This window comes from Takifugu flavidus, chromosome 1, assembly GCF_003711565.1.
Source record: "Takifugu flavidus isolate HTHZ2018 chromosome 1, ASM371156v2, whole genome shotgun sequence".
Lineage (NCBI taxonomy): Eukaryota > Metazoa > Chordata > Actinopteri > Tetraodontiformes > Tetraodontidae > Takifugu > Takifugu flavidus.
The window spans coordinates 27482622-27553646 of record NC_079520.1 but is presented as its reverse complement, the minus strand read 5'-3'; the positions used below and the strand labels follow the sequence as shown (position 1 = coordinate 27553646).

The following is a 71025-nucleotide window of genomic DNA, read 5'->3' as shown; positions in this document are numbered from 1 at the left end:
ATTGATCCGCTGGGATTAGTGTCATCAGTGTTGGACGCCGTACTGGGCTTGTCCACACTTAAGAAGTCTTTTTTTTTTTTGGACGTAACAAGGCCAGCAGAAGGGAACAAATCTGAGTTCTATTAAAAGCGGTTGCACTGGAGAGGAATCCACATATATCAAGAGCGGAATATACACAGTGACGTTGAGGCGAAAATAATCCCGTTTCAGAGAAAAAGACTCTTGAGTCCTCCATTCTTAAAGGTATCCTAACTGTGACCCCTTTTGAATTTACAACCTCCTTTGAAAAGGATTTATCCCAAAAAAGGGAGGTGATATTAGGTCTCATCCATTCCCAATCCCTCCATCAATCCATTTCAGGTGTACGATGCAGGGGCAGACACAAGTGTCCCATTTTAAGTCAGTGGGATGAATTATTGCTCTCATTCTTTACCGTATAACCATGATTTGCATGACAGGCTCCGGCTGGATGAGGTCACTGGTAGTGGCTTTAAAGAGAGGGTGCTTATGGTTAAAGGTAATAAATACTGTCATGACAAGTCCAGAGTGGAACTGACAGATGGTAAGAGGGTTTTTTTTCTCCTCCTCAGTGCTGCGTGTCTTCTATCAAACCCTCCTTCTTCGTAAGGGCGGCTGAAAATGGAAGTTTTGCACGCACTCGCGGGGCCTCCTTCATAACCGTTAGCTGCGTTAGCCACACCGCTCAGATGGATCCACCCGGCCTCTGCGCCGCCGTTGCTCACGCTCAAGATTTATTTGTGTCTGTAATGAAAATCTTCCTCCGAATGTTTCTTCCAAGCCAAAGTCCAACGGTTTTATGCATCACTGTGAATGTCGTAATGGCCTTATTTAGGTCGCCGCTGGTGGTTCCAAAGATCAACGGAGATGAAGGAGGATGCCTTGGAAAAGTTGGAAAACTATGATTAGAACCAAACAACCTATGCTGTTTCAGTGCTATCAGACTTTTGTTCAGTCCTTCATCATGATATCACGACCGATGTTGGAATAGAGCCACCAGGCAGGCGCTAGGCAACCAAGCAGAATCCCCAAAGTACGTCCACAGCAGCAGCAGCAGCAAGATGGCTGACACTTTACAGGAAGACACGAGGGGCTCTTTAATCAACATGCTAATCAGATGAGAGCCCCACATCCAAGCTAGCGGGCGGATGTGGTAGCTAAAGTCGGCGGCGTCCAACAAACTGGTCATTTAACCCTCCTCAACAAATGGATGTGGATGCTGTTTGACAGTGAAGCATGAGGTTATGGTTTCTAATCACGGCTTAAGAGGGGGCTGACGGGGGCAGGGTGAGGGTTTGAGGGATGGCAGAGGATGGGGGTCGCTGTTCAAGGAACCAGCGGCTTCACCTTTGAACCTGCGGGGACGATGACCTGTATTTTCCCATGGTGATTCACTTCCCGTCTCCTCCGAAAACGCCCTCCGCTCCCCGACTGCTGTGCGTACACAAAACATATGCCTGTTGCCATGGAGACATCTGCAGCTTTTAGCTGGATGGGGTGGGGGGGGTGTCATTAACCCACGGGGCCACAGCAGCGCCCGTAATGTTACAAATCGAGCCAATCAAAGTACAGGATCTTTATGGGCTGGAACTGAGCGGCCTTGAGCCGCTGCTAAATGCAGGGTCACATTCAATAAGACAGAAGGAAAATGGGTAAATAGCTGATGACCGGGATTGCTTCCCTGGCTCCGGAACGTTCAGCCGTTCCTGTCGGCAAACATCGTCACTCAACTTGGATTTGCCTCAGGATCCAAGAGCCCGAACGGCATGTTTAGTCTTCTTGAACAATTTAAGCATTCCTCTGCTGTCAGTGTGGGTGATTGTCCATTTGTTCTGCAGGCTGAGGCCAAAACCCTCCGCAGTGAATCATCCGTTAATGGCGCTACCATTCCAGCTCCAATCAGGACCAGGGAATCTCAAGGCTGAGCGTGAGGAGTTGGTCTAAGCCCCAAGAGTTACAAGAAATGGGCAAATTAATTCTTGATCCTCATTCGAGACATTCATCATCCTCGACTGTCATAAACTTGGCCGTGCTGATGATTTACGTCTGCTCTCCCTCGCGCGGCGTTCCTTCCTAATTGCCTGGGCGGCCGAGGCCTTGACCAGCGCCTCTTGGTTCGAAGAGTGTGAGATCTACAGATTGATGGCTGGCTAATAATAAGAACACAAACTCTTTACTCCTGGTTTACCAGCTGCACTCACGATGGCGGATTTGCAGGCGAGCCAAGGTAATTAAATGATTTTCCACTAAATTAAGGTCTTTGTTAAATAGCGCACGCCAAGCCGAAGTAAAGCAACCTGGGATTAAAACAATCTAGTGCCAGTAGGTTGCCAAATCCCTACAAGGAGATTCTTTTTGTGCAGCCAGTTATTTATATGGTAATCTGGTTTTAATCTTCGCCATAGAAAACACTGCAGAGGGCGCCGCTCATTAGCGCTTAAGCTAACCAGCAAGCTCCCGGCTAGGAGATAAATAATGTAGACGGCGTAATAAAATAATTGCAGTGTTTATTGCTCAGTTGTTTTCTCCACTGCAGTAGCCGCCGCTAATTCGGCACACATATCACATCACTTAACTCTGTGCCAATTCAGTTAGCAGGAAGCAGCAGCGGATATGAGCTAAGGTTGTGAACCGGAGGACAACAACCCTTCAGATAACATCCAGCTGTTGTTTGTCCTTGGCTTAATCCTGTGTAACCGCAAAGTCTGCTGCTCGGAACAAGGTCCAGAGCTGTGACTGCATCAGGCTCGCGACTCCGTTTATATCAGGTGCTACAGCGGCTAGAAAACGGTGGGAAAAGCAATAAAAGGAAAAGCGTAGCTCTTCTAAAAGGCTCCTCATTAGAGAGACTGTGAGTGCTTCTCGGAATAGATTCTTTTTGCTCTTTTTCTGTTCTTCATTGAAATCTCGTTCTGGCCCAGAAATGTTGGAAAGTTGGTAGCAGCCAGAGGTGGAGACTCCGAACACGAAGACAGGCCTCTGTTGTGGAGGGAAGGTTCCTTTTATCAAGTTGCATCGACAGGAAAATCGTTGCGAGGTGTTTAATTTTGAAAAATTAAACACGTCCCAAGACAGAGCTTTGAGGTACCCCGCAGCCAAGTGCAGCCAAAGAGGAGTCGAAAATACGGAGAGGGAAAAACTAACGACTGAGCCGTTGCACAAATCACAACCAGAGCCCCCCCCCCCCCCCACGAGGGCCGGAGCAGCCTTTGAGTTGAGGTGGTGGAATGATGGATCTTGTTTTCCTTCCTGACATAAACGACAAGAACGCCGGGCTGAGCTGTCGTCAACGTGGAAGTGCGAAGAATGTCCGCAGGCCGGCGTCAGTCCCCGTGTCTGGTAGGAAAAAATATACATCGAGATGGGAAAAATATGGTTCTGCCGGAGCGGAACGCCAGAAAGGGACGACAAACGAGCGTCTCTCTGTGGCCGTTGGACGGGGGTGGGGTGAGGGGACGTGGGGCGCGAGTACAGGAGGGGACACGAGGAGCCGAGGGACAGATCCGAGTGGGAAACTGGGCATTGCTGCAGATGGACAGAGGAATGATGGAGCGTCGGCGCCAGCTGGGGCTTCTCTTTCTGCTGGAGCTTGTGTGTGATTACAGCCCCAAACTCTCCCGTCAACATTCTCATCCGCCTCTCACAATCTGTTTACCTTCCACCGTTTTCTCACTTCCAACGGTCCTTGTCCCCCCTTGACCCCTGCTGACTCATCATGTATTTCTGATTCTGGCTGCTCGGGACAGGATGCAGGATATCAATACAATGTTGTGATTTATGACCCTCTGGATGGCTTCTCTTTTGCTTTTTCCATCTCTCTTTTCCTGAGAATAGGACACTTTTCCGTGCTTCCCGTTCTCTCAGACTGCTACCTGGTGGTCTTGTCAGCGTGTGTCAACCTTGAAGGACCACCTTTCCGTTCAACACCGATCCAAGTACAGCCGCAGCCTTTTTATCACCGTGTTTTTACTCACCCCCGCATGTTTTTCGGCTGTTTTTTTCCCTTTCGTTTTACAGCGACGGATCTGACATCAAACACATCCAGTTCAAAAAGCCAGTCGCATGATAAACAACATGCTCCCAATATTGCCTCCTGGCTACTTATGATGCAGGAATAAGTTCCGAAACAGCATTAATTAACCATCGGGCCTCCCTCTGCTGCTGCGTAACAGTTAAACGAAGAAAGGAGGTCGTTAAAACTACCACCAACAAAGACACAGCCCACACAGGCTGTAGATTATCTGCCCCAAGGACAGTGAAGCCTGTCACAGGACCGGAGCGTTTACATGCATTCCAGACTGCGCCGCATGTATTTCTCTCTCGTCGCCACCGGCAACGATGAGAGGCGGTAACCAAGTAGGTGGGATCGGTTCAACATCGGGCCAAAATGAGCAAAAAGTTGGAATAATAAAGCTCTTCGTCCGTTCACTGTGTTACTTTTGTTGTCTTCCTGACTAAACCAATGGTGCTGCGTACGTTTGGGACCCTGAATTCCTTCTTTTTTACATTTATTCTTGGTCTGAGGGAGGCCTCGAACAACTGTGGGCACATCTGCATTTTCTCCATTTCAGACCCGACCCATGTGTGTTTGCAATCTCCCCGTGTTCCTCTGAGCCATGCGATCCTGAACGCATCTTGGCCTGTAATCCTTACACATCCATACATCCTGCTCCCCCTCTCTTGACAATCACATATCCCAGTGAAATCAGATCTGCCACTCAGCTCATATGGTTTACAGGTTTGTCAGATTGGAAGGAGGCATGACACTTATCTCCTGTCCACATCTGAAGCTCTGTTAGCAGCCGAGTGCCTGATCATCTCCACCATGGGCTCCGGGGCCCCGGGGTTAGAGCAGACAGAATGCCAGCACGGCCACAGCTAATCATAATGTGATGATTCATTTGAGGTGAAGCCCTTGGCTGCGGCTACACCGTCGCGGCCCCCGGTTACGACTCCAGTTTCCAGATTCATGTATGCAACCGAAGGTGGACTGGAGACGGGCAGAAATATGCAACTCTTTAGAAGCAAAAATAGAAAAGCCATGAAAGGAGAAACACAAATGTGACAATTAGTCAGCCCAAATCTGTCGTTCAGGCGGGGCTTTGAAGCCGAGGCACAAATAGCACGGACGTTATCGCCGTTAAAGAGGAAGAGTTTCGTTATGCAGCTCTTTTATTTGTTATTCTCTGTCTTTGTCTCACCACACCAAACAGAACGTCGGCGCTCAACCAGCTTCAAATGCCTTTTTTTCACCATCTGATCCGATCCCACTCAGCCAACCGTTAGCTGCCCGTCAGCTTTGACGAGAAAATAACGAGGTCGGCGATTCCAGGGTGCCAGAAAACGTCGGAAAACAAAACAGTTTCCCTAATTTGGAAAATGTTCTTGACGGGGGGTCACTGATTTGGGGACACTGCGATGCACCTAAACCCTGACATTAATTCACCAGTGAGGTAATGTAGTGAGACAAGGTAGCCGGCAGCTGTAGAAACGCTCACTCAGGGCCAATGTCATGCGAAGCCCTGGCAACCGACCCGGATTTTGCCGCCGTCCCTTCGCTCGGAGCCAGATGCGAGATGGTAGCGTTGACAAAACTGAGACCTACCAAACCACTAAGTGGTAAGGTGAAGCTGGGCCGCTGGCTGAAATGGAAACTGTGTGCAAACATTTACACAAGCCTGATGGGACCCTCTCGCATCTGCCGCGCTGTCTGGGCCACATATTCCAATCGCACGTTCTGCCCCCGCACGCGCACCCCCGACACCCGCGGTTTGGGTTATTCGGAACCAGAGCCAGAGGGTGAAACTGCAGATTTTGGCCACGCTTTTGTGGAGAGACAGTAATAAAATAAAATCTATCATCTTCTGGTGAGAGACAGAATAGTCGGGGACGGAGAAGTGGAATAAAACCCAAATTCTTTGAATTCTATTGCGCAAGAGGGAAAAAGATGTGGAATTTTCTAATTGCGTTAAGGAGGAAGGCTGGAGGCTACCTGTCAGCGGCTGACGGACAGGTGCTGCAACAGCTCCTCACCAAGATAAGATTTATCTCCCCTCCTGGAGGCTTCAGCACGATTAATTAGACAGCTTGATTTCGCATTACAGATCAGATTTGTGGGGTTAATTCAGTTAGAGTGTGAGGGAAGAGGGTCGGAAAACTGCGCAGAGAGCTTTCATTTCCCTCTCTAACCTTTAATGAATTCGATGGAAAGATCGGAGCTCGTTTGTTGCCCTTCATGTGGATCCGACTACAGGGAACAAACCACATCACTGTATTTATTCAGGGACACAGAAAATTGAACAGCTACTCAGCAAATTACCGTCCTCCGCTTCAGAGCTGCTAAACATGGAATCTTTGCGTTAAAGGAGGCGTCAAAGTGAAGAAATCAGCGATTTGTGCCGAGGGAGGAAAAAGCTCCGTTGCCATGAAACTCAATATATTAAATCATTTGTTGAGCTCAGTCCCTCCACAATGAAAATGTAACTTATCTCTGAGTCTCAAGTGGGTTTAAAAAGCAATTTTGTTCTGGCCACGAGCCTCGATGTATCACTGTACATCGGCGAGGAGAGGACGGGCGACGCCTTTGTTCCGCACAATGAGCTCTTTGGGTATTACTCACTATCTGATGACTGAAAACTGGCTCGGGCTTTGGTTGGCAGGACAGAACACTCGAGTCTGGAGATGGAGCCGATCTCTCATGGAGCTGGAACCCAGAGAGGAACGCTCCGAGGTACGAGAGGTGCTGTCACAACTGTCAGGCCGGGGCGGGAGAGCGCGCACGTATGCAAGAAAAAGAAGTCCTGTCAGTAAAAAGTCACATTTACATGTCAGAGGGTTCACCAGCGGGGTAGATGTGGAGCACAGGTATAAAAAGGTGGTGGTGGAGGGGGTGGGAATCTGATCCAGGGCTTCCTCTAATCAGCCAGAGGCTCCGTGCTGCCCCCGGGGCAAACAGGATGCAGAGGAAAACCCCCAGAAATCACCAGGAAGCGGTGAGAAAAAGAGCAAGTGAAGTGGGCGGGGGCGCTTCGACAGCCGGGGGCATCGACGTAAACACAAAGCAGATGCAGAACTCAGAGGGCGTGTGTGCAAACATGAAACAGGCGTGTGTGTTTACAGCACGCGGGGCTGACAGGTCCGATGATGGGGGGCCGTGTGGGGGCACCCTTCGCCTTTCATCTCTCTGAGGGACAACCCTTTTCTTCCAGGATGCGAGGACGTGCGGTTTGGAGGTTTGGAGGCGGAGGGCTGGTTTTATGGTCGAAGAGTCACGTTCAGGTTCTGCTGGGGGTGCGACCCAAAACCCGGAGATCCCAAACTCCCGTGGTGCTAGCAAAGAGTCGCTTCATGCTAGCTGACGCACGAAAACGCAGATCTCCGACTTCCATCCTTCCTTTTGTTCGACCGCTGAGTGAATACAGGTAATATTTGTGGTCCTGACACGTGACGTCATCGAGGGACGTTCTGTCTGTGCAGTGTCAGAAACAAGATTTTACATTCTAGAGGGAAAATACGCTTTTTCCGTGTCCCGCTTGACGGATAAATAAGGATGTTTTTACAAGATTTTGTGCTACATCAGAGTTTTGGTTTTTTTTTAAATGGCTTTTTATTGGCAGCTGGATTAAAGAAGGAAACTGGTTCTGCTTCTTATCACACACTAATGGAAGACCATTCCTGTCACATCTAAAAAACTTATTCGGAGCTCTGACATGCACAAAACTCTGATTTTAACTGGGGGAGTTTAAGGATTCGGCCAGATTCCTGTGAGAACAGACATTTTTCCAAAAACTCCATTTCCCATTATTAAATGATTGTCTTTCACTCCTGAGCCTGATCCAAAGTCTTTACGCTGAATATTTCATTCAATAATTGGATGGCGTTTGACCTGCGGCGCAGGAAACCATCAGAGGAACATCTGATACGAGGTAGCTTAGCACGCGCGCAGCATCGTTTGTTTTCACATATTTCCGTCTGAGCCCATGGAAAGGTGGAACGCTCCCCTCCTCCCCGCCGCTGCGGTTCCTGACATCTGGGCTGTCAGCGCCAAACAGACGGACATCTTAAATGCCCGCTCTGCTCCTTCTTTTTCCTAATAGCTTGACGGCCGATATTGATGTCACCGGTAAAGTAATTGCTACCGAGGCGCTCCAGACAAATCTCCCGATGAGCGCCGCGATGACCGAAACCGCCGTTACTGCTGGGAAATGAGGGCGTGGTGCGTGATGTGTTCTGTACGGCACCAGAGGAGCCAAACACGCAGCCGGACCCCGCCCTCCCCCTCTCCTGAGAGGCCTGTGGTAATGGCTCACATGGTGTTTCACATAGTTGGAAGGATGACACGAGCGTGGAGAAGAATGGCAGAGCCGGAGCAGCACGGAACAAACTGGAGACAGAACAGGGAGCCGGATTACGGGCCGGAGCCAGCCAGCACCTCCAAATGGGAACCAGCTCGGTTCTGCCCGTGCAGACGGCGCTATCCGGGCACTGTCAGGGATCCCAGCAGAGACGCCGCTCCAGCCAAAACCCAACGTCTCCTCTGGGGTTACGAAACCATCCTGAAAATTCTTGGGTGTTCCTTTTAAAACAATCTTTGCGAGGACTTATATAATATCCAATAAGGTGTCGGCCTGTCTGCCGTCTGCTTCATCGGGATCGAGCCCGTAGAATCACAGGAGTGTCCAGGACCGGAGTTTTAACCATAAACACCTATTAGATAAACACCCAGTTCAGGTTCAGGTTCAGTCGATTCTACCTGAAAACCACCAGATGGTTTTAATGCGTGAACTGTGTGATCTCGTCTCCATCACGTTGGCGTTTGCTGAATCTTCCCACGGAACCTTAATTTTCGTTTGGACGGCAGATGGGACGACGTCTCCAGACGAAGACCTCACAGCAACAAAGAGGGACATCGGCGTTCCGCCCTGTGAGGTTCTTCTAAGTTGCCGTTTTCTGCCATTTCACGCGTGATCGAGCCCGTTTGCTGTGGCTGCTGGCATCCGGGCGCTACATGAGTCACTGGCGGGACAGACCCTCGCCGCTTCTGCTGACTGCACGTAGGCTTCCACGTGCTCGTTACGCCGCACCAATACACATAACAGGCCGCCGCGGGTGCTGACGCCTCGCGATGACATAAAGAAAAGAAACCGTCTGGTGGTCGATGTCAACGCGCTCACATCACAGCGTCCAGCGAGACGTATTAAAGAGGCTCCCGGAGTCTTTCCTTTCAACTCTATCTGGCTCCGACTGGGACAATCACAAGATGCCGCCTTGGGTTTCCACCCACTTAGCTCATCTGGTCCTCCAGAACGAGATAGTTATTTGAACGGTTTAGGGGTCCACTTTACAGACGTGCACGCGGACGAAATGAAGGGGTAGAGGACGGCGGTTAGATGAGACGCTACGCTGGAGCCAAGGCGGCGGGGAGGACCTCAGCGGCGGCCTCGCTGGCACTGCCACGTGCTTCACAACTCCTGGCGTCACCTGCGTGTCTTCGGGCCGCCGTCGTTGCGTGTCTACAATGTTAAGTTGGGCCAAGACCCCTCGGAATTCAGCCCATATGCTCTTCTTTTCCGAACATAGCGGCGCCCTGTGTCCGAGCCAGAGCACGCAATCTGTCCCCCAGCGTGGCTGCTCAGCTTTGATCCCACCCTGATCCGAAGCGGTTGCTGCTGCCCGCCGTCGCCACTCTCCTTCAGCAGGCACGATGGTACAAAGCAGCAGCTCCTGGAGCAGCGTGAAGAAGAAGGAGGGAAGATTTCACTCTGTTGAGTTCTTTCTCATTTTTTTGCGTCCTAGCTTCTCAGCAGGACTTCCATCCATCACGAGAGCCCTTTGCAGTGCCAAGCTGTAGCTGAAGTTCCCCGTGGTGACCGCGTTAGCGCCATAGCTCATTCTTGGTGCGATGAAGAGCGGCTCCCAGCCTCAGTGTGCCTCTCGCGGCTGTTTATCCAGTCAGAGCGGCCCATTAATAGGCTGCCAGATGTTAGCGTGATGGGCCAGACTCACACTGCGCTGACCGCACGCCCCTGAAAACACACACCCTGCAGCGCCCGGCGGGGCTCCACATGCAACCTCTCAGGTGCACTTGCATCCATAAATACTTACCTTTGCAGCCAGTTCCCAAGTGGCACGGTAAAGTCGTGAAAATCCTTATTCACGTGTCAACAGGAAATTGCTCCCGGACAGAGCGAAAGGCTAACTGGCATCAGATGTTTCCTCATAATCACATCCCATGATGATGCGGACGGCTGAACTCACACAAAGGATGACAAACACCAACATAATAGCAGTTCTCTTCCTGTTGGGGCTGTTTAGCTTCGCTGGATGTAGCAACCCAACATGTGTTTGTCTTCCTCCGGAGACGATGATGGCGGGATAATAGACTCCAAGGACAACAAACACACTCACAAAAGCAGGTCGAGAAGAGCTAATGAGTAACCGCAGGTCAAACACGGGTGACATATGGGCCCCAGGTAAGCTTGATGTTTGGTTTTGTCAAAGCTTGAATGCATCCACTCAATTCTGGCTCCTTCCACGGGCAGAACCTCTCTGCCTTCACTGTAAAGCCTTTCATGAGAGGCAGAGTGGACATTAATCACAGGAACCCGAACAAACCCTTATGAATCAGAGGGACACGCTCAACAATGGACCCCGCACCTCTTTCAAAAAGGCTTTTTTCCCTTCAGGTCACAGTTCCAATCCCAGAGCAACAGAACAACCTCTGCTTCTTCACACATGTGGTGTAAAGCAGATATAAACGCTCATAACACTGAAACTATGTTGCCAGTGCTAACCTATTAGCATGTTAAAGCTTCATCACACTGACAGCAGCAACACAAATGTGAAGCTGCATAACAAGATATAATCTGCTTCCATGCTTGTGTAAATCTGTCCGCAAAGCTGTTGCAGATGCACATTAACTTCTGTGCTGATTGCGATCTGATCACAACGCAGGTTCAAACCTGCCCCAGTGCACGCCAGCGTTACACGGAAGAACGTGACTAAACAATGCTGAAATTATGGGACGTGCGAGTGCGAGAGACGTGAGTGTGGCGCTCTGCTTATAGTGCTGTCATGACGGGGTAAAAAGGGGGTTCTGCTGCAGCGAGGTTGCCTCCTCAGAGGGAAAGAGGGCGGACACTAGCTTAAACCAGTTTTTTAGCATGTGCTCAGTGATGTAATGAGAAAGCGTGCTTCACTATCTGAGAGCGACATCGGTGAAACACCGCTCCAATCAGACGTAATCACCCGTGACGCGAGTAAGATTCTGGTCAACAGAGCCTCATGGCGGTTGCCAGAGCTTCGGAGCGACGTCTCCACACGTCCCAGTTGTTTTGGCGGGTCGCCCTCAAATCAAGGCTGGGGCAGAACTGACTCCTCCAATCGGACCCCAGCTGCAGATAAAGTTTAAAACCCCGATGGAGCAGTTTATTCTATACTTCACCATCACGCAGCACAATGCCCGTTTACAACTTTCAATTGGACCCAGTTTTACGCTCCAGTGGAAGAGAGCGCCACAGATACTGTTAATTATCCAGCATCACTGCTACACACGTCACGTCTTAAAGGCTGTCGTCAGATCATCACCACAGATATGACTGGACGGCCCCCCCCCTCCTGGGTCAGCCAGGACATCTTTAAATGGCGGTTAAAGACTCCCCAAAATCCCAAATCCACAGCAGGGATGGGTTTGAGAGACGCACCACATCAGTTCAGGACAGATTCTTCTTAAAGCTGATTCATTCACCTCCACAGTCATTTCTCATTCCACACGTCCCCGACAGCCACCGAGGAACGGTGCCACGCTCACGCCGACGCGGTGCTGCAGTCGCAGGGACCTAAATATAGCCGCCCCACGTCGATTTGATCTTTTACAAACGATGAGCTGCAGCCAGCGATCAGATTTCATTTCATGATAGATTCAGTGGCAGAGTTCATGCAGAACAGAGCCTATAGGTCCATATAGAATCCCTCTGAGCCTCCTGCCAGGTGAGCAGACAGCTTCAATCTGTTAGCCCTCTTCAAAATGAACACTGTGGAATGAAAACAGCATAAAAAGTTCTTAAAAATAGACAGACGTGTGTTTAAACTGGCACAGCAGCGGAATCAAAGGGAAAATGGCAATAAATCAAAGCAAAAAGCCACATGTTGTCCACTAACAGCAGCTCTTTCAGGGCAAACTGACAGCTAATTAGCACATTAGCAATAAGTCTGAGGTGGAATGAAGCAGAAAGAGGCTTTAAAAAGACTCGTTAAGGACGGTTGGTGGTGAGGGGGGGTTTATTCTGCAGAGATGGTCCAATAAGGTCACAGCCAGCAGAAACGGCTCCTTTCAAGCAGCAACTAGCAACAAGTTGGAGGGTGCTCAGCAACTCTGGTACAGGCCAACTGGAGCTGGGGCTAGAAGATCCCATTAGGTTTAAGGAGAAACTAATGAAAACCATTCATGGCAGTGCTGGTGGGAGGGAGGAGGCCAGCAGGGAGGGGCGTCCGGGCCTCAGTGTGATGAAGACGTGGAGACCTGGGATGGAATCTGGGAAGCGTCAATGACGTCGGGAAAGCCACGGGAGCGGACGCCACATTATTCAGCTCTTCACGTCTTCTTTGAACTGTCATTTCTTTGCCTGAGCACCATGAGTCTGTGTGTGTGTGTGTGAGTGTGTGTGTGTGTGTGTGTGTGTGTGTGTGTGTGTGTGTGTGTGTGTGTGTGTGATGTGACCGTTGCCAGCCATCTGTATCTAATACGATAATGACTGCATCTTCTTTAACCGAACGCTTAACTGCTTCCCTGGAACGTTTTCATGCGCAGCTGCATCTGGTTTTGTCCGAATGTGCACGTTTCCACCTCAAACGTGCACAGACACTTTCAAAACATATCAACACCCTTTGCATCCCAGTCAAGTGCACGGACAGAACATCAAGCTGCTCGCTCCTCAAACCCATATTTTAGACAATTTAGCAATAAGAGTTAGCTAATTGTGAAAGTGCACATCTGAGATCCATCTACTCTCCAAATGTCTGTTCTGAATGACATCATTAAACATACATGAAGGTCTGTCCTTGAATAACACTTCTTGTCCAACACATTTGTATGATTTATGAGGCTCCAGATTTTATAGGCGGCTAAATTTGATGTGAGACCAACACTTTCAAACCGGCTACTTGTAATTGGAGGTGTTAAAATTCAGTCCGCTCTCCCTTCGCTGCTTAAATTCTCCCAATCTGGGAATTCTCTCTGGCCCGAGTCTCAAGCGACCACCTGAAATGTGCTTTAATGCGGCAAATCTGCGCGTCTGCGCAGCGTCTGCGAGCGGGAGGATGATGATGTGTTATTTGGATCAGTAGTCGTGGTGAGTGATGATCCCTGTGAACCGTAATGGCCTCGTTTCATCCCCGCGGACCCACCGAACAGCAGCCTAATGATCTCTGAGACCAGATGAGACGCCTCATGCCGGAGCCTCCTGCGTCAGATCATGCAAACACGCACGCACGGGAGCAAACACACGAGAACAATTAGAACCACATGTTTATGAGGGGAGAGAGAGCTGGAATCATGTGGGTGGTGAGGATCAGGACACTGATATCTGCACCTGTTTTCATCTGCAAATAAAGCCCCAAAGTTTACTGAAGCCTGACGAGGAGATGATGAAGATGATGGGAGCCACAGCTCCGCTCATCCAGACTTCCTGGCGAAAAGCTCCACAGGTGGAAAGAAGGCCAGGACCAGAGAGAAGACTTTCCCAGAGGGCCGAGGGGTGCCCCGACTCGTCCAGCGCCTGCCCTCTCATCTGCTCCCCAGGATGTCACTCCATTCATCATCCTTCTGCACGCCACACAGCCACATTCTTCACTCACAATAAGGCTTTCATACTCATCCTCTGATGAGGAAGCCAGACCCCGGAGCAGACAGGGGCCGATACTTTATCCTCCACAACCAAACCAAACCCATATTCTAATATCATGCCCGCAAAAACTCCAAAAGAAGTTTTTTCTGGCACGGCCGGAGATCTGAAATCAGGTGGAACAACCTGAAGGACGCGCGGTTGGAAAAAGTCACGGGATCCCTGAGCGCTAGGGAAAGACCGACACACTGAGGAGAAAACAGGGGAATGTTTTTGAATTAGACACCAAAGATCTTAGTAAATCCACGAGATCTTAATATATCCGTGCTGCTACATAGGTCCCTCATCACAGGCTCGTCCGTGACAGCCTAAGCCCCATTTAAAGGCAGGCCATAAATTACAATTTCAAAATCTCACTTGGTTCCGACCTCCAGTTACGCAATAGTGTTGACTCACTGGGAGCCGTCCTCGGATCTTCTGGTCCAATCTGGTCCAGCCAGACTACGAACCTGCAAGAAAAGGAACGCTGGCAAGGTCTTTTTTTGTAGTCTTTTAAACCAATTTTATCTTTAAATGTCACATTTAACATTGGTTGATATTAAAGGACATAAATACCGGCACATTCAAATGGTGCACAGGTTCAATACTAATGATTACTGGTTCAGAATCAAACTTTAAGACGGCAGAACGCTATTGCTGAATGTAGGTCATAAAGAACGTTGCTATTTTTAATTCTTCACCAAAAGCGACAGGACGACTTTGTGCTGGAGGATTTGACAGACCTTGTTTTAACCCAACAGAAGATCGAGATGTGACGGGTATGGTATGGACCCAAGTGCAGGACAAAACAGGCAATAAACTGATGATCAGTTAACTGGTTTATTAACTGCAATCTGGCAACAAAGAACAGTTCGAGGGCGGGGCAGTGGACTTGGTCGAGGCAGGCAGAATCAGGCAAACAATCCAGAGGGAGACTGGCCGAGCTCGTGGTCAAAACGGAAGACAGAGTTAATTTACCGGGGGTCAGGCAGAACAGGCAGGGTCGATTCTGGGAAGACAGGCAGGTAAACGCTGGAAGGTCATGCATAGCAGAGACAATCTGGCACCAAGTGAGTGTGAGGCTGGAGAATATATACTGGTAGGTGAACTGATTGATGAGTGAGGGCAGGTGTGTGATCAGTGAGTGAGGGCAGGTGTGTGATCAGAGGGTGTGATGTGAGCAGGGGAGTGGAAAAGAACTGAGTCCATGGGCTGGAGCAGAGTGTGACAGAACCCCCCCAAGGGACGGCTCCCGACGTCCCCAAAAAGTCCCATGAGCCAGGGTGGGAGGAGGGGGAAACTGGAAGGCGGGTTAGAATTCCTGAGAGGAGGACAAGGTCACCTGCAGATCTGTCTGCGACTGGGAATCCTCTGGCTCAGGAGCTGGAGCAGCAGTAGGGCCGACAGCACGCACCCCTTGGCAAGGAAAGCCCCCGACCATGCTGTGAGAGGGCTGATCTGGATTCTGCCGATGAAAGTCACGGAGGAGCTGTCGGTCCAAAATGTGACGAGCAGGAACCCAAGATCTCTCTTCTGGGCCATACCCCTCCCAGTCAACGAGATACTGAAGGCCCCTGCCACGAACACGGGAGCGGATGATGCGGCGCACAGCATAGGTGAGTCCCCCATCAATGAAGCGAGGAGGCGGTGGAGGAGCAGCAGGCATCAGAGGGCTCTCTCGGACAGGCTTGACCTTGGACACATGGAAGGTTGGGTGAACCCTCATGGACCGGGGAAGCTTGAGCCTGACTGCCACCGGATTGATGACTCTTTCGACGGGGAACGATCCAATTAACTTGGGAGCCAGCTTGTTGGACTCCACCCGCAGTGGAAGGTCCCGGGTGGAGAGCCAGACCTTCTGGCCCACCTGATATTCTGGAGCTTGGGAACAACGACGGATAGCAGCAGAGGAGTAGCAGCCAGCAGTCTTCAGGAGGGAGGCTCTAGCTCGGGCCCAGGTCCGATGACAGCGATGGAGGAAGGCTTGAACTGAGGGGCAAGAGGCCTCCTTCTCCAGGGCTGGGAAGAGGGGTGGCTGATACCCATAGGCACACTGAAAGACAGGCCTGTGGCAGAGCTTGTCAAAGTGTTGTGAGCATATTCCACCCACAACAGCTGCTGGGACCAGGAAGATGGGTTCTGGGACACAGTACGCCGAAGGGCTGTTTCCATCTGTTGGTTCACCCTTTCAGTCTGGCCATTGGATTGAGGATGGAACCCTGAAGACAGACTCGGTGTGGCTCCCAGCAATCTGCAGAACTCCTGCCAGAACACGGAAGAGAACTGGGGTCCCCTGTCTGAGACCACATCCACAGGAATTCCATGGAGACGGAAGACATGGTCGAGGAGTAGTTGGGCAGTCTCTTTAGCTGATGGGAGCTTGGGTAAGGGGACGAAGTGAGCCATCTTGGAGAAGCGATCCACGATTGTAAGTATGGCCGTCTTCCCCTCAGATGGTGGCAGACCAGTGACAAAGTCTATTGAAATGTGTGACCAGGGACGGTGCGGCACAGGAAGTGGGCAGGTCGTAAACAGGCTGGGTCGATTCCAGGAAGGCAGGCAGGCAGGCAGGCAGGTAAATGCTGGAAGGTCATGCATAGCAGAGACAATCTGGCACCAAGTGAGTGTGAGGCTGGAGAATATATACTGGTAGGTGAACTGATTGATGAGTGAGGGCAGGTGTGTGATCAGTGACTGAGGGCAGGTGTGGGATCAGAGGGTGTGGTTTGAGCAGGAGAGTGGAAAAGAACTGAGTCCATGGGCTGGAGCAGAGTGTGACACGAGAGAACGTGGACAAGAACAGAGAGGAACCCAGCGGCTGCGTGAAGATCTGCCGGAGAAGAAGGATCGTGAGGTTCCTGAGGTCTGCAGATGGGCTCAACATAGGAGAGGAAGAGCTGAAGCTCTTCAGGAGAATGATGAGGGAAAAAACATAAAGAAATGAATGAATCACAAACAGCAACGTTAGAAGAAGAACTGAGGAGATCAAATCAAAGCTCAAACAAGAGAAGGGAGCAGTGGTGGAGACAGGAAGATGGAAGAAAAGACACCATTTCAGAAGCTGACAGCAATAATCCAACAAAAGAATTCAACAAAACACATGAAAAAATAAACTTTATGTGTTTCAGCGTCACATATTTGTTTAACCAGTCTCTCCCAGTGTAACCAGTGCATCTGGCTTGCACTTAAAGCAGCATAATTTAGCTCCTGCCCCAGTATCACCAGTCTATTCACCAGCTCCAAGTGAGCAGCTGTACCATGGACACGTTGTTGAAATGTCTCTGTATATAAGTGCTATTAAAAACCCTTAAGCCTTAAAGAAAGCCTTAGAAAGCTTTAAAGAACCTCTTAAAGAAAGCCTTAAAGAAGGCCTTAAAGAAACCCTTAGAAACCCCTAAAGAAAGCTTTAAAGAAACCCTTAGAAACCCTTAAAGAAACCCCTTTGATGAAATACCTGCTGCAAGTCATCACACTGGAAACTGAGGAGGGGGCTGAGACCTCTGACTGTCAGTGAGAGGCCTCAGTGATGTCAGGAGGTGATCCGGGGAGAATAATTCAGTGCCGGAGAGTCAACGAGCCTCCTGCGGACACCCCAGCACGGGGAGAAAATGTACAGATCCCCCATAGGTGGGGCGAGGTTTCACATGAGAGGAGAGAGAGGCCAGAGAGCAGATCACTGTTCCCGATTCTGATGGAAGGATTAGAGGAGGACGTCTGGATTCCGTCCTGTTAGCTTCCCATGACATTCCTTTAAGACTGGAGACTCACAGAGAATCTTGGGTTTCCTATCAAGATGTTTGATTCATCGAGTCCTTTGGAAACAAACGGTGTGTTGAATTTATTCCTTGTTGTCCGTATGACGAGAGCTCCGAGACAGCAAAGGCCTGTTCAAATAACATGTGCTGCTCTGCACAACATAGAAAAAAACAGGTCCTCCCCAAAGGAATTCCTGTAACCTGCTAAATTTGCCAAATCTTCCTAATTATTTATATATGCGGTGGAGGGAGCGTGCTGGGAGTTCTGCATGGAAAAGAGGAGATGAAATGGCCAAAGGGAATCATTACTAGCTTTGGATCCAGAGGGAGGGGAGGAATCCACAGAATTCCCAAACTGTAAACTTTGCTGAAAGGGTGGTTCTGGAATTATGGGCTTGGTGGGGAAGGGGGGTGTTCCTCACTTTACTGCAGCCGCTGTCACAAATATTTTATTAAAGGAACCATTTTATCTGGTCGCAGCAACAGGAAGTGTGAATGACTCCTGATACCAGATCACTGAGCACTTCCAGGATATTGGCGGGACCCTGGGAATGAGCCCCGCCCCCTTTACATCCAGGAGAAGTCAGGCTCACCTGTAGCAACACCAGTGCTCACAGATCCATTATCCACGAATCAGACGCAGGAAATGACATCGTAGCACAGTTAAAAATAGCATGGGAGCATATTTCAAAGAAATATCCTTCTGGATCTTCTTCTGGATGGCTGGATATCATTCGCCACGCACGTCGGCAGCAGGTGGGAACAGGGGGAAGCACTAACGCTCTGTCATCACGCTGCTCACACCCTCGCTTAAAAGCGCAGCGGAACCGTCGTCCAGACGCAGCCTCGCCGTTCCGAGGCGGACGTTTCCGTCCTGGACACTTCCCCTCTCCGCCGCTTCACGTCCTTTACCTGAGAAAGAGCCACCAGACACCTTTCTATTTTTACCATCACTAAAAATGGGATGTTTAGCCTCCAAAAGCTGCTGATTCCATTTATTCCCACCTTTTAATGTACATCCCCGACCTGACAAAGAGATCCCATTGTTCCCTGCATTGACTGGGCATTGGCAGCATGAAATATGGCTTTAGGACTAGCTTTAATACTTGAGAGGAGACAGTTAAAGATCACCTGTGCTGCCCCCAGCCATGGCTTCCCAGAACACAACAGAGCAGGGACCTTCCAACTATCTGCAGCCATCTTTGGCAGGTTATTAGAAGCAAATCCAAAAAGATTCAGGGTATTTGGAAGGCAGCGACTTCAGGTGCAAGTGTTACGGCTCCAATGTCAGCTGAGATTTTCCTGACATTTCCTGCAGGTTTCAACGTGTGGACGAACGTTCGTCTCCAGCGTTGAGGATGACGTCGAGATAACAGCTGAGAGGCTTGCGTTCATCTTCTGTTTAGACTTCAGTTTTCCCTAAACGCTTTCGTCTCTCGCTCTGAAATGAAAACAGAACTGTTGGTGTGTAACCTACCCTTTATTTTCCTTTAATATAATGATTAGAGGCAGGTGAAGGAAGGCTGCTTATGAGAGTCGGACATGTGTTGGATCCACATGACATAGCATTCCCATTGTTGTAAAGTGCCAAACATTCCTGATGAGGGGGAGGTTTTAATGTCAGTTCTGATCAAACCTTTGAATTTGAGCCTTCTGAGCATCAATTCTGTGTTGTTTTTAGTGTTTGACGCCCTTCTTGACTTTCCCTCAGCCTGGCTGACCTTCTGTCCTGCAGCCACCAGTTCCTGTGTGGGCTTATCAGGCTGATAAGAACCTGTGGCTCCTTCCACAAACTTCAGGCCCTGGGGGTTGTGGAGGGGATAGAAGCTTCCTCTCAGGACTTATCAGCTCTTTACCCAGCAGCGTGGAACACAAGCCAAGGCCAGCCAGGTGGGCTTGTGTCAGAGGGACGTCAGAAGCCTCCAGCCTGCTTCCACCTCCACCTCCATGGTTCTTATCAGGGCGGCAGCACAAGGTGGAGCTGACAGTGTGGATACACACATCAAACCTGCAGGATGGCAGACATTTGGGGAAATTCAGAATGGAAGCTGTCACTGCCAATCGAGAGGGATTTTAAACTCGTTCCCGCATCCCGGACATCTTGTCATTAGCGGGTGAATAAAAACATTTATTTCCCTGCAAACTCAACAAGACCTCAGTTCTAAGCACTCATTTCTTCTAAGGTTTGCTGGGGGGCCTTTCCACAATGATCACAGACATTTTTCCCTGAAAATCGACCCCAGAAGATAATGTGCTGAATATATTTTTTTTTAAAAACATTGAATGTTTACACGTGTGGAGTTGCTCATTGGCTCCCTGGAGTTATTGTTTGTCATTAGGAATGAAAGCAGTTCATTTAATGAGAGTCTTTGGGGCAAATGAAGTTTCTGCAGCAGTGTCGACTCAGCAGATAACTACGGCTAACAGATGAATAAAATATGAATGTTTCGGATTCTAGGTTCTAGAAAAAGCTTTTTTCTTAAAACATGGAACAGCCAATGTTCATAAATACCTTCTTAAATTGTAAACATGTTGTGGTGACTTATTTCATTAACGCTGCAGTTGTCTTATTTTAAGATCACAGTTGTCTAAATTTAGGAAACAATGAGAATCAAATAAAAATTGCGTTTCCTGAGCAGCAGATTTATTTCTGACATTGTAGAATAATATTTATAATAAAGTAGAACTGCAACATGCTACCACGTTGGATATAAATCACCCTCTTAAGACTAATATGATTTAGTACATTGTTGTTTCCCTTTAAATTGTAAATATATAAAACAGGAAACCAGACTCAAGGACGTTACCATGGTGATTGATGGGCGGAAGTGTAAATGTACGCTAACAACTGGCCTCCTTTAAGTCTAAAATATGGGTCTAACTTAACGAAACCGACTCGAACCGCTTACAATAAGGAGACAAACTTGCGTGTCACATTTTACATGACAAAATAAAACAGAGTCCAGTTTTTTAAAGCGACTTACCTACAACAACGACTGACTTTATTGAGTTAGAAAGCGGAAGTAAAGGTGCGTAACGGACAAATCTCTCCTACCGGGAACAAGTCAGACTCATCATTCCCCCCAGAAACAAATATAACATAATGGGTACAAATACAACAGTGTACAAATAAAATGAACAGTGCAATATATTAAACAGAAACATACACAAGCATTAAAAAACAGGATAGCATTGAGGGAAGATTAAATAAATGTATGTAACAATTTTAGTCAGTAAATCTATATTAGGCAAAGATGTATTTCCCCCCCAGCACAATCCCTGAACACTTTTATTCCAGCCTGTGCTTTCATGTTACAACAGATAGACAATCACTTTGAAATATAGCACGGATTTCTTTTGCTTGATTTGACAAGAATAACACAGGTTGCTCAATTGGTTTCAAAGCATAACTTGACTGCTGCAGAGGGTGGAGACACTAGCAAGAATGACATTTCCAGAAGGATTGGCATCAAAATCAATGGAAAATTCTTTAAGGCTGACATGACTTATGATATTCTTGATAACCAAAGCACTGTCCTTCCTTATTGTTACAAAGAAAACATTTCCCTTTGTAACATACATCTCTGTTGTTCCATGTAACCAGCATATTCAAAGAAAACGTATGCTTATAAATGATAAATAAAGTACCTGCTAATGGAAATTCAAGAGAGAGAGGGGTGAGTAAAAACCAATATATGATAAGATTACATGTGATGAAAATCGCAGAGTTATAGTTTAGCTTTACCTTGGAGCCATGTGCAACTAAATATCATTCAAACGTGCACTGACGGTGTGTGAAGGATAATTAAAAACACAGCCAGTCAGATCCAGCTGTTAGCATAGCGCAGAAGGCAGCAGAGGGGGCGGGGCTACAGTCATGCGTTTGTAGACCCCTGGATGCTAATAATGAGCTAGAAGCATAAAAGTAAAGAAAATTTTAAAAGGTAATACTTTATTCAACTACCAGAAATCTGGTTTTAATGGCTGAATCAAAGGCTGGATGGGACCATTAAAAACCGCAGGGTGCAACAGTTTAACAATGCAGCAAATCCGGGCAAACAATCAGCAAAGGGAAGAACTGGGCAACAGGAAAGAGCTAAACATTAATACAGGAAATACTCGATAAAATACAAATGCTCTACATCACAATAAAAGAAAGAATTCCACGAAGCTGCTAATTAAATTAGCTGCTGCGAAATAAATCAGTCTAACTTCCAGAGTTAATGAAGATTTTACAGCTGTGCCTATTATTTTATTTCACTCATATTCTTCAATTTAATTAGAGTTTTAATAAAACCTTTTTTGTTTTCCCGTCATTTCCCCAGACGGACTTATGATTAAAGTCAATCGGATCAAATTAAATAACTCCCATTTGTCGGCAGACGTGCTCATTTTCCTCTGATAGATCATGGAACGCCGTCTGCTGCCCTCAGAGGGGGCCTCCACATCTCTGACAGTCGTCTCTGATTCCAGAAGTGGAAGAAAAACCAAAGAAACAGGAGAAAGAGACGGGACTGGGAATCTGGTCCGACAGTAAACTCGGATTAGGCTTTTCCCTGTTGTTTTTGTTGGGCCCAGTGTCTCGGGTCCCGTTACAATACCGCATGCACGGGCCACAGTGGGGGGGGGGGGGGACCAGAGCCCCCGTAGGACACCGGAGCACCCCTGAGAGCTCTCCTGTTCCAGCTAAAACACAGACGATTTAAGAGGGAATAACAAAAATGCCTAACCTTGTTAAGGGAAAGGCCAAGTATTCTCATAACATTCACATCTCCAGGCATGTGGGGATTGGGTCGTTGGGGGGGGGGGGGGGGCTCAGCTTCCATCAGGGTGTTTCTGCCTGCAGCGACACCAGATTGCCTTTCTGCCGCCTCCCGAGTGAAACAGGCGTTGTGGGTTGAAATGTAAGCCTGATCAGACGTACGGGGGGGGTTGTTTCATTTCAATCTGCCTCTTTCTTCACCTCCGTCCCCCCTCCACACACGCACGCACGCGTGCACACACACTCGTTCCTCTTTTTTTTTCATTAGTTTGAGGAGTTGTGTGGCGTGTAATTGCCAACTCTGGCCCGAGGATCTTTGAGGAGATAATAACTGTTCGTCTCCATCTGAATGTGTAAAATTCATTATCTGAGACCATTATTCAACCCGTCCTCTCCAGCAGGACATCAGCTGATCTCCGGAGCTCTGTAGGACCCGACACAGGTCCAGGACGGGCCTGTGGAGCCACCAAAGCTGTGATACAGGGACTAATGACGGTCCTGATGCTGCCACAGCTGCACCCTCTCAGTGATGGAGGGACCCCCCAGTCCTACTGGAACACCTCCTCCTTCAACCTTCAAACGGAGATGAAAAGGGACAAATGATAAAGAAACTTCAGGTTTTCATCCGCTTGTAAAAACCTATTTCCAGGATATCCTGTGAGGTGGAGGATGATTCTCCCGCTCACCTGAAAGCGTTGCGTAATTTCCCCGGAAAGTTGGGAATTTCCCTCCGGTGGAGCCGGTAACGTGCTGCCGAGGTGTGAGCCCTGCGATCCCACCGCCTGATGAAACGGAGCAGATGCTCCCAGAGCCCAACGTTCATCATGAGTGGAGCTGTCGGGAAGTTGCCAGGCCGGAGACAGCTGATCGATATAAAGCGCCCTCTGAAAGGGTGATGAAATTATTCCTACATGACACGGGGGGTAATTACCCTCCCCGAACATGCCCACCTTTTAAAATCTAATCAGATGCAGTTTGCTACCTTGCTAATTTGATTAACGGCTGTAGAATGAAGCTGCTAGCGGAGCTGCAGGCAGTCAGCTGCGATGGAGGAGTTAGGGAAAGATTTACGCGACTTTATGAAATCAAAAAGGAGAAATTTGCTCGTCTTATTGCTCCGGCTGGAATTTCGATTAGATCCATCCAGGTGTGAAGCTTCAGAGTTTCCCTTTATATGCTAAACATCAAAGGAGTGGGATTCCCCACATTCCCAGGAAAGCCTTTCAACTTTCACTCAGGATCCCTTCAGGCACAAATGGGGGGTGATTCCACTGTGCTGGTTTCCAGTCTCCATTCATCATCTGTGCTGGTTTCCAGTCTCCATTCATCATCTGTGCTGGTTTCCAGTCTCCATTCATGATCTGTGCTGGTTTCCAGTCTCCATTCATGATCTGTGCTGGTTTCCAGTCTCCATTCATGATCTGTGCTGGTTTCCAGTCTCCATTCATGATCTGTGCTGGTTTCCAGTCTCCATGGTTACTCGTGTCGAGCCAGACGATACAGCCACTCAGACGTGCTGTCACCACGACTGGTGAGATCTACTGGTGCAGGAACAGCCCTGAGCCCTCCACAGTACCTCTACTTTGTGAAGATAAGGCTGAATTGTCCCCCATAAACTGCCCTCATAAACCCCCAACCCTGCTCCTTTCAGCAGGGGGGCTAAGGCAAGAATCTGCAGTAGTGGGGGGGGGGCAGCCAGACCGGAGACGGAAAGCTGCTGTAATCACAAAGAGACTGGAGGTGATGACTGAGGGGAGGAGAGGAGAGGAGAGGAGAGGAGAGGAGAGGAGAGGAGAGGAGAGGATGAGGAGAGGAGAGGAGAGAGAGGGGAGGAGAGGAGAGGGGAGGGGAGGGGAGAGGAGAGGAGGGAGGAGAGGAGAGAGGAGAGGAGAGGAGGAGAGAGGAGAGGAGAGGAGAGGAGGGGAGAGGAGAGGAGAGGGAGAGGAGAGAGGAGAGGAGAGAGGAGAGGAGAGGAGAGGAGGGGAGAGGAGAGGAGAGGAGGGGAGAGGAGAGGAGAGGAGAGGAGAGGAGGGGAGGGGAGAGGAGGGGAGGAGAGGAGGGGAGAGGAGGGGAGAGGAGAGGAGAGGAGGAGAGGAGAGGAGAGGAGAGGAGAGGAGAGGAGGGGAGGGGAGGGGAGAGGAGAGGAGAGTAGAGGGGAGGGCAGGAGAGGAGAGGAGGGGAGAGGAGAGGAGGGGAGGGGAGAGGAGGGAGAGGGCAGGAGAGGAGAGGAGGGGAGAGGAGAGGAGAGGAGGAGAGGAGAGGAGAGGAGAGGAGAGGAGAGGAGGGGAGGGGCAGAGTCCTCTGATGACCCGGCTGATAGATGGGAGAGGCAGTTCCTCCTGAGGACAGGAACAGAGGAAGTGTAGAGGAAAGGTAGAGCCTGGGAGGAAAAGAGGATATAACACCATTCAGGGGGCCAAAGGGCCTCTGCAAAGGAAGCCAAATTTCTCCCAATGTTTATCTTAATTCCTGGATTTAAAGTTCAGGAGGGATCGGAAGAGTTTGAGGAGTTCATAAAAGGACAGTCTGAGGGGATTAGAGAGATCAAAAAAGTCCCCGTTACCACCTTAAAGAAATGCAAAGTAAATTCAGATCATGTGGGATTTGTGGCCCTCAGATGTGACTTTAATGCGACAAAATAAAACTGTATTTTAATTAGCACTGAACAGCATTAGATGAGACCCGACTCCCATTTAGCATCAGTAAACATGAATATCCGTGTTACATTACGGAGCTCACACCCACGGGGCTAATTAGCTTAGCTCGAGCACTGGTGTGACGTGGGTGGCGTTAGCGTTAGCTGATGTTTTCAACATTTTTATGTAATTGTACACTCGGGAGGAAACGGTCTGTATTTCCCTCGGATAAAACAAGTCACAACAAGCGCGCGGCCACGTGGCGTTCCTGACACACGGTGACTCGGGCGAGCCGGCGCCATCCGTCCCCGCCAGTGTTTGAGTTAAGCTAATCAGCAGGAGGCAAACTTTGGGCGACTTTCTTGTCCCAGCACGCAGGTGTCAAAGGAGGGCAGCAGGGAAGAGGCCGGCGGGACACGGGAAAGGTTTCCACATATTCCAGAAGGTAGTTTCATCCCAATTCTGACTACGAACACACAGGTTGTCCATAACCGAGGTATTCAGATGGACTTTGGCTGGCCTGCCTTCGCTGTTCTGCCCATTATTTGTTTATAATTTGGCGAAGCTGCATCCTGTTTGCTGCGTCTGTCCAGGAAACAATCAGCTGGATTCCTTTTTGGCTCCGAAATCTAGATTTGATTGCTCCGATGGAAAAACCTATGGACGTTTCAGCCGCCGTCTGATTTCACTCGGGGTTACCGGGCGCAAATTATGATGCACGTTGCAGCAATCAGAAACAATATGGGGGGGGGGGTGGGGGGGGGGTCTGATTTCAGGGGGTTGGCAGTGAGATGATGGTACCTGGCTCTCTGGGAGCTTGTGGAGGTTAGGTGTGTATTTGCAGGCTTGGCCGGCCGCCGCGCTCCGCTCAGCACGTCCATCTTGCGACAGGAAGCGTTCGCCCTCGGCCAGGATGTGATCAGCGCCTCGTCAGGCCAGCTGCCTGCCAGGAAACATCTGACCGGCCGGAGCGCCGGGTTCACGCCGCCGAGGGCGGACGAGCAAAACGCTAGAATCAAAGGCGGCGTTCGGCGATCCGAGGAGAACCGAAACCCTGACGTGACTCTAAATGGGTGTAAATAATGAGTTAAAGACAACGAGGGGCTTTTGTGGACGGCGCAGGACAGCGTCAGAGGGCAGATGGGACCAGGCGAACGCCGCCGCCGCCGCCGCCGCCGCCGCCGCCGCCGGCCTCAGAGATGGATCCACTTTAAAGCCTCGCTCCGAGTGGAGACCACCTGTTCTGATTTATGCGCGCTTGTTAGCGTTTGTCTGCCCGCCTGTTTCTGCGTGCCTGCTCCTTCCTGACGCTAATCCGACGCACATGTTGCATTTGTTGTGTCTCATCCGCCATTTTTCGGCGACCTCCCTCGCCTGGATTTCATGTTTTACTCCCTCCTGGGCCGTCTCGCACGGCGGCTCGATCCCTGGAGGTCAGAGGTCAGACTGGTTTTGTTATTCCCATTACGGGTTTTCATCCGGACGCATCCGATCGGATGAGGTGAAGGAAGCGGCTCCTCTCTCCTCCACCGATGGCGGGAAAACAGGCCGTCCGTTTCTGGGATGTTAGCACAACTGCTAATCACGTCAAAAGGCCCCTTTCCACTCTCCTGATCCAAGATTTTCCCTAAAGTGCTTGGAATTCCTGAGAGGCATCCAAGGGGCTGGTTGCCCAACGGTGGCATATTAAGACCAACTATAAATAACGTAGACTTTACAGGAATAAAGTCATTTTGGGGCCAAAAGGCCACAAAAATCGGACTTAGATCATCGGGATTATCCGGCTGTTACGTGTTTCTGCAACGTGTTTTGGGATGACTCCATGGTCCATGTTCAGCCATGATTGATACGCTCACACATGGACCCGGTCAAACATTTTTTAACTCTTTCAGGTTTAAGAGTGCGGCTAATTAATGCTAACGTTAAATGGTTAGATAATGAGGCTTTAACCAGCAGGAAGTGGAATCATGTTAATGGGAAATGCATTAACCGGCCCTTAAATCAAGAGGATTAGGAGCCATATGTGAGCTGCTCTAATCTCATTTGGCGGCGCCCCGAAGGCTCCCACTGCTGGGATGTTTTACATTAGCGGGATCACGTGGTCCGCCTGGACCGCCGCGCACGCTTCCAGGCCGGAGACGCGTCGAGCCGTCACCTGTCCCCAGGGGGGGGACGCGGCTGAGTGAAGCATTTAAAAATTCACGGTCAACACGTATTAATAGGTTCTCGACAGGATCTCGCCACCAGGGCAGAATTCTCCCGGCCTAAATATTTCATCCCGACTCGCTCGCCCAAGTTCACGAGAGCGAAAGTTTGCCTGGAAAACCTGGAGAAGCTGGGAGCTTCCTCGGGGGGTCGAGGCTCACTGCTGCGTCGGTGGTGACGGATCTTTGGACGGGATGAATCCTGGCAACCGCGGTCCAATCCGGAGTGGAAGGAGTCAGGGTTCAGAGCTCCGGCCTCTTCGGGGAGCGTCGCTCCTTTGATCCTTCTCCTCCCAAACCTTCAGAACCCCACAAGCCCGGGATGTCATGTTGGAGGGGAGCTGAAAACCACCAGGAGATGAGCCGGGCTTCGGGAACCACCGGAGCTTCGGTCGGTCCGTCACCAAACTCATAAATCTCCAGAATAAAGCCCTCTTGATGCAGCGCTCGCTCCGTTAGCTTAGCTGTGAAATGAGGCGGAAAATCGAATCCAGATTTAAATTCGGAGGATTCTGCTGAATTACTTTGGTCAATTCGTCGGAGGCAGCCGGAGACGAGCGGAGGTCCGAGTTTGTGTGGCGGCGACAGCAACAAACTCCGCACTCGGCCACGTTTCCCGATCCTGCCGACACGGATGAGCTCCGATTCCGGGAGCTCGCGTCAAACCGGGGCAGCAGAAAAGAATCGGAAGTGGATAAAAATAGAGCTGAGTCGGCCGCAGGTGAAGCCTGATAAACAAAAGAACGCCGGAAACATCGGGAACGCTGCGAACGCTCCGGATCTGAAAGAATTCTACTGTTATCCGGAACGCCACAGATCTGCGGAGCAGCGATTAAAGAGGAAGAAGCAACGAATGAAGTTTGGATTCATCGAACAAACAACGAGTCCGGAGTGTTTTCAGTGATTAATCCATCAGACAAGTTCGGAACGCTTTCGGAGCGCCGAGAGGCCGACGTGTCATCAATGATTCAGGCGGTCGCTGCGTTCCCGAGTTAATGTGAAGTGTTTACTCATCCCCAGAGTCGGAAGATAGAAAAAGACGTTTTTATTTTACAAAAGAGGAAATCGGTCACGAGGAGCCGTTTAAAACATCCCTTTTCCTCCACGTTATTATCGGACCTCCATTAAACTTGTTCCCACAGCCCCTCCCCCCGAGGCCCTCCGCCCCCTCCCATTATCCCGCTCACCAATACAGATGCGTTCTCCGATGACCACCGTCCATTCAGCGGGCCGTGACCTCTCCCACCCCCTCCTGTAGGACAGCGGGGGCCGGCCGTGGCCCATTGTTGCCCCTTTGTGGCGGCCCGGGCAGCGGGGGCAGATTTGGGTGGTCGACACTGTGATTGATGCTGCTCTGACCTCAGCGGCGGTCCGAGGTTCTGCTGCAATTAGCATCCGTTTCTCCTCGTGTGTGTGTGCGTGCGTGTGTGTGTGTGTGTGTGTGTGTGTGTGTGTGCGTGTGTGTGTGTGTGTGTGTGTGTGTGTGTGTCCTCGACCCAGCTGCAGACCATCAGAACCAGGGTTCTACGACGGCGATGACGTGATCTCACCCTGAATATGTGGCGATTATCAGCTGCTTCCACTGCGGTTTTCCATCCCTTCCTGTCGCTATTCCCGCTCCCGTCGTTCCATCCCTCCAGTCTGATCTTCCTCCCCCCCTCCCCTTGTGTCCGACACCCACCTGGTGCTGCTGGTCCAGGTTGATTCACCTCCTCCGTCCTGGCCCAACGTGAAACGCTTTTACGTATTTGAGCCGCTCTGGTTTCTGGAAGACATTAAAATCGGGCCGACCGTCTCTGGACCGGCACATCTGGACCCAACTAGTTCAGCACAAAATAGGATAATCCGGCCTCGGCGCTCCTTATTATCCTTTTGTTCTCTATTCCAACTTTTCCTGCTCTCACAAATTCAAACCTTCCTCCGCAGTTACGCTCCATCTACCCCCTTTTTTTTCCCCCTAAATTTAAAAATATCTTTTTAGCCTCCACACGCACACACACACACACACACACACACACACACACACACACACACACACACACACACACACTGAGAAGGTCCTGAAGGAGCTCCCCTCTCCTCCTGCCTCCTCCCAGCTTCTGGTGCCTCAACACTCCACCTTTAAACGGGTGTTAGCAGCTCTGAGGGCGGCTGTCGTCAGGGCGACTCCGCTGGGGGGGGGGGGGGCGGCTCGCTGGGATGTTCCGTTCTGCACCTCTGTCCTCATCCCGACCAAGTTCTGGGTCCTCCCATGACAGTCGGCTGACCCAAAGACGGGGGGAGTGTGTGCGTCACCATCCACCAGAATTAGCTTTGGATGAGGACAGTCACCTGATCACCTGATCAGAACCGTCACATGATCAGAACCGTCACATGATCAGAACCATCACCTGATCAGAACCGCGTGGTCCCGGCGTCTTTGAGACGACAGAGATTTAGCGAGCAGGTCTCCTCGCGTGACTGTAGCAGCTTTTTCAGCTCCATCGCCCCCCCCCCCGTCACATATTAAACCCAAGTATGAAAGTGGGGGGGGCATCTCTGAGGGTCCCAACGCCATGTGACATCCTCTCGTCACGGCGGCAGCAGATGGCGCCTGCGTGATGGCGAGGATCCGTCAGCGTGTCCTGCTGCTCGGGAGGCTCCAAGATCAATGGTTGTCTCTTGATCTCGGGTTCTTTGTTCTTCGGGTTTCCTTTGATCTTTTGGACCAGCAGAATCACATCTGGCTGTGAGAGTCGACCCCTGGTGGTACCCGATGTTGGCAGGTAAGGTTCCGCTCCACCTGTTTGAGTGGGGGGGGGGGGGTGCAGAGAAGATGAAGATACAGTAGAGGACAGAGGACACCAGCCAGCCAGGCCCCCCCCCCCACCAATGAAACAGCAGACGCAGCCTGGGGAGCACGGCGGTAAAGCCTGTCAACCCCCTCCCAATACCACACACACACACAGAGTGGCAGCCCCGTCTGGGTCACACCGCCCCCCCCCCCCCCCCGACATTCCAGCAGTGAGAGAGATCCGGGGGTGTCGGCTCACCTGGTTTTGGCTGGCGTAGCAGACGGGAGGGGAGTGGCGCTGGTGTCGGCCTGTTTGGTTAGCTGTTCACAGGCTCAGTGACGTCTTAATCCCCCCCCCCCCCCAGCGTGCACGTCAGGCGTCAGCCCCCACTGTACCGGTTTAACCCGACACTGGTCCCAGTCCTGGTCCCAGTCCGAGCCACTTTAGATCAAAGCCAGACCCTTTTCACCACTAAAGAGGGGTATTTGGAGCTGCACCGGTTGCCCCGGAGCAACGCTTGGTGTTTATTGCCTGCAGCTCATGTTTTTGGTGTTCTGCGCCTCTTCTTGCCCCCCCCCCCCCCCCCCCCCCCCCCCCCCTTCTGGGTTGTTAGCTAAGGACTAAGCTAAAGGGCTAAGCTAAAAAGACCCGACACCAGTTTGAGGCCAGTAATCTTTGACGTGAAGCTAACGGCGGCGGCTACATTTTCATTCTCAGGTATTGATCTGTTTATTTATTTACTTCTGGTTGACCCCCCCCCCCCCTTGTTTCTTTCTCTCTCTCTCTCTTTCCCTCCATCTCGCTGGGATCTCTCTCCCGGTTCCATAATTCATGAATGTTCGGGCCGGTGCCGTAATCCTGACTGACACTAAAAGTCTGTCTAGATTTAGCGTCATGAAATTTTCATCCCTAAATGTACAGTCGAGCTGCTTCTTACCCCCCCCTCGTCTCTCCACTCCTGCTTTTACCCAGGCGGGTCAGCCGCACGCTCAAACATACGGTGGCGTGCGCCGGGCAGGCCGACCGCGCTCCATCCTGACGGACCTGTTTACAGTTTTACACCCGACTCGTTTGTTCTCCTGCAGGGACGCGTGGACCCGGGAGGACGAGGTGGCAGAAGCACGAGGGGACGGATCTCTGTTCTCGTCCTCCAGGAAATCAGCCTCCAGCTGTGCGGCGTCATCAAATCGCCCCGCCCCCCCGACCGTCAGGCTTCTCAGATACACGTGCACATTTAGCCAGGTCACGAGATTCATTTGACCTTTTATATCTCTTTGACTATAAACAGCAAGAACTGTTAGCAACAAGCTAATGTCTTCATTAAATCTCTCTCTGTGAGATCAATTAGGTGTAAATTCATCTTTTTTAGTAATTAGCTGTGGGTCTGAGCAACAAACAGTGTTAAATGTTGGGCTAACGCCGTCATCTAATGATAGCCAAGAATTAGCATTGTTGCTAGTGCAACATTAGTCCTGTTTATGGTGGTTTATTTAGTGTTGTTCTTGCCTTAATCCATATACCTAATCAAAGTTGTGCTACCTGTTTTGGTTTCTTTTTTTAGCATTCTATTGTTGAACTAGCTCCAGTGAGCATTTACCTGAGCAAATCTCATATTTATTTAATTTAAAACAACCTAAGGGAGCATCTGAGCTGCCAAAAGAATTGGAAGAATAGGATTATACAGACGTACTTACCATCACAATTATTTTGTTGTTAGCGCTTGGCCTGTTCCCAGTCCTTGCAACGCTAGGTGCCCCTTATGCTAGCTGTCCCTTATGCTAGCTGTAGTAGCACACTCCTGTTCACCTGAACAGAAAGCAAAAGTCTTAACTAGCGTAACTGGTGCGATAAGAACTCAGCAGCCCGATATAAACTCGCGTGAACGTTTTTGGTTTTCAACATAGAAACGAGTCTTTGCTTCTTTTTTTCTTCTTCCATTAAAAACACTTGATGGTTTTAGCGAGCAATCAGCTGATAAGACGCCTGGAGCTTAGCCCCCCCTCCACCACCATGATATCAGTTCACTCTTGTAAGAAGAAAGAAGAAAACGGAGCTCGGGGAGAAGTTGATAAACTTTCAGTGTCGACAGCCATTCATAGCCCGCTAAGTGCTAACACTGCTAAAGTATTAATAGCCCTCTTATCAGCAGAGGAGAGAAAAGCCTTTTAATTGGCTGCCGGGATCATTTCTGTCTGGAAAATCTGCTCTTGTAAGAAAATAAAATAAAGGGGGGTATTGGGGGGGTTGGGGGGTGACCCTGTGATGGCAGCAGTGCTTCTAATTATCACCCACCTTTGTCTCCATGACGTCCTCGTTCCCCATCTTCAGACTTCATGAGGGGTGAGTCGGGCTAAAAGGGTGGGTGGGTGCTGGGGTGGGGATGGGGGGGGGCACCACTCACACTAATGGACAGGAGTTGATATGGAGGGGAAAAGGTTTGCCGACCTCCAGCGTTCCTGCTCTCCTGAAACACTCCACACTGTCCACGTCCCTGAAGAAGCCGAGAGAAACCCGGGAGGCACCTCTGCCCCCCCCCCCCCCCAGCACAGATACAGAAATAAAACCTCACCTTCTCTCCATCTCTCCTTCACCTCTCTTCAAATGGAAGCCGTTACCTCAGCCGTCTGGGTTTTACGGCGCTCGTTAGCAGGGCGGAGACTCGAGGTCGCCCGCTCTCACCTGACATTTCTCCCTTCATTCCCAGCACTCGTGTCAACATCATGCTTTATTTAGTTTAGCTTCCTCCACTGGATCTTATTCCTGCCATCTTAAAGCACCGCATCAAAGTTTCAGGATGCTGCTAAAAATGCGACCGGCGCCGCTACATTTGTACCACGTGACTCGTTTCCACGGGGACAGCTCCGCGTTCCTGTGCGCTGCTTTGCTAACGCTAGCTGCTAACATGTTGCCCAGCCATGACTCGTCCCATCCAGCCAGGTCTGACGCTCAGTGGCGACCTTACCCCCGTGAGACATCGTCGCCCCCCCCCCGAGCTGGTGCGGCCCGGAGAGGCGACGGTCACGAGGAAGGAGGGAAAAGCTCCGCAGGCGTGGAGGCATCGCCGCTCTTCTGTCAGCGACCACATGCCATCCGCACCGCCGCCGCGTCTGCTGGGAGAAAACCCCAAACTGAGGCGCCCCTTTCCATGCCAGGACTGGGATGTCGTGCTGCGAAAGGAATTCCCACCACCTCCATCACCAGTAAAACCACCTCAAACGGTTCCCGGGCCAGGCGGGCATGGCGGGTGGCTCCCATCAGGGTCTGGTTAAGGAGCCCGAGTGGGTCCAGACCTGCAGGAGGAAGCGGCAGGACGATGGTTTCCAGACTGCAGCGCCGACCGGAGCGCGACGTCACCCCGCGGGCGGGCCCGGGATTACGGCGAGGCCGGGACGAGGAACCGCTGGCGTGCACGTGTGCCCACGTGTGCGCGGATTCCTTCCCTCCTTCCTTTTGATGCACCAAACCACAGCCAGGCTTCAAGATTTCCAGAACCTTCTGAGAGAAACTTTAGTTTCTTCCAAAGTGGAAGCATTTAAAAATGTCTGAGGGGGGTGGTGGGGGGGGGGGGGGGTTGACTGTCCCGGGGATCGTGCATTATTGATGGGCATCAGTCCACGTGGGTCGGACCACGTTTAGGGGTCTCAGCGGGGACGAGTGCGCAGAAACACACACTCCACTCAGGCCGCCGTCACTTGATCCAACCTGGCACTCACAAGTGATGTTTTCATGCAAACAAACACACAGATGCTTGGATCGGCCCCCTGGAACCTTTAATGGAGGAGGGGGGGGGGGCGGTGATTTACTTCCTGCCAGGACTCCGTCTGCCTGTCTGATGGTCATTAGCAGAACGAGGCTTTTTGGAGCCCAGCAGAGGCCCTAGCGCCGCTCCGCGTCTCGGTTTTAATCTCAGCTCAGCCCGCAGCAGCGGAACACGCTTCCGCTTTCGGAGAACTTCTGACAGATGTTGCACTGAAGGCCGGTTTCACGTCCTCCGCTGTGATGCAGACTGAGGGGAATTCCAACCAAGACAGCCCCACTTTTGAAGAGAGGCGAAAAAAAATCTTCCTTCCTGGCACCTGGTACATATGCTAGCTCGATGCTTTCGCTAACCACAATAGTGAAGTGTGTGTGTGAGAGAGAGACAAAGACAGAGAGAGAGAGAGCACTGAATTATTTAGAATACCTGGAACGGGGGGGGGGGGGGGGGGGGGGGCATGAGGGGCATCTGAGAGCACCCTGCAGCAGGAGGATGTGGTTAGAGATGGCCAATATGTCGACATTGATTCCCGTCTGAGTTGTACGAGAACAGATTGAAGTGTGTTTGTACGTGCAGAACTCCAGAACCTCCGGCTGAACGCGGTTCCCCACTGACAGGGTTACAGACCCATTGAGGAGGGGGTCCCTGAGTGATCCAGTGCTCATGAAGAAACCTTATTTTCCCGGCGTTAATAACGCGACACCCTGGAGACCTTCGGCGATCTCAACCCAAAACCAAGTTCAGAACCCAGAGAAGAAAACCGGACTTGGTCCCAGGGTCCCCGGACGCCGTAACCATGGTGTCGCTCCTCAAGGCTGAGGCAGATGAATGTTTCATGGCCCCCCCGCAGACGTTCCGCCCTGTTTCAGGCGATTCGGAGCTTTGAACCCAGAACAATAAGATATCATCAGCATCCTCTCGTTCCTTGGCTGCCACAGATCTGATCCGTGGACCGTTGAATCGGGCTACACTTCCTGTTTGTGTCCCCGCCGAGCCGTCGGGCAGCTCCTGGCTTGTACTGATGGTGGATTCTGATGCAGGACATGTTGGTTCCTGACTGACTGCACCCACACGCCGCCGGCGTGCACCTGCCCCGCAGCTGTATTAGCTTTAGCAGCTGCAACATTGTCCCCGGTGACGCCTTCTTTGTTTTCCGGAACATTCACGGTGGGTCCAGGAACCTTCTCCCACCCTTTTGTCTCCTAACCGGAGCCAGAAGGTAATGATACGCCTGATGAAAGACGTTTTATTTGCTGGAACGTTGCAGCAGGAACGCCGCGGACATCTCCGCTATGTTCCGCTCATTAAAGCCCAACTGTTACCGGGAGGCTGGAAATCCCAAACTTGATGATTTGGTGAGTTCAGCCAATGCAAACCGGGATGGGAAGTTTAATCATGTCGGAAAACTTTTGTATTCCAACCCTGAGTCGGCGCTCCTGGAGCATATTTGCTCCATTAGGAAACTCTTTTTGAGCTGCGCGTGACAGCAGGGAACGCTTTTTTTTTTGTTTTACCTTCTTCCCGCAGCCTCAACGGGACCAACGGCGGGATGTGGAGCGCCGACGCTCCTGAGAATACCAGAGAAAAACAGTCAGTCGGAGCTAAATTTAACTGCGAATCTGGAACACGCCTCGTCTACGACACGCAGGTTGATTTAAATCCGAGCTGTAAACGTGCCGCGGCTGCTCGCTCGCTGGTGGCGTGGACCAGTTTGACCAGTAACTGGAACAACTGGAGTTGTTAAAACTCCCATCCGTGGACGGGTCTGTAAACGCATCACCTGCTGCTTCACGGATAACGGCCCCTTCAATGCTTGGAGGCGTCTGAGGGTCTCGTAACCCAACAGTCCTGGAGGTGCCGCTCGTTAGGCGCCACCAGCAAACACTGCCGGCATTTACAGGGAGTCGGGGGAGGGGAGGGGCCGCTTCCGATAAGACCCACCGCCATCCCAGCCTCCCACGCAGTTACGGGTCACCTGAAATCAGGTGGACCCCCCACTCCAACCGCCACCGCAGAGCAGGAAACAGGAAGCCGTTCTTCCACATCACATAGAGCTTCCGCCTACGCGATGCCAGTAACAGCAGGGTCGTAAAAACCTCGATTCCGACGGTCCTAAAACTTCCCAGAGGAGCAGACGTGTTGGGATCCTGCTGGTTGGGGCGGAGCCACGCGGTGGGGGGCATGAAGAACACCCCCAAATCTTCAGATTACAGTGCGGCGGCGCTAATTAGAAGCAGGTCAGGTTTGTTCAAACGTACCTGGAGCTTCTGATGAAGCACAAACGCACAGAAACACACACTTCCTCCCTGAACAGGAAGTCACAGGAAGTCTGAAGATGCTAACGTGCTAATGGACAGCTGCAACAGGCAGTGGCGGGGCGGAGTGGGCGGGGCTTACACACCCGGCGGTGGGTAGGTGGGAGGAGCAGCCCGGACCAGCTGAAGTTGTCCACGTCGCCATAGAAACGAATGTAGCCATCTTTTTTGGTAAAATATATATTTTATTTATCTCTTCATACAAAGAAATATTATGAATGTTCAGTATTTAATCATCTAGAAACATCTGCTCCACTTTTGCCTTTTCATTGTGTAAAATTAATTCCTTTGAAGTAAATACCACAAAATATTTGATTTACACGTCCTCTGTCAGTTTTTATACACATTTTCTAGTCTAAATACATCTTATATGTGGGTAAGACAAACATTTCTAACGTTGCTTTTTTAGATTTGAAATCCAGGTTGAATAAAACTCAACCGTAACCAAAAGCAGCAACGTGGAGCTGCTGCCAGCTTTCAGGCGTTCCCTCGGTCATGTGACCCCAATCTTAACGCAGCCCTGGGATGGGGGTGGGGGGGGGGGGGGGGGGTAAATGCTTTCCTAGGATCACATCATCGCACCGAGGAGCAAAGCGGGACGGAGCCGTTCGCTTGTCGTCAGGCAGGTTAAAATAAAAAAAACCACAGTGAGAACCTGCCTCCACCTGTCGGTGTGGAGCCAAACCAGCGCAGAGTCAGAGACATTTCTCAATTAGTTCCTAATTCTGACGACTTCAGCGGGTTGACTGGGCTTTGATTGGAGGGTTAAAGAGGCACAAGAAGTTCTGAACGCAATTTTACTGAAAATACGACTTCAACTTGATCCGATGGACTTTTGTTGCACGAGGATCTTCGGGTTCCTTCAGGTTCCTGCTTCAACAGGAGGACCCGTCAGGACCCGTCATTGACCCGTCAGGACCCGCTAGGACCCGTCAGTCCTTCCGGACGGGTTCTGACGCACTGATTAGTTTTGCATTTCTCCAATGGCCATCGAATTGAGCGAGCACAGCACAGCACAGTGCAGCATAGCATAGCATAGCATAGCATAGCATAGCATAGCATAGCCTGGCATAGCCTGGCATGGCCTGGCATGGCCTGGCATGGCCTGGCATGGCCTGGCAGGCCAACCCCTCGTGCCTCCGCCTCAGAGACCCGATGGCTGCGCATCAGGGAAGTTTCTCCCTCTTGCATATCAAGAATTCAAGTAGAAAAAGAGGAAAAAAAAAAAAGATGTGATTTGAAATATTTTTTTGGCAACAAGCAAAGAGATCGGAGATGTGAAGGAGACAAAGGCCATATGACACCACAGTAGCCCCGCATTGGGGGTGGGGGGGTCCCTGTTGTGCTGCCATGTCACGCTGAAATAGACCCTCCTCCAGGAATACCTGATTGGGACCTGAGGCGACCTTTGAACCCAGCAGCGAGGGCGAGGGCTTCTAATGGGGGTTCGGGAGCGACGTGACTGGGTGGATCGATGCACCTGGCTGCTGCCTTCCCCCGGTTAGGATGATGGTAACACGGGACCGGATGTGGTCTGGGAGAGGAGTTGGTGTGTGATGGACGGGCCGTTGGTGGAGCGCTGGAAACAAAAGGGCAGCTGGATACTCGGAGGACGGAAGATCAATTAAGCCCATCGATCCTCCCGTTATTGAGCTGGAGGAGCCGTCCTGGCAGGACAATTGGATCAGTCTGAAACCACCTGTGCTGGACATGGACAGGTTGCCCCCACTCCTGCTGTACCCGTAATGGGGCTTTGACATTTTCACCCCCGTAGTTTCCACCCGCCACTCCGAGGAATGTTAAAAACAACACGTGGGCCGCGGGCTACACACTGACACGGTTAGGCAGCTTAGTGAATTAATTGCTTAAAAATAAAATAAATTATTATAAAATAAATTTCTGTACATTTTACATATATATAGCAACGTCTCCACAACCTGCCTCTGAATTGTGGACAGGAAACATCTCAACGAATGGATAAAACAAGGAAGTAAAAGGAAAAGGAAAATGGTCTTTGTGAGTTTCACATCAATCCCAACCGAAGTCGTGTCCCGTCATCTGGTAGAACTTCATATTGAAGGGTCTGTAGAAGTCCCGCAGCCTCTGCACCACCTCGGGGTCAATGTTGGGGTGGGTCCGGCCTTTGGTTTTGCCCAGACAGTGGGGCTTACTGCTGCCCTCGGCCTTCTTCAGGCACGGGAAACCCTTGGTTTGGTTGAAGTAAAAGTGTTTGTCGGTGATGATCCTCTTGAGCCCCAGGAAGTCCTGCACGCGGCCCAGCTCTCCCGCCGGGTCGCTGATCAGACGCTCCCCGCTCACGAACAGGATCTGGCGCATGGGGAAGAACTGCAGCCAGTTGTCCAGGTGCTTGGCGTAGATCCCGATCTGGATGGCGCTCCACGAGGTGTCGATGAGACCCGTAGTCCTGTTTTTGAAGGTGAGGCTCTCGAAAGAGGGAATGTCGGGCTTCTTGGACAGCGTCTGAGTGTAGTCCGAGATGGCCCTGGTGACAGGGTCCCTCACCACCACAATTAGCTTCGTGTCCCGGGACATGGCGGCTATCCTGGCCGGAGCCTCTCTGGTGACGAAGTAGCTGGGGGTTTTCTCCATGGTGATCTGGCCCTCCAGAGTCTTGGGCATCAGCTCCCTGAAGGAAAGAGAAACAAAATCGGGTTAGGAAAAGGGGGAAAGTGGACTAATGGAATTAGGTTGATGGAGTGCTCTGAGAGCTCATCAGTGACTCTGTTTGGTCTTCATAGAGCTGCAAACCCTGTTAGCAAGGACAGCTTTCCAACGTCAACGTCATTCCAGGGATAAATCCCTGTTTACTCTGCAGTCAAACACGAGCCGATCATCAATCCTCCATTTATTTATTCATCAGCAGACACCTCGTTTAGTTTCCTATGTTCTGGTTTGTCTTATAGAATACGTCCACTTCTTCACTCAGCCTTGCTGACTGGAGACTTCTCTTAGTCGTGGCTTTATTCAGGAAAAAGGTGACGGCTGCTCCTAAACCTGCGGCGCTAGATTATAGCAGACGTGATAAGATTGGGTCGACAGGGGTCAGCTGGCCTTCACAGCGGCGTGCCAGAAATAACAAATGCACAATTTAAAGCCCGTTTAGAGGATAAAAACAAAGAAAGGAAGAGATAACTGGTGTACCAGGGTGAACACTCTTCTAGATAAGGCGAGCCTGTCGTGCTCTTAGCCTGGCCTCTGTGGCTAAAGCTGAGGGAAGCTAACAGCCCAAGAGCTTCAAGCTCTTCTTGAAAACCATACTTTTATGGAATCTAGTCCATGGAGCTCATGGCTAATTCATGTAACATCAGCTCCCCATTAATGTCAGAGTGAAAGAGTGAATAAGGGATGAGAAAAAGGGGGTAAAATGAGGAAGCGCTACTCAGCAAGAGCAGCTCAGAGGATTCTTGTCTTATAGGAACACGTCATCGGATTATGAGAAGAACCTCCTGACTGTGGTCAAAGTCCAATGAACCCATCAATATGGAAGAGGAAAAAAGGTCCAAACGAGCACCGTCGTTCCGGCTCCCCTGCACCTTAAAACTGTTTGTGCGGAGCTCTTCGAGGAGCGAACACCAGAACTTCACGCCACTTGTCATCCTCCAGAGGCTCCATGGCGTCAACTGCCTCTGAGGTTCTTGTCGTTTCTCCGCCGGCACACAAAGAGAGTCCAGAACCGACACGGAGGAGGCAAATGGCTTCCCACCTAATCCGATTTCAAAATGACAATGCGGCGCTGGAGACAGGGAGGAGGCCGGCGCTGCAATGTGCGGCGCGGCGCTAGATTATGCTGATGGGAGCTTTTTTAAGGTGGGGGTTGGAGCGTAAAACACGGAGATGGTTGGATGGCGTCGGAGAAAGAAGGTGGCGAGGAAACCTTTAAAAGCCGTCGGAACCACCCCCAACTCCAACCTCCCCGCCATCCTCATAAAACATCTCCACCTCGGACTTTGCCCAGAGAGGAAGGTCCACAATGGGGGAGCGGAGGGGGGATTTTAGTGAGACAAGTAGCTCTTAGAGGAAACAATGCCTATTATGCTCTTTTTTGATTTATGAGGTGCTGCTTTTAAAGATTCCGTCAGCAAACAGGCAATTCCGTGACACCGGCCTCCTCTTTTTTCCTGCTTTTCTTTGAGAGGGAGCCATTGTCTCTGAGCGGAGGGCCGAGTGGGGCCGCGGCCGGGGCAGGGGAGGCGGGGATGGGGGCAGGGCAAGCTCGGGGGGCTTCTGCGAGCCTCGGAGCCTCCTCAACCCTCAATAGAGCGGAGCCTTTGGAGGGCTCTCGAGTGGAACGTGTGCCAAAGTTGCCCTGGTAAACATCACCTCATCGCTAGTGGACACAAAGAGCTCGGCAGAGCGTCTAATATGCAGACCAGGAGTGGCGAAACTGTAAATAATTAACCGGACTGCAAATACCACGAGGGGAGACTCCATTTCCTTATTCATCTCGAGCCATCTGCTAATCGGTCCAAAAAAATGCTCGTGCTCGGAGAAAATTCGCTAAATTCGATTAGTCGCCATTAAACCGGCCTTGTCAGATCATCCCAGTTGCTTCCATGTGGGGGCTGACAGGGATGTCCCAACAAAGATCCCAACCAAAAAGCTCCCTTCACCACCTTTTATCTGCCTGCATCATCACAAAAACCGCTGGAATCCTTCAAATATGACATAGAAACCTCCGTTAAAACAGATGACGTCAAGCGGGATAAGAGCCTGAGCGGGAGTGTTTGTGTCATGGGGTGGGGGGGTGGGGGGGGGCTTTGGCCTCTGTTTTAAGGAGCTCTCATCCCAGCGGAGATAAAGAGCGCTCGGCAAAGTCGCTATTCCCACCTGGCGCTTCTCCCTCCCTTCTGTCATGTTCGATCCGATGCTAACTGGCGGCCGCTGGGCCGTCGCAGCGTCGCTATCTGAACGCCTGGCCCCCCCCCCCCCGGAAAAAAACAGAAGGGAGGCCGTGTCGGCACGTTGCCCGTCAGCTCTGTAATTGATGCAGCATGTTTTCAATTGTGTCGGATCTCGGAATCATTTGAATCTCAAATGAGGGTTTGTTTGAATACAGGCAAATCAGCGGGCATCTTGGACCCACAAGAGAAGAGTGGGAGGGGCTTCACCGCCCCGGTTGAGCGTGAGGATACGCGGTTTCTATGGCGCCGCACCAGAGGTTAACGACATGCAACAGCGGCATAATGAAGTGTCTCCGAACAGACGGTTTTGATTAGGAAAATCAAACAGCCCAGCGACTCCGAGAGTGACTTCATCAGCACTTCACTTTCAAGTGGTTTAAATTAAACCGCCCTCCTCCTCCCCCCCATTGATCTCCGAGGTTCCCTCGACCCCTGACAATCAGAGCCCGGGGTCCGACGGCAGAGCGACACTTCAGAAGCCGAGGGCAGGAAACGCGGGACGGAGTGCTGAAAGGCCTCCTTTCTTTCCCAAGTAGCTCTCACCCCAACGAGCCGGCGTGGAGGACGCACAAGCACTTTCAGGAATCACAAGGAAACTTTATTCCTCCTTAGACGGAGAAGATCGGCTCCTCAAATCGGCGTTGGGACCTTCAAACACCCATGAGACGGCGGTTTGGAAATACCCCGATGGGAAGGACGATGGGAGGATGTTTGAATTCACGGGAGTCACGTCTTCATTCCAAGCTAACGTAGCGGCTAACGTGCGTGAATGAACAGTGTAAATACGTGTGACAAACACGCAGCTATACTCACTCGCTACTACGAGGGGGGGCGAGCGAGCCCCTCCCCGGCTGGCTCACGGACGGTTTTCCAACTAGCGTTTAAGCTAGGCAGCCTTTTTGGAATACGCTCCACCGTTCCCGGAGTCCGGCATTACAGGAGAGACGTGCCGTGAATTAAAAGAGGGAAAGAAGACGGTTTATGGTGCAGGCTCCCCGGGCCACACCGGGAACCCCGCAGTCGCTGAGGCCTCGTCTTCAAGTCCTCTTGTTAGCATGTGGCCACTTAGCTTTCCTGACAGTTCATTTCCTGGCTGAGGAGAAGCAGATTCCTGAGACTGTGCAGGTGCTGCACGGTCATATAGGGACCTTGTCTGCACAGACCTGCATTCTGGTTGGGAAGGGGGGGGGGGACCTGTTGTTTAGGTTCCACATCTTAGAGCCGGCTTGGAGTTGTCAGCGCTCCAGCCGGGCCCCAGGATTCCATTTTTCAGGCTTCATGGGGCTGAGTGGGAGCCAGCTATGATGCAGGCTGGCCTGGTATCAGAGGCTCGGCCCTGCAGATGCTGCAGATGTTGGAGGAGGAGATGTGGAATCCTTCAGCAGATGACGGCAGAATAGTGTCTCCTATTAGCCACTAGCGGCTAATAGGTGGGACGGAGAGCAGGAGCAGGCCCGCAGATGGAGGAATATGTCTTTACGTCCTTTTTTTGCTCATTTTTAACCTTCCGCTCTGGAGCTTTTCCATTTGAGTTTACAGTGTTTCTTTTCCACCACCGACCTTATTCCCATAATTCCCCCTACAGAGTCGGACCAGAGGTCGGCCACTGCTTCTTCTTCATAAATTATGGTGGACATGGGACCGTTTGGACTGAAGCTCTCCTGGTTGGTATCGAGTTTATGATCTATCAGACTTTAAATGCATTAACATTCAGTTTACTCGCTCACGCTTTATTTTGGCCTCGTAGATGAAGAACGTCTCCTCGATGAGCTGCAGCTCCGTACAAAGGTCACAGTTAATCCATTAAGCTGTTCTACAGCATCAGCACAGCCTCCAAACTGGAAAGATCAGCGGGTTTTTTCTCTCCGTGACACTCTGACACCCGGACCGTGAGCCCGAGTCCTAATCTGGCTGATAAATGCAGCTCCCAGAACCCACAGCTCCATCAAGACGTTGCTCTGTGTCAGAGCAGCCTGGGAATCCACTGACCCTTCCTGTAAACAAAGCTGTGAACCCGACCGACCCGACCCGTCCATCCATCATTTTTCGCCGGGCTCGGAGGAGCCGCGCGCCGCCGGAGCCGAGCGATAACCAGCGCCTCTTCCTGGAGGAGGAGAGGCTGGAAAAAAGAGGAGCGAAGACGAGTCGGACCTCCAGACTGGGTCCGGCCGGGAGCCAGCGGGGTTTTAGGAGGCAACGTCAGAGGACAGCTCGGCAGAATAAATAAACGGAGAATAAGCCACCGCACGTAATCCCCCAGACTAACTGTCAGACGCCCCAACAACGTCTCCTCCCCTCCGCCGCCGCTGCACGGCTCCGCTCCGGAACGCCGCCCGGCATTCCTCCCTCGCTGCTGCGGTCGCTCCGCGATGCGCAGCATCACGGTTCCTCGACAAGCACAAATTATTCAATTCAATAAACCGTCATTTTCCCCCCACTCAGAACCGTTGCTGCTATCTGGCACCTATGGAAAAGAGCGCAGGAATGCACGGAGCCGTAAAAGTCTTTCAGGCCCGGAATCGCTCTGGCCTGTGGCCGTAGACGTCTGCCAGGAATTACAGAGTGTTAATAACCCTGCAGTGGAGCAAGGAAGCCCACCATGTGGTATAAATAAAACAGAGGAGTTGGTGAAAGGGATGGCGGAGGCTGGAAATTCCTCCTCCCTTCCTCTAATGAATGTGCAACAGAGCAGCCGCTCCGTTCTTCCTCCAGACTTTTATATGGGACGTGGTTCCAAACACCTTTTCTGGCCTGAGGGGGGTGAAAGATCCCACTGTTTAAAGTAACGCTTAGCATAACATCTCACCTCTTTGTATAGCGAGCGTTAGCAGATAAGCCACCTGACACCGCTGGTCGCGGGAGCCCCGACGCCAAGCACGCGTCTGTCGGCGAACAGGCCCTCTTGAAATCCACCACTTGGCCATATCTCCTCGAATTTGTTTAGCGCGTGTAATCCTGACTAATCAGCGTGTTTGCTCTTGGATGTTTGCAGAAGGTGTTAGCTTCTTAGCTAGCCGCGCATTCCACAGCTGCGGCAGCATCAGCGCGACTGACTGACGGGGTGGCCGAATTACACCGATGCGAGACTGTGTGTGTGTGTGTGTGTGTGTGCGTGCGTGTGTGTGTGTGTGTGCGCGTGCATGTGCGTGTGTGTGTGTGTGCAGAATCAGCCATTCTGACTGGTTTCCTGACACTTGACATGCACCAAGAGGCACATGACTCCTTGATCTCGCTACAGCAAGGATGAATAAAAGATGAAACAGACTCGGGAAGGAACATACATGCCAAACCCCCCCCACCCCCACCACCACCACCACCACCAGCACGCTCCCAAGGCACATGCACGGTGGCACGCACACACACATGCACAGGGGAGACTGAGAAGGAGCTAGCTGCTTTGCATCCTGTTTGAATTGGCTGTCATCCGTAGCTGCTTTTTTGAAGGCAGGTGAATGTGTGTGTGCATGTGTTTGTGTGCATGTGTTTGTGAGTGTGTGTTTGTGTGTGTGAGAGAGCGTGAGAGAGAGAGAGAGTGGGGATTTCCGCTCTAATGTTTGTCGCAAGTCGAAAATCTCTGCGTGTGGGTTTCAGACTTTCAAAATGCACACTGCAGCTGTTGAAGGTTAACGGTTTACAAATTCCCTCAGACAGCCCGCCTTCCAAGCTAACGTGTAATTAGCTAAATGGAGCAACGATAGCACCAGTCGCGACAATTAGCCGGCTCCTTTCAGAGACGGGAAGGGTGGCAGCAGAAACCCTCAGGCAGTCTGGATGTGAGCCGAGATGTTGCCGTCTGGAGCATCTCGTCCAGGAGACGAGATAATTCCCATTAGCAACAGGCAGCGTTTCAGCTATCCCCGCTACGAACCGCTGCCAGAGGCGGACGTGCGGCTACATTTCACTTGCATGGGCGGGGGCAACAGCGCAATAGCATGATGACAAATGCTTTCACCCCGCCAATGCATCTCCATCGCTGGGCCTCTTGGTTGGGAGTGAAACAGGATCTGCTAGAAATCTGCGCCAAGGAGACAAAACCATTTTGTAAAAATGTAAAAAAAAAAAAGAAAAAGTGGAGGCGCAAATGTAAAAAACACATTTGAGAAACACCAGCTCTGCGTCGGGCCTGGCCCCAAGGCCTGCGTACATGTTTGTTTTCACAAATCTTTTCAACAGCCAATTACGTTTTTGACTCGATACCCACTTAAACCATTCGGGGTCGGAAAACACGCATCCGTGTGCGCCAAAGACGTAAAATCCTGGCAAACGTGCGCGTCCTTTCACACTGATTTGGATGTGAGAATAAGCCCAGAGATAAAAATCACAGTTTACTTAAGGCAGGACACAGAGGGGACGTTCAGGAAGGTTTGATATCTAGAAATTAAGTAGAAAGTTGGAATCTGTCTGAGACAAAAAAAACAACCGAGCAGCGAAAAAGTGGCCGTGGGTTGAGTCTCGCCGCGTTGCCGCGGCTCCTCTGGGATGGCGGCGTAATCTAGATGGAGAGAGTGACGGGTGTCGAGTGCACGGAGACGACTCAGGGCTTCTAATGAGCTCTGCTCTTTTACTGCCGGGCTAATGGAACCCCCAGGAGACCCCCGGCCGCTCCCGCTCGCTCCCCCCCAGAGGCAAACGCTCTCTCCAGCACCATAATGGCCACCTCTGGGACCTAATACCTGGCACAAGTGCAGCTTCCCAGGTTGGCTGTCATCACTTTCCCCTCTTCCTCTTTGGTTTGATGCTAGCCGCTAACTGAGTCGTCGCTCCAGCTCAAATTTGTAGGAAGGTTTTTAACCGTAAACTGAGGAGAAATCTTTTAAAACCTAAAAAAAAAAAGGAACCGGCTGTCCAGCCTGTGAAGTTCCTCCTCCGGCCTCCACAGGAACCTTTCAAATAATAATAAAGACCATTTATTGAACGTGGGGGGGGGGGGGGGCTTGTATGTGTAACAACACACAAATTATCACCTTGTTAAAATAAAATCCCATTTATCCTCAGCACACAGGGAGGGATTGTGCACCATTTTGCCCACTTCCTTCCTTTTATATTGCTTCATTAGAACCCCCCCCCCCCTCCCTCCTCGCTAACTTCAAATTGAACATCCAAAGACAAACTCTTCGGGTGAGAGACTCGTGACAATGGCCCCAAGCTTTCTTTTCCAGCCTTGCTGAATGTTTGACAGCAAAGTTCCTGTCTGCCTTCTGTGGCCTTTATCCCCGGCTCCAGCGGGAGCTTCCTGCCCGCGGCGGCCATATTGTCCCCGGATCAGGGGGCGAGAAGGTGGGAGCGAGGGAGGCACGCTGCCACGGTGCGGCGCCGCCACTCCCCTCTCCACAGGTCTGCCCTTCCACAAAGAAATGCTTGTAATTTGGGGATGGAAGCCACATTATGCCCCCCCCCATCACTGTCCAGTCCCTGACAAGCCCATTTTAGGCAGTAGGGAGTCTCTGCAGAGACCCCGCCCAGGGTGGGACGGGCAGCGTGACATGTGACACTATTCTTACCCACTGGCAGCACTGACGCACAGCAGCCTGTGAGGGAGGGGGCAAATAATCCGCTCCTTTAGGAAGTTCAGCCAACACGGACACACGGACACTTTCAGTCTGCCGCCAGCTCCAACCTGCCGGGAGCCGCACGCTCGGCCTCGAGGGCCGGCGTTACTTCCGGGAATCCGGGAAACAATCCCGACTCCGGAGCGTCTAAAACCGCCCTCCAGAGCCGCTTCTTATGGAGTGTGTGAGGAGAGTTTTCCAGAACCAAAGCAAATCCGTCACGCTTTTGTCGGTCTAATATCCCGGCGGGGGTCCGTCCACAGATGGGCGGCACGCCCCTGACAGCAAGCAGACGTGGATCTGACCCCTTCACCCATCCCGCCACATTACCTCCAATCAGGCCTGACCGATCAATACCGGCCATCCCAGCGGGGCCGCGGCAACGGTCGCGTTTGTGCACCCTGGTGGGGGCTCTCTGTGGCTGGGGGGGGGGGGTGATTTGCGGCTTCACAGCTGAGGCTGCCGCCACCGTAACGGCGCCTTTCTTCCACACATCCCGTCCGTGAACGTAAACATCGCTGCTGGTTGATGTCACCGCCCATTCCCGCCAGGAATGCGGGATCAACACAGCCAATCCCGGCCAATGGTGGTGACCCTCCAGAGTCCGACCAATCACGGGGAAGGGGGGGGGGTTCTGATGTTCTGCACAAGCGTGAGGGTGAAATGTTCCAGACGGAACGTCGTGGGGGAACAGAACTGAAACAGGCGGATTAGCGAACACTTCTCCGCTATAAAAAGACACCTGGGGAGCAGCTGAAATCCGGCCGGGTCAAATCGGCGTGGCGGAGGCCGCTGCGTCCAGATGTTCGCATCTGCTGGAAGAATCGAGCGGCGTCTGGGAATAGAGCCGGGCCCAGGAAGCGGATGTGTCACCTGCGTGGAGGCAGCAGCCGATACGAGAACGTGCGCTCGTGCGGAACCGGAACTGCAGGCGGGCCGCGGGAACAAAGCATCCGGGCTGCGAAACCGGAAAGGAACCATCCGACCGACGTTCCGCTGCAGCTCCCACTGGTTCAGGGTCGGGGAGGCGTCCTGCCAGGGGCCGGCGCCGGTCCGGGCCCTCAAGGGCGACTGAAGCTCAAGCTTTGATCAGAGACCAAACCACAGGAGGGATGAAGATCGTGTGTGGGCCTCGGGTTACGTCATTAGGACGGAACAACTGAAGTCGGTGCACGAGGCCACGTGGGGAGAGCTCTTCGCTCAACAGCCGCTCGGAGGGAGGAGGAACGGCGGCGTGGAGGCCGCAGTTGGCCTGGCGGGCAGCTACGCTCAACAAGTGCTCCCGCTCGCCATGTGCAGCGGCGAGGAGCGGCGAGCGGGAGATCCTGGAGCAAAGTGTCCGAGCAAGAAACGCCGAGATTCCTGGTATTTCCCGCAGAAGTGCGCGGCGCTCCCGCTGACCCCGGGCCAGCACCGCGTGGGCGCCACTTCATTTTTCCTCGGCTCCATCAGTGCCGCGCTAACGTACGTGCTGGAGATAAGAGCTTTCTATTAGCTTAGCGCTCAGCAGATAACGGACGACTTTCACCTCCGCCGCCAGAAAAAGAGGAATAATGGACCAATGTTGAGTCAGGCCGGCCTCCGCCAACTCCTGATACGAGTGTGTGTGTGTGTGTGTGTGTGTGTGTGTGTGTGTGTGTGTGTGTGTGTTGGGGCGAGTTCATGCATGACCTCACTGAGAAATGTGCACCTCCCGATACGAGGACCCCCTCGGTCAAAGACGTGAATCTTGTTCGTCTTTGGAACAAATCAAAACTGTCAAAGAACATCAGAAACACACAATGAGGCTTGTTGTCGCCACCTCGCCTCCTCCTCCGCCTCCTCTTCCTCTTCCTCCTCCTCCTCCTCCTCCTCCTCCGCTCGCTCTTTCACTCCTTTTCTCCTCCATCCACGGCCGCGTCTGCTCGGAGGGACTCGAACCGAGGGCTCGTTAAAGCCGTGGTCGGCTGAGATTGTGCAAACGAACAAACGGGGCGAGGCGAGCTGGAATGTCACCGAGTGTATTTACTATAGAAGCGACGCTCAGAGCAGCGTTTTCAGAACTATTTTCACTTCCCGTTGCTTCTATCTGCCCCTTTGCAACACGGCGGGGGTCAAATATTGGCCCCAAACTGCACATTTACTCCTTTTTTAATTCTCTACGGAGACAGATGAGGGACATTTATTAAGCGGTTCAATGACCAAATGCAAAAAGCAGCAACGTTTCTCAACATTCTAAACAGAAATTAAGCTCTTCTGACCCCAACACACATTGTTTATTCGCACTGATAAAATTTGTAATAATGAAGCAGCATTTAATGAGGATTCAACCTACAGATTAAACTTCTTTCCCTTTTGATATAAAGTCGATTTGTTCTTCTGTCCACCCACTCGGAATCCCACATTTTGGTTGTTTCTGTCTCTTTTTTCTGCTCATAAATGATTCCCACTGTCACATTTGAACAAGTTTTCCCCTGAATCGACTCCACTTCCATGTGAAGCTTCAGGGAATCAGCCAAGACGTCCGTCACTGAGACTTGTGACATCCTGTTTCTGCACAACGTTGCGTTGACTCCTGATTTATTTCTGTGTGTGAGTTCGATTCCTCTGGCAGACAAAATGAGAGCAAAATTAAATTTAGCTGCAGACGATACGCTTCCACTCTATATCCAAGCAAATTCTTTGGAGTCCCGACTCCCGTCCATGGAAAGGGTTCGATTTCAGCCCCTGAAAACACTTTTTCCACCAACCGGAGCTGGAACCTCCGTTTCGATCAAAGCGAGAACAAGAAACCTCCCAAAGCCAAAAGGAGCCGGAGCCTTTATTCCGAAGCCTGCCAGCAGTCACTTCTCCATTCATCTCTTCTTTTTTCTATTTTTCGTGATGTCAAACACGGCTGGCCGCCTCTTTTCAGAAGCCCGGCGATTAAACAGGCGACCAGATCTGCTAATCGGGACACCAACAGCTACTTTTAACGCTTCGGCTTTTTGAACTTTAGATAAAAACTTTAAACAAAAGAGGAGAGACTCCGAAGCACGTTGAAATTCTCCTTTTTAAAATCTGGTTTTACAGATTAAAAAGGGCCAGAATGGAGACACAAATGAGCTAATCCTTCATTTGGGATTAAATGTTTCTGGAAGCAAACTGGAGCAGCTTAGAAGGGTTCATCTCCAGCCACGAAGCACTCGGCTGCTGATATTAAGACTTTGTGATGTAAATGTTGAGGACAATGTTAGTTTGTCCCTCTGAAGGCCTTCAATTGTTTTAATGTGGGTTTTGTGTTGCAGATTCTCCTCTTTTACTTTCAAAGGAGCTCGTTGACGAAACGACATGAAGCCGTTCCGCTTTGTGCTCAACATTAGCTTCAATTAAAACTCCACAAACTGTCTAAATTTATCCAAAAAGTACAAAACAATGTGCGCGCCGATTAAACAATTTACGAGATTATTTTTCCACCCTAATTGCGATTATAAAAACGTAGCGCATCAAAACAAAAAAAAAAAAATTACGTAAACTAGGAAGAAAAGCCTGGAGGCGAACAGAAAAATCACAAAACACACGATCGGAGCTTTAAAACCCGCAGTGAAGCACAAAACCCCGCAGAAATCCGCGTTTTGACGCAACAGAAAAGGCCCGAAGGCGCGTCAGGGTGCAGTGCTGCGCTGCGTCCAACAGAGATCACTGCGCGTCCCCGGAACCCTGCCGGGATCCACCGAGAGCCGCGGGATCCACCGAGAGCCCCGGGATCACACAGAATCTGGGCCAAACAAACTCTGCGTGGCAAAACGGTCACTAAATAACAAGTTTAAATCAAGACAATTCGTTAGACGCGGGGACTTCCGGTGCCAGGGGCCGGTGGAACACTGGTGCCCGCCCGGCTCAGAGGTGGCGGGGGTCGGATCCCCGGCCCCGAGTTTTACCGATTCATTTAGCAAAACAAGCATCTGTGTTAAAAATCTATAAGCAGAAGAGGGGGAAAGTGCAAATTTGACTGCGCCTTCGTGTCCAAACTGCGCAAATATAAAAACCAAAACTGCCGCTGAAGATGCGTTTGTGCTGCAGGAGAAAATTAAAACGTAAAATGTTCTTTAGTCACATGTTACAGCGACTAATTCAATCAATAAAAATGTTTTTCTAGTTTTAACTATTTCATCCTCTCCACTGCAGCAGTTGGGAGTTCTCACTTTAATCAAGGCGTTTGATTATTATCAATTAAAAGGGACCGAGGCTCCCATCTGGCCTGTTCTGGTGAGGAACCGGATCAGGACCCCTCACCTGTACCACTCCAGCCCGTTCTCGTAGTTGCGGTCGAAGAAGTGCGGCTCCGCTCCCACGGCTCGGATGTCCGGATGAACCCGGAGGAACTCCAGCAGAGCCCGGGTCCCTCCCTTCTTCACCCCGATGATGATCGCCTGCGGCAGCTTCTTGCTCCCGGAGCCGTTGGAGAAGCTGGACATGGACATGGCACTGGGTCCCGGCACCCGGCCCTGCTCGGCCCGCATCTCGTCCCAGTCCTCGGCTCTGTCCGCCTCCGGCTCCTCATTGAGCAGGTCTCTGGACGCGCCGAGCCTGATGGAGGACTCCTCGTAGTCGCCCTCTATGTCCTCCCAGGGCTGCGGCTTTGGAAGCAGCTTGGACACCAGGTCCGTCCGGCCGCTCTCGGTCCTCTTGGCCACCGCGGAGCCGGTCTCCTTGCCTCGGTAGGTGTCCACCACCAAGCTCGGGACGGTGGAGCAGGAGCCCACGCAGGAGTAGAGCATATAAACCCAGATGAGAAACATGATGCTGAGCAGCAGGAGCCTCTTCTTCACGGGGCTGGAGCGGAGCGCGTTCAGGCTGTGACAAACCAGGCTATATTCCATAAGCCTTTCGGGGTGGGTTCACATCCCAGCGGCGCATGTTGCTCAACTCAGCCCCGCTCACACCTCGCGAATCCCGGGGAAATGACGCACATGCTCACCTGGCGATTAAATAAATGAAAAGAAACTAACTAAATATTGAAGCGGCTGATTTCTCCACGAATCAAGTTTGGTTTTTTCACCATATTTGTGTCCAGAATCAGGACAATTTCAGCGCTGTGACGGACGCGACGCGCTGCCGCTCCACGCACGTCTCGCGCTTGATGGGAGCGCAGCCGCGGAGCGCGGAGCTTAAAAGAGGCACGCGGGGGAGCGACACCAGTCACAGCCAATAGCGATGCGACGGGACGGAAGAGCGGGCCAATGGGGAAGGGTCAGCGGCGCGAGGGCGGAACCGACCGTGGGATCCTCGGGACGATCGCGAGGCTCGGCGCGCGGGGTGGGGGGGCAGAAAAGTTCTTATCGCGCGCAAAACCAATTACCGGGGGTCGATCACGTCTCCGCGCGCGCACGTCCGTCAAAACAAGTAAAAATTTCGTGTGTTTTTATTTTGGCGCGTTTTTATTCCGCTCACAAAAGTTTCATTAAATGAGATTTAAAAAAATAAAGTTCAATCAGAAAATCCATTACGAACAATAACACGTTTAAAAGGCGACTCCAGGAAGTGAAGGTTTGATGTCATCAAATTACTCGCAAATAATTAAAGAAACAATTAATGCACCGAGTTCCATTTAAAAAACTTTATTGAAAACACGGGACAAGTTTTAAAACAAATTACCAACTTCAGAGGCTAAAACAAAAAACAGCACTAACGTTATTATAACATTTCCAGGCGAATCACATTCATTTGTACTAATGTTTTTAACGTTTTTATGTTGTTTAATGTTTATTAAGTGATCGTGTGTGTTTGTTTTATTTATTTATTTTGAATAATGATGTCATTTGTGATTTTATTCGTGACGCAACGTTGTTACATTCATTTGAAAATACGCAGCAAAGGTCACTCGACACGTTTATTCCGGGTTCCGACTTTTTAAACTAATATTCTCCGCGAGGCTCTGTTATGGAATTAGTTTTTATTTCATTTGTGAGTTTTTAAAATCCAAAAAGAGCCCGACAGTCGACTCGGTCTCTGCACAAATATAGATAATTGCCCATCTGCCTGCAGGCATCTATTCAGCTTTTTTTCCCCTCATTCTCAAAATACGGCGGGTATTTTTACATCAAAGGCTGCGTAATAAAGGAAGCTGACCGCGGAATAAAGTGGATTTATTTTCCTTATTGCATAAATGTAGTCATCTTTCAAACGCGGAGGCTAAAACCTCAGGAGAGGAAGAAGAACTTGATTTTCGGATTTGAAGAGAAAAGAAAAGGAAAGTGGTCAAATAAAGGCTGGAGCTCGTTTTCGAGACGAGTCAAAGTAGATCCGGAATTCCAAACCACCAGATCACCGGCGGACTGGATTTAAACAGATCTCTTCTTTGAAATGATTTGACCGGTTCCCAGATTTTAAAAACACCGCAAATCAGGATGAATTCTGTCAGTCGGGTCTGATCCGTTTGGTAATATTTGATTTTAGTTTCCTGAAACTAGATTCTAGATTAGTGAAGGGGCTGAAGGGAGGCCAAAGGTCACCAGAGCCACTAAACCTGAGTTTGACTGATGCCGAAATCTGGCAAAATTTGAAATTGATACAGGAAGAAAGAGCAAATAAAATAATTGTGAATTTAATTTCCACAAAAAAAAGTAATATCTAAATTGTGTGTCACAGGGTTTAAAAAAAAAAAAACTACAAAAAAAAAAAAAAATACGGGACAAATTACCTTAGAAACAAAAAAATAAGAAAATTCTCCACGTTTACAATTAACAGATGTATTAAAAAATATGAGTCATTCTGGGCAATAAAAATTTCTGGAAGCTTTTGGTCGTCGTATAACTGACGGATCCCGAACACATAAACTGACCAAAACTTAGTCAAGTTTCCTCTGTGCACGTACGTGAACGGTGAAATGATCTGAAGTTTCAATGGAAATCCACTTTAAAATAGAAACATTTGACACCGGAGACCGTTTGTAACTTTACATCATTTTTAGCCTCTTTTATTTTCCAAATTTTGTTATTTTTAAGGAATTTTGCTTCATGCGGCAACAATTTAAAGAACGGAAAGAGCCGAAATCCTTACCTGGCCAGCGTTTGGGTGGCGCGTAGCTGTGAAAGCACAGACTGAGAGCACCCAAAAACTCCAGTTCAGGGTTCAAGTGAAGCCTTACTAGTAATTTCTATACTTCTTTGTCCATCACAGGCTTCGGTAGAAATGTTAGCATCCACGGGGGGACGCTAACACCTCCATATCTCTTCTAATTAATCAAACACGCATCGGTAATCATGCCATATTTGAAGTGATGAGGTCTGATGTTTCAGATATAAGAAGTGATCAGACCCGTCTGAGGGACAAGACAGCGCCGGGCCCAGCGCCGGGCCCAGCGCCGGCTGCACCCCCGGGCCAGCGGACGTTGTAAACTGGGCCTGAGCTCTGAAGGTTGGCTGTGATATCTGATCCCTGAACAGGTTGCGCGTGTGTGTCCTTTCCCCACGTTTCCCTCCCTCGGCCGCGGCAGCTGGCTCCATCGCTCCCCTTTCACCCCGCCGATACCAAAACTCGTATCCGCTCAGACGCTTTACGAGGACGTCGGGGCCGTTTCGGGCCTCCCCGGCCTTGGATAAATCCCACGGCCGGGGAGGGGAACGCGGGCGCGGCGCAGTAAGTGCAACCAAACGCCAAAAACGAGGGAGTAAGGAGGGAGGGGGGGGGGGGGGGGCGAATGTTGACTGACAGGTGCAGAGGTGGTCCCCTAAACAGGGCTCCTCAGGAGGAAACATGAATCTAAACGCCCCGAACGACCCGCGGACCCAGTTCTGGCCAAGCTTCCCGAATCGGCAGCGCAGTGAAAACAGGAGACAGAGTCGCAGTCATGTGTTTATTTGGCGGAACATTTGAATTTCGGGTGAATCCCAGCAGAATGTCTGAGAATCTCCAAGCAAGCATTTTGATCCCGTCGGTATTTGTTTCATTTGTGCGATTTTTGAGCCGCGAGTGGGCGCGCGGGAGCGTCCGTCGTCTACAATATGACAAATAAATACAGTATATTCAGTCCACACACACGTGATCGCCCGCTGTGTCTGTAAATCCGATACAATGATCCCAATGCAGCTCCTGACGGGAGGATACGGAGGTTAAAACGGGCGCCGCGGCGGCTACGACGCCATAGAGTCCGCCGGCGAGGCGGCGGCGGGGGCGGGGGCGTCGGCGTCCCGGCGCGGCTTCTTGCAGGTGAGCGCCAGCAGCAGCAGCATGGGCAGGTGCCACAGGCTGCAGAAGAACAGCTTCCGGGCGTTGCTGCGGTCCGACTTGTGGTAGAAGCGGACGGCCAGGTAGCTGATGTACAGGTTGATGGGCAGCGAGACCACGGGGAACGCCCACGTGGTCAGGTCCACCGCGGGCGCCAAGGCGGACAGGCCGACCAGGCCCAGGCTGTGGCGCAGGGCCACCCGCTTGCACACGCCCGGGTGGGTGACGGACATCATGCGGTAGCCGCCGCGCGAGTAGTCTTCCCTCAAGTTCCAGCTGAGGGCGTTGAAGTGCGGGAACTGCCAGCTGTACAGTAACCCCCCCAGCAGCAGGGCACCTGTGGGCGGGGGCAAGAGAGAGAGGGGGGGGGGGGGGCATCAGTGAACAAGTGGCAGCGATCCACCTCTGCACAGATGTGACCACAGAAGAAATCTGGCTCTGTTTAAAGGTGTAATTGTCTAATTCCAGATGGAACCGCCGAACATCTGGACGCTTTCAAAACAGAGCGACTTCACCGGCGATTATTGCGCCGCCCGTACGAGAGCCTAACGCGACGTTTCCCGGGAGAGCGGTGACTCATCACATTACCAGTCAACGTCCCATTAGTCGCCGGCCTCGTCTCCCATTCGACGGATTTCCACTGAACGCATCACGCAGGTCAAATATTTGCAGGCCTGCAGCTCTCGGAGGAACACGACGGAAACATCTCGCACCGTTGCCATAACAAAGCACTGTTTCACACGGGCCCGTTAGGCCCCGCCCTCGCTACGCTAGCACGCTAAATCATTCCGCATTTGTAGCCCTGAGTGAATAAGTGTAATTAAGCCCTTTCATGTGACGAGCTGTTTAAGTCGATGCGTTTATCGAGACTTTGTTTGCAGCTACAACAAAGCAGAGCCAGAGTTTCGCCGCTTCAGAAGGTGAAATACTGGATTTTAATCGCCCGTTAAAGTTGAACCTCCACAAGACGCGACTTGTTAGAAACTTCAAAATGTTTATTTCATAAAAGGGGAAATTGGAAACCCTCAAACAGACAAAGTCAGCAATAACGAGTCGTACCTGGCTCCAGACAGCCTGTAGCGGCGGTCCAGCCCATGACGGGCGGGATGGCGCCCACCACCGCCCCCACCCAGGTGTTGGCGATGCTGAGCCTCTTGAGCGGCGTGTAACAACAAGTGTAGAGGAAGATGTTGAGGGCACCCAGGAGGCCCGTCAGGGGGTTAACGGCCAGCGTTAGCAGGGCGACGCCAGGAACTCCACAGGCCAGGGCAAAGGTCACGGCGTGGAGGGGGCTGATGCGAGGGGACGAGAAAATTAGAGATGCAAGAGATGTGTGAGCACAGAAAGGGATGAAACATGACAGACAGCTGGGGGGGGGGGGGGCACAAACTGGCTGCATTCTAAAGAAAACACGGAGAAAGTGTGAAGCGAGGCCCGCTGATGGCTTGTTTGGCTCCACGTTCAGGCCTCCGGAGTGGTGGACAGCGTTTTTACACATCTCACAGACACCAGTGGGGGGGGGGGGGGGGGGCTGTGTTTAGACGCAGGACATCGGCTCGACCCCCCCCCCACATCCAGCGGAGAATTCCTCAAACCCGAGCTATGGTGCCGAGCATCCTCCTCTTCTCCACCTCCGTCGGGGAGGATTCAGCAGAGGGTCCCCGGGGCGAGGAAGGGGCAGCTTCCTGTGGTGGCGGGGCAGGTCGAGAAGACCCTCCTCCTCCGAAGCGTGGTCGCATTACACCCGACAGGTGTGAGGCAGAGAAGCGCCGCTGCTGACCGACACCCCCGTTAAGGTCACACTCCACCGTCCAGAACTCAATATGGGCTGATGCTTTATTTAAGGGAACACGGACAAATACACCTGTGGTTTTGCATCACAATGGCGTGTGTGTGTGTGTGTGTGTGTGTGTGTGTGTGTGTGTGTGTGACACAGGTACGCATGCAAACACAAACACCTGATACCTGATTTGTCCTCGGACCAGCGGGCGGTTCTTGGTTCGGTTCATGTTGGAGTCGAAGGGCACCTCGAAGTACTGCGTAAACAGAAAACACACGCCGTCAGCTTCCACGTGCTCCTTCCTGCCGCCCTGCAGGTAAAACGCCTCCGCTGTTCCCAGCGAGCCGCTCCGAACGACACACGTTTACGGGGGGATGATGGAGGGTCCCGCCAGCGCCGGCACCCCCCCCCCCACTCCGCGCCGCGTTAATGTTCACAGACGCGTAAATCAATTTAGGAAATCTATAAGTCCTGCCAGGACTTCCACCACAGCTGCATTTGTGACTCTTTCCATGACACATCTGGACAGAAACAAAGTGTGTATGTGTGTGTGTGGTGGGGGGGGAGAGGGGGGCAGCACATGCTCACCTCGGAGGTGGAAGGTGGAGGCCGTGCTGTTGGGTCGGGGGAGTTCTGGGACACAAGTATGTGAAAAACTACTTATCCTCCCGTTTTATGATCTGCTCTGGAGGAGTCTGCTTCAAAGTGCCCCCACGAGATTGGAAATGTGTGACTAAAACGCAAACACATGGGGCGCTTAAACGCAGGAACTGGTTAATCTGCGTGCGTGCACCAGGGTGCACGGGCCAACACACACATATGTGCGTTTAGCCCCTTTGGGTAATGAAGAAAACAGATAAAGTGTATGGAATAGAAGGCTCCATCTCCTGTGATATACGCGCCTCATAAAATATCTCATAAACAGATCATGGATCTTTTTCTTCTGAAAGCACTTTTCTGATTTAGTCTCATCATGAAGCTGAAACATGTTAAAATGCAGGATCCTGATGGTGTTTAAAAGAACCTGAACACAGCACAGGAAAAGAGGTGGGTTCTGATGGGAAACCCTGCAGCTCTGGGGTCATCGCGGTCCGCACCAGAATCCCCCAAAACTCAGAGGAGCTGTGCTGCTTCCAGGGCAGGAACGAGCATTCAGAGAGAGGCAGGTGAGTTTAGCCCGATGAGTTGCACTGGAGCTAGCAGGGTGTCGGCGGACCGGCCCCGTCTAACGGACAGCTGTGTGGGCCTCTGCGGGACCCCCGGGCCCAGACCGAGGTGTTAATTCTATTTCCCGGGTCAGGAAATGCGTCAGGAGGTCAGGGGCCGCGGAGAGAGAAATGCAGGGTGTGGCCAGAGCAGAGCCCCGTTCACCCAGGCCTCAGGTGGGGCCGGGGGCGGGGGCCAGGGACTGGGCCAGGGCCGGGGCCGGGGCCGGGGGCGGGGGCCGGGGCCAGGGACTGGGCCAGGGCCAAGCTCGCTGCAACATCGCTCACATAAAAACACATCTACTGGGTTCGGATCCCGCGTGTGAAACAAAGATCCAGACACTGAAGAGGTGGTGGTCCTGTGTCTGAAGGACAGGAGGAACCGTTCGGACCGACCCGCCTCGCCGCTGTGCAGATGCTCTGAAGCCAACGCCGCTCTGCCGGTCCTGTTCTGGCTCCTCCCTCCCTCATCTGGTTCACATCGGTGGCACCGCGTCATTGTTTCCGCCCGACACCGCCGCGTCAGAGACGGCATTAAATAAACGGAGCCCTTTCCTGCACGTGGACGTGCACGTGCGTTGCTACAGGTATGCTAACGGAATAGGTCAACAACAACATGTAAACACACCAAGTTTTTTGTTTTTTTTCCCAAGAGGAGACAAATATTTGGGTTGAAAACAAACTAGAGGACAGTAAAATGTCCCAAAGTTTCCATTTTAGTTGAACTGGTGAATGTGGTGCCTGCTAACTGGTACCAGCTCACATCGCTCCCAACCAGAGCCACCGGATCGGACCGTTCCGGTGCCAGCCGTTTATTCTGGGAGCTCACTCGTTATTCACAGGCCGACACCAGGGGAGCGAAACGGAGCTTTGGATCGGAGCTTTATCTGCTGCACACAGATGAAGGTTGAGAGATGAAAGATCTGCCATCAGACAGCCGCGCAGTTTCCTGATTCTGACGGACCGGGTCGGGACACCGGGGTCGCCTGGGCGATGGAAGCGGCTGTTAGGAAGAGCTGGCGGCTGCTTTGGATTCTAACCGCAAACACAGACGCGCAGCAAAGAACTGTTGGAACAATGATCTTCCAGGTGATGGAGATGGAAAACAGGCGCGTCCGAAGAGGGAACCACAGCCGGGGGGGTGGGGGGTGGGGGGGTGGAGCTGGCAGATGCTCGGAGCTATCAAAGAGCGGACCTGCCCCCAACACCAGGACGGGCTGTAGGCACACTTCCTGTTCTTGTTTCCAAGCCCAGGAACCCTCGTGCAGCTGCGGTGACTTTGATACTGAGGGAAATGAGGGGCCACGTACTTGGATCAGGTTGGACGGTGAACCGCACAATTAAGGACAAAGAAGGAAAAGAGTTTGTTCTCCGTGTGGCTGATTGGTTCCCGACCCCCTCCCCCCCACTGACTGAAGGTCACGGAGGAGTCACATGACTGCACGCTGTGTATTTACTCACACACACACACACACAACCTCAGCTAGTCTCAACACCACATCGTCCTCGCCCTCCTGATGAAAACCCAGGTGCACACTGGGTAAACTCACCAAAATAAGAGACCATCACTTGTCACCTGCTCACGTGCGCTGCAGCAGGATGGCAGAGCCGCACGTGCACGCAGGGTGGGCGGTGCTGGGGCGCCTTCGGGCCAAGTCCACTTGACAGAGCAGGAGAGCTCTCAAAGCCCCCTCCAACGCCAAGCGTGGAGCGTCTGGGATCGAGCGCTCGGTGACCAAGCAGCCTCAGATCTGCACTGATTGGGCCGACCTCAGATGTCAGTTCAACGGTCCTGGCAGACGTTCGCAACGTTTTAGATGGAATGAGTGAAGGGAAACGAAACAACAGGGAAAACACGCAGACCGGGAAGATTAAAGGGTTCCTGGGTGCTGCTCTGTCAGATTAGAGCTTCAGGTGCGTGTTCAGTGAGAAGAAGCTATGTGAACAATGCTGTGATGTCACAGTTAGCCTAGACAACCTGTCCAACGCTGCCACGGCTAATTATTAACAGAGCGACTGAGCAAATTAACGTCAAGAAGTCCAGAACGCGGGTGAGAACAGATGAGCATGATGAGTCTGGAGACAGAAGACAAAGACGGAGCGCTCTGGAATAAGAAGCATTAAATCCATCAGCTCTAAACTCAAGTTTTATTCAGCCTCAATGAACCGGTAACCAGAGACACGCTGTTGGTTATTGGCGCTCCAAGGTAACGTTCACACCGGGTTCATCTCTGGGTTCACGGCACCAAGGTGAAAGAGGAAAAGAGGCGAGCGGCGACCCAGTCTGGAACGCTGCCGACGGACAGCTGGCAGATGTTTTTCAAGCCCCTCCGCCTCTTTTGATGCAACGTGGTAGATTAGCTGGGAAGAGGGTCGTTTTCATGCCTTCAGGTCTGAGCCAAGATTCAGCTACACTGAATATGCTACGCTCAGCTAGCTCTGGTTTAGCATTACTACTAAGGCGGTGCAACAAAGTCATGCTAACGGCTTAATACCAGTCTGTGACGGACCGGTGTCCAGATCGATGTCTCACTTGCCAAGACAACAGCAGCCATTAAGTGAAATTCAAGTTTAAAGAATCAACCCATGGCGCTCGGCGTGATCCGGAACAACTCCGGCGTCCGGCGCCTTGCTTCGGTTCACAGTAAACATAAAAGCCGCGGCGGGGGAGGGATGCTACGTGTGACAGCGCCTAAAGTCCCTTCACAAGCGAGAGGCTCCCATGTTCCACCCTCGGCGTGTCTCTTCCGTCCTGGACGGTCGAGGCTGCAGTGCCGTCTGGCCCGAGGCTGGATCACTTCTCCCTTCGGGCTATGCTAAACCCACAATTACGGCTCCTCTGCCTAGTGGGCCGGGCAGAGCCGCTGGCAGCCTTTCAGCTGGCAGCGCCTCCCCCCTGATTAATGGCTCCAGTGTGCTACAGTGAAGTGCTAAACTGGCCGTATGTTAATCTGCCAATTAATGCCGAGCACAGCCGCATTACCTCTGCCCTAATCGATCTGAGGAGACGCACGGAATTTGGGAGGAGAGAGTCGGTGCCTGAAATGAGATGGGGGGGGGGGGACCACATTTTCTCATCCTTTTCTGGAAGGGGAAGATGGGATCTCATGTGCCATATGATGCCACAGTCCCTCATCAGTTCTGCTGCCTGTGGCTCCTAGTTTAAGGGAGGATTACACACCGACGCCGGGGTGGGAAGCAGAAGAGCCTCTCTCATGAGGAGATTATCAAATCCAGGTTTGGTTTCAGCTCACAGAACGATGGCGGCCACAGAGGCTCATTCATAAATATGCCACTTTAGTCGAAATATACGTCACACCAGAATGTTAAAGACTGGACTGAAGCGGAGCCAAAGACTTTCATATATCATTCCTCCGTTACAGGAGAAGTTATCCCCGCGGAATCTCGCGCCGCTGGACGCCAGCGCACATTTATTTTCACCCCGCGTCAAAGTTATCAACTGTGCAAACAGGAGAAATTCCCTTTGAGTAGCTACGAGCCGTATCGCTAGTCTGAGTCTGATAAGTTACAGTTACTCATGGAGGCATTTCTCTGCCCTTCCTGATTAGCATTAACTATAAAGATAAATCACAGCGACTCGGTCTGACGTACTGTGGGAAAATATATCAGCTAAAGGCCGAGAGAGAGTGTGTGTGTGTGTGTGTGTGTGTGTGTGTGTGGTCACTTGTTTAAAGGGAAATAAACAGTCCTTTCCACCTTCAGCGCTGGTGTGTCTGACAGGAGATGCCGTTTGAAAGGCCCAGAACAGTTTGGTCCGGTTTGGAAACAGGGCAGGAGTGTGTGTTTGGAGTTTGAGGCACAGCTGCGTCTGACCTCAACGAGCCTGGAATGAGCGTGTGTCAACTCTAATACGTCTCTGGCACGGCTGGTCCTGAACGTCCCGATGAAACGCGCCCCTCGGAAATTGGGAGCGTTCTCTCGAACGTGACGGCGGCCGTCAGCACCTCTGCCAGACGTGCACCGGCAGCGGCGGCCCGCGGCGGAACGCGGCCCTTCGTCCGGACAGGTCCTTTCAACGAGCTTTTCAAATCAAAACGACGGCGCCCCGGAGGAGGCGGAGCTCCCGCCCAACTTTGCACTTGGCGTGTTGATCGGTGCAGCCGGGTGGCGAGCGGGAAGACACGTGCGACATCTGACAAGACAGCCGACGCCAGCACAACACAACGAGCAGCTCCAGCATTTGTGTCTCAGAGCCTGTGAACAGCAGCCTGCCCCCCCCTGCTGCTAGCGTCTGATTCCTCTCTTCTCTCCACACCCCGAGAGGAAAACACCGAGTCAGCCTCTCGACAGGTTCTTTAGTGAGCTGTCAGCCCTCTGTCGCGTGGATGTAACAGGAATTCTTCCTGTCAGGATGTTACGTGATACAGAGAGCAGAGTTCGGAGGTGCTAGCCACAAACTCGTCACATCAGAGCTGCTTTACAGGGGTTTCTGAAATGCTCCCTGAGTTTTATAGCCAATAAATCGTGCCATTACAATTTAGCCAGCTGAAAACGCTCTTATCAGGGACACCATCTGCCGTCTGCTGCCACCTTGAAGTTCACGTGCACGTGTGTGCACAGAACGCGGAGCAAAGGATTCATCAAAGCCCGCAAGGCAACAGAAAGCAGCATAAAAAGGGCGAGGTGGTTAAATTAGAGCCACTCTCTTTAATCCCTGCAGCAGCAATGGCTACAAAAGAATTCCCCGGATGAAAAAGGTCTCCGGGCCGACGCCCGGGACCACTGAGGGCGCACGGACACGTTGAATCCTCTGGATGGGGATGAACCCCGCACCCACACGCAGGCACGAAGCTTATCGTTCTCAGGATGATTACAGTTCTGTGGGTGGAAAATGAAGGGGAGCACGCTGGCGCTTACTTCCTGCCCTTTGAAAGCACGGCGGACGGCGACATTATCGGCCTCCGCAGCAAAACACACGTGTGGCGCTCAAAGCGCTCGTGGGCAGGCGGAGGGCGAGCGAGGCGCTGGAGGTTTTTGGGTTGGTTTTTTTTGAAGAACCGGACCCGGCTGTTTACACAAGGTCACCTTCATCACGTGCCAAAGAAATGTTTAGCGAGAAGAATGAGAAGGCAGTTTACCCTGGGAAACATGTTTGGAAACGTATGAAAGAACGGCGCCTCGATGAAAGACGTCGCTTAGGAACCAGATCAGATGTGTCCCTGCAGTTGGCTGCAGCCCTGAACTGACAGGTGGGCCTCGGTAAACAGTTATTAAGTCCTAAAAGCATCGCGCAATGACGCTGTGTTGTTGGGGGAATGGGAGAAAGAGGCAGCTTTTGCTGTTTTGCTCCCTTTGTGATCCTCAGGTGTGGTTAGCTACAAAGCAAAAACAGTAATGGCTGGTACAAAGAGCAGAGAAACAGGTAGAACTGAACATCTCTGAGCACCGTTCTCATTAGAATCTCAGAATCTATTACCTTTACTTGGATGTACGTACTAATTACTAGGTATAGATTGCCTCGCAGCCATGTAAAACAATCAGCATAGTGAGTGACACTCTGAAGCCTCTGGCCAGTAACAGTTAGCATAACATCTGATTAGCACGGAACAATTATCACCGCAATCTTTTATCATTACAGTCGACTTTGATGGGGGATAAAAGGTGATGTTTATCATGAAAAAGCAGTTAATGAGACGTCGTTACGGATCATTTTGTAATTAGAGAAAAGGGAAAAACCTGTCAAAGGTTGCAGCATTTAAGTATTTAAACGTAAATGCCTTTAAGTGCGTGATACCGACGAAGGGAACCATTTTGTTTTCCAACAGAGATGCTCTCACCCCAAAGCTTCTCCGTTTGAACCAAATTAGCATTCCGGGCTGCCTCTCAGACATGCCACCAACTGGCCTACTTGCTTTTTTGTTAATTATCCATGGACCACAGCGTCACACAATGAGGCCTCCCACTTGTCTTGGGTTGAGACTCACAAAGAGGAAAATCATTACGGGGCCACGCCATCATCTTAAACGCACAATCACCTGCAGAATCTAGGCATTCCGTTTAAAAATAAAAACGTGCAGGGTTATGGCGTGTGTAAGGGGACGCGACCATGTCTCTAAAGTCAGTGGATGCTAATCGTGCCCCCGCTCACACAGGCAGTGACGTAGCTGTTGTAGCCGGAGTTCCAACATTTACTCAGCTTGCGTGAGATCAAACGTGACCACTTCATCGCACCAGAAGGTTCAGCGATGACTGCCCCCCCCCTTCCCCATTGACTCAATAGCGTCTTAATCGCTCCTTGTTAGTCGAAGCCCATAATCACAGTGTTTTGTCAGAAACTAACAGCTCATCCAGGAGGTGGGGGGGAGGTGCTCAGCCTGCCCATCACTCAGTCATCTTCATCCCCTTGGGTGACGGCGGCGCTATTGTGGCGAAGGCGTGTTTGCACAACACGCCTCGGCCCTGACAGCCCGGGAGACGCGTTGCGTGTGAGCGCCGCACGGTCGCAGGTGTGAGCTTCAAAAACAGATGACGTGAGCGAGGAGATGTTCCGATGGCTTGGAACAAAAGCCGAAACTTTGAAGTTGTTAAACGCTGCTCGAGCCAACAATTAAATCTGCTGATGAGGAGGATCTCGGGCTTCCAATCTAACTCTTAAAATTCCTCAGCGGGATTTAATGAAGCGCCTTTTATTGACGGCTCGGCAGGAAGTGGAACTGTAAGGATTCGCACCAGTGGGAGAACTTCTACACATAAAATCGACAGCATAAAGGCTGTTAGCTGCTCCGCTGCTGCTCACAATCCTAATAAACATAGCAGCTAAACCTACCAGCGTTTTTAGAATGTTGCTCTGCAGGGTAAAAAGACAAATTCTAGATGATTGAACGTAGCTTAAATATGATTAACGTATAGAATAATACTGACGATCTTTGCCTGGCACCCATCTTAGCTCCCACTTCCCTTCAGCATCATTTTGGGGCTGTATAATTGATGGATTTACCCTCCATCACTTTATCAAAGGAAACCATCTGTCTCCCCTCTGAGGCTGCCACACGTGCGTTTGTACAGTTTAAACCAGCCTGGAACCCTGGGGTCCATCAGACAAAAGCCTGTAAAAAATTAAATATTAAACAGAAATGTTAAATATTTATATTAATCCTACGGTTAAAAAACAGAAAAGGCAGTTTTTGGGCCATCTTGCAATTAAAAAGGAATTTGTTCCTTCTCCCAGGCAAAGGGAACAGCTTGGTGGAGAGCTTCAATACAAAGAACCAAATGGGATGGATGTCAAAGATCAGAACGCACTTTTGTTTTAACCTTGTTAATCTAAAAGAGCAGCAGCTGCACTCAGGGGGGAGAAAACCTCTCGCTCAATCCCTCGTGTTGTTCAGCCTCTGATGTGTTTGGCCTTTAACTTTAGCAAAGGCACCTGTGAAAGCGCCTAAATGATCCAGACAAAACACTTCTGAACAGCCAATTAGACGACAGGACTCCCGGACGGACGCCTCCCGGCGCCATCTACCTGCCAAAACCAAAAGGGCGGCTTCAACTGTTGGGGAGGAGCATCTTGGGGAGTCAGAGAGCTTTTTAATTTCCCTCCACCAAAAATCTGCAAACAATCACACCTCAGCGTCCATCAGGACACAAACGCTTTCACAGGCACCCCTTTTCCAGCAACATGTGCGGAGGAACTGATTATTCCCCCCCTCCCCACCTCCCAAAGAGCCTCCGACTGGTCTTGTAAACGTTCATTTAGATTCTAAAAGCACACATAAAGTGAAATCATTTGCCCGACCTAATTAACGCCCTCACAACACTAAACACACTGCAACGATCCTCCCCTCGTACGTAGACGTGAAAACACCACGTCAACGTGTCTCGGCGGAGTCTCACAACAAGAACTTCATTAGAGGTGAGATAGAGGACCACGACGCACATGCGGACGCGTACATGAGGGTAAATGATGCATGTCCACACAGGACAGGACAGAGGGGCGGAGCCGGGGGCTTGTGGGGGCTCGCCTGTGCGTGCTAGCTTCAGACCACTCACCACAGGAGACGGAGACACAAAAGAAAAACCCGCTACAATAGTCACAAAAGCAGAAATGACACATAGCAGACACACAAGTCAGACCGAGCTTTCCTCGCAAACCAACGCTGGTGCGATTCCAACATAACCGCTGTCAGAACAGCCCAGCGCTCAGGAACGGGGAACACCGGGCCTGTTCTGGTGAACCGGGACACCTCAGGGAAGCCCGCAGCCTTTTTGGCTCCGGCATAAAAAAGTCTTCTGACTCAATTACCCAATTAGGTGAGACGGTGCCCAGACTGGAAGGTGATGACAGCTGGAACACCTGCAGAGGTTCTGCCTGGTCAGGGGGGGGAACCAGACCCCGACGCCGCAACCACGGTTACGGTTTCAAGCAGGAAGGCTATGAAAGAGAAAGAGCGAGGAGTGGAACCAGCCCGATCTGTCCAAGTCCTGCGGCGAAACCCGAAGGACGCGATCAAACTGTGCAGGACGCAGAATTACCAGCAGCTTTAAAACGGAGCGGAAGAGCAAAAGGAAGCGACGCAGCCGCTCCGAGCTTAATGGATGAACCTGGCACCCTTTGCAATAAAAGGAAGTGATCATGTCCAGTGATTAAAAGGATCACAACAAGGCCATTTTATTTGTTTTTAATTAAAAGGCAGCATCAATAAAATATGCACTCTTGTTGACTCTGCTGGGAAACTCTATAGGCAGCGTTGTTACGCGACTCCAAGCGTTCACACCCTTCTGTCAGTTTCCTGTTTAGAGCAACATTCTAAAAGACGACCGCAACATCTGTATTTGCCCCGTGGGCGCTTCCCGACGGGACGTCGAGCCGCCTCGGCTTCTGACAGCTCCTTGGAAGGTCTGGCTGCAGCTTCCAAGAGCCAAAGCATTTTGTTCCTCCCTCGAGGTAATTCGGCGGTTGCGTGGTCACACGCTTGCACCCCGTCGCCTCGTTCGATGCGGGGCGTTAAGGGACTGTGGTGGGGCTACAGAGCGCAAAGATCTGGCAGCACAAACGAAGGAAGGATGAGTTTCTGCGGCACCAATGAACGAGTGAGGGGGTGAGATCAGGGACGTCAGGTGAGGCTGCTTCTCTGAAGAACGCCGCCACAGCCGCCGCAGTGCAACAGGCCATTACACGTCACCCATACTCAAATAAAAACACCCACAATTACCTTTCATTCGCAGGCAGGGGGACACATAGTTCTCATACCAGACGGGCAACGGCAGCCTTTAAACACGCTCATCCCCAATCATCCTTTCAAAGATTACTTAATGAGAGTTGTGACCTCTACGGCTTTTAAAATGCCTTTTTAACTCTTTCTCTAAAATCATTCGAGGTCTGAAGCCCCAGTTGACCCGAGGAGCCGACAAACGAGGCACTGAAAAGCAAACAGGGCTTCACTGAAATATGAGGCCGTGTTGTATCACAACCCGGGGGCCGATTTAGTGGAGAAAATGAAGACTGACAGGACTGATGTGAGGGTGGTCCTGCAGATAAAGGCACGCGTGAGGGACGAACAGTGGCAGCCGCCTATTACGTCTCTCAACGCCCCGACTGTCTTGGAGCTGGAGCCTGGACGACTCTCATTTTTCAAATACCTGTAGGATATTTACACACCTGCTCATAATGAGGAGGTGAAACAGACTGAAAATAGCATCAGACTGGGAGCTGAAAAGGACTGAATGCCACTCAATAAAAACAAGAGTGAGGGAACTTTGGCAGATTCACGTCCACAGATGTGACGGAGGAACGAGCTGGAGCAGCATGGAGGACAGCAGCGTGTGTGTCGGCCCCCGGGGCAGGAAGCCTCAGTGTAATCAAAGCCTTCGCCAAATTACAGGCCAAAGACACAACTTCGAGTTCGTTCAAGGGCCAAGGGAGAGGTCACTCATTATGCTAACAGCACTGAGTCATGGAGCAAATTCCTGTGTACAACATTAACTACAGGTATCGGCGGGGGCCAAACTCCTGACGTCCTGAGAGTCGAGGTGTACTTGTGCTGCAGTGTTTACTGCACAGACAAGAAGCTTTCAACTGGGGAATAATAACAGTGTTAGAGACAATTCGGAGTGTTTTTGAATGCGTAGCAGAAGAAGAATGTCTGAGGAGTAGATGGGAGGGTGTGCTGGGCAGCTTTCCAACCGCACTGTCAACAAGGACGTCAAAAAGAGGACACCAGCGCCGGGACAATCCACAAACCGACTCTTCCTGAGACAAGAGGAATGTAAAAATCCACTTCGCAAAGCTAACGCCTTTAGCCACAGTTGTGTTTACCATTTCTGCTGTATGGGCCATTTGTAATGGGAGTAAATAAACTGTGGTTAGTCGTGCGATTCATGGGCGGTTTATTACACAGTAAACACACATGCTTCCAGTTTACCTCCAATCTCTGGAAGCTAATGATATGTAGGACTTGCTAAAAGTGCACAAATCTCCAAATCTGATGAGAAGTCAATGTTATTATTCACACATTGGTGAGGTTTACAGGTGGACGCAGCACAAGCCAGGCCTGAATGGTTGGGAGGACCACTGACCTGGTTAATTGAATTTGCGGCACATGAGGCGAGACCCGTTCCCAGGGAGGCCACGACAAAGGTCAGAGGGTCAAAGGGCACCGGAGCCATTGCATAACCAGCGGCTGCTGTTGTAACCACCAACGCTGCAAACATCAAGAATAAAATGATACAACTTTACAGTCCAGTGTATTTTTTCTTTGATTTCAGGTGTCCAGTTAGGCCAAAAAGCAGATGATACTGACATTTGTGTAGAAAAAAAATAAATAAAAAAAAAAAATAAAATCTCAATTTGGAATGGACCATTTTTTGTGATTCATTCCAACATTAACTAATCATTTCTAAGTGTTGAGACGTGGATCTAAAACCTGCGAGTGAGGTTCAACCAGAACATTGAATGTATCATTCTGTTGGTTTGGTCACATAAAAAGAATCAATTAGTTTATTAACTTCTGTAAAAACAGAACCTAGAAAGTGTAGTAAACACCTTTATACTCGTATTTATAGGAGTATAAGGCACAATTATTTTTGTTTAAAATGGTGGTTGGACAAATATACAGATAGTTTGATGATGCAAGTGTAACCACAATGTAACGTCACAAAATATAGAGATAATCATGCACAAATGTGGATTCATATCGGTTCACAAAGCCGCTCACTCTTCCTGCATTCAGCTTTTTTTGTCATCCTCACAGCCAAAAGCCACATATCAACAATCAAAAACACGTCTTCTCTGATGTCTGTGTGCCTTCACACACTGTTGAGATGTGATTTTATCCAGAAGAAAGCTGCTGACCACTGTCATCAGTACAAATGCATTTAACAACAAGAAGAAAACAGCCTCAATCAAATGACACCTCATTTGATAGCAAAACACGTATTGTTTTAAACAATCCAAAATGCATACCTGTCAGTTTGATTTTGGAGAGCCTGGAGTAGATACCTGGCAAGTCAGCCACATCCAGTTTAAGCTGCTTCCATTGTCTGTCCAAACGTGCTTCCTTTGCCTCATCTGTCTCCACCTGGACATGAGGAGTCTCGACATGAGGGGTCCCTATCGTGCCGGAGAGGCGACTGTTCTCGACTGCCACATCTTGTGAAACAAGCTTCACGTTGGGTGGTTCAGGAGGTTCAGGAGTTGCAGATTCTGGACTAACTGGATCAAAAGCTGGTACTCTCTGCACTTGCCTTTCAGTGCTGTCATCTCTCTCATCCACAATATTTAGGACTTGGGCCTGTTTGGGGATGGCACGTTGATGAAGCTCGCTGCTACTCTTTGACACATACTGCAAAAAAAAAGAAGCCGGTTGTTTACGGAGAGGATTAAAACATACTCACCCATAAAGCAAAAATGATTAATGTATAGGGATCGAGTTGAAGGAACTAAGGGCAGCTTACTTGGCGTTTCAGGAAGTTGAGGTGCTGATATGTGAGCCAGTTTGAGGGACATCTCCTGTGCAGCTGAATAAGGCTGCGAGCAATTGGATTACATTTGGGAACATTTTGAACTAACTTCCGTTTCAGATTTACGCCAATCAAACCTGCAAGAAGCATTAAGCAGAATTACCATCAATGCAAAGGGTTTTGTGGACATTTAATTAGTTAGTAGGGTTAAGGTAGGGTAGTAGGGGTATTGCTTAAAACATGAATATTAATAAAAGATGCAACTCAAATAACTGAAGGCTACAACTACAGGATGCAGAAAATGATTGTTCGTAATTTTTCACTCCATCACGTAGTATCTATTTTTCTAAGTGCTAGTAAGTAATGTTTTTAGCATGGTATTTAAATGACTAAATAAAACGTGATAATAAAAGGTGAATGGTGCAATAACACAGTAGCAATATCGCAATTTCAAATGCATAACTTTCTATGATGCAATCTATCTGCAATGCAACAAATTAAAATTCCACACAACCACCGATTTTCACATTACGTGAACAGTTATATAAATGTATCCACAATAATTCGGCATACTAATTGGCCACTGATGATAAACTTCCATCTAAGGTCATTACTAGCGACTAGCCACTCACAGCACAGTGCAGTACAGTAAGCGCTATGCTAAGCTAGTTCGATAGCTTCCGCTTTCGCTTCACCGAACCTTTTCAGAGACAAAATGTTTTTGCGTTGAGACTAGATATCAAACGTTTTATCCGTTATTACTTTATGTTACCTGACAGTCTGCTACATGGTGTTATATACATGTTCTCGTATCATAAAGCCGGCTCCCCTCCCGACCCCTTTCACATGCTGCGAGCCGCCATTATGACCGCTGATGCTAAAAAGTACTTCCGGGGTAAAATGAATGACGTCACTCGTTTGGTTAGTTTGCTGATAAAAGACAACAATTAATCACTAAAACACGAGACAAATCCGCAATTGAAATGTTTTTTGACTTCGGAATCAAACAATAATTGGAAAAAAGTACAATTTTGAATCTCAAATTCTTAAATGATAATCAGTAGTGGACTTTTCGAAGAAACAGAGCATGCTTGGCTTACTACACGACTAAGTAGTACTTCTCCTCCTACTACTACTACTGCTCAGCTACTACTACTACTACTACTACAACTACCACTACTACACAGCTACTGCTACTACGACTACTGCTACTTCTTCTGCTGCTACTACTGCTACAACTACTACTGCTACTAGTACTACTACTACTACCACTACTGCTCAGCTACTGCTACTACTACTACTACTGCTACTCCTACTGCTCAGCTACTACTACAACTGCTACTACTACTACAACTACTACTACTA

At 50.8% G+C, this 71025-nt stretch overlaps 2 protein-coding genes across 2 annotated transcripts; both read right to left on the bottom strand.

The window, feature by feature from the left end:
• Nucleotides 1–36265: 36265 nt before the first annotated feature.
• hs3st3b1b (heparan sulfate (glucosamine) 3-O-sulfotransferase 3B1b) lies at nt 36266–51686 on the bottom strand. The gene is made up of 2 exons (XM_057058165.1): nt 50827–51686; nt 36266–38748 (listed from the first exon to the last, which is right to left on the bottom strand). Exons 1-2 carry the CDS (start codon nt 51411–51413, stop codon nt 38130–38132), a joined length of 1206 nt encoding a protein of 401 aa, XP_056914145.1. The 5' UTR covers nt 51414–51686; the 3' UTR covers nt 36266–38129.
• A 2688-nt stretch (nt 51687–54374) lies between these two features.
• Nucleotides 54375–70572, bottom strand: LOC130539663 (protoheme IX farnesyltransferase, mitochondrial). The gene is made up of 7 exons (XM_057058155.1): nt 70433–70572; nt 69655–69797; nt 69164–69542; nt 68278–68402; nt 56725–56795; nt 55819–56051; nt 54375–55096 (listed from the first exon to the last, which is right to left on the bottom strand). Exons 1-7 carry the CDS (start codon nt 70461–70463, stop codon nt 54666–54668), a joined length of 1413 nt encoding a protein of 470 aa, XP_056914135.1. The 5' UTR covers nt 70464–70572; the 3' UTR covers nt 54375–54665.
• Between the last annotated feature and the right edge of the window lie 453 nt (nt 70573–71025).

Excerpts from the sequence above, each read along its gene's own strand:
- hs3st3b1b (XM_057058165.1), bottom strand. The coding sequence starts at position 51,413 with ATGGAATATAGCCTGGTTTGTCACAGCCTGAACGCGCTCCGCTCCAGC. Across the intron at positions 38,749-50,826 it reads AACGGGCTGGAGTGGTACAG|GGAGCTGATGCCCAAGACTC; the intron begins GTGAGGGGTCCT and ends TCTTTCCTTCAG.
- LOC130539663 (XM_057058155.1), bottom strand. The coding sequence starts at position 70,463 with ATGTATATAACACCATGTAGCAGACTGTCAG. Across the intron at positions 69,798-70,432 it reads ACCATGTAGCAGACTGTCAG|GTTTGATTGGCGTAAATCTG; the intron begins GTAACATAAAGT and ends TGCTTCTTGCAG. Across the intron at positions 68,403-69,163 it reads CTCCAAAATCAAACTGACAG|CGTTGGTGGTTACAACAGCA; the intron begins GTATGCATTTTG and ends TGATGTTTGCAG.